Consider the following 72,089-nt stretch of genomic DNA (forward strand, 5'->3'; position numbering starts at 1 on the left):
CACAGATAACACAGTGATATATCTGAGTACAGATCATGTAGTAGATGCGTCCTGCAGTCCTATGTAACAGCACAGATAACACAGTGATATCTCTGAGTACAGATCATGTAGTAGATGTCCTGCAGTCCTATGTAACACCACAGATAACACAGTGATATCTCTGAGTACAGATCATGTAGTAGATGTGTCCTGCAGTCCTATGTAACACCACAGATAACACAGTGATATCTCTGAGTACAGATCATGTAGTAGATGTGTCCTGCAGTCCTATGTAACACCACAGATAACACAGTGATATCTCTGAGTACAGATCATGTAGTAGATGTGTCCTGCAGTCCTATGTAACACCTCTGATCACACAGTGATATCTCTCTGAGTACAGATCATGTAGTAGATGTGTCCTGCAGTCCTATGTAACACCACAGATAACACAGTGATATCTCTGAGTACAGATCATGTAGTAGATGTGTCCTGCAGTCCTATGTAACACCACAGATAACACAGTGATATCTCTGAGTACAGATCATGTAGTAGATGTGTCCTGCAGTCCTATGTAACACCACAGATAACACAGTGATATCTCTGAGTACAGATCATGTAGTAGATGTGTCCTGCAGTCCTATGTAACACCACAGATAACACAGTGATATCTCTGAGTACAGATCATGTAGTAGATGTGTCCTGCAGTCCTATGTAACACCACAGATAACACAGTGATATCTCTGAGTACAGATCATGTAGTAGATGTATCCTGCAGTCCCATGTAACACCACAGATAACACAGTGATATCTCTGAGTACAGATCATGTAGTAGATGTGTCCTGCAGTCCTATGTAACAGCACAGATAACACAGTGATATCTCTGAGTACAGATCATGTAGTAGATGTGTCCTGCAGTCCTATGTAACACCACAGATAACACAGTGATATCTCTGAGTACAGATCATGTAGTAGATGTGTCCTGCAGTCCCATGTAACACCACAGATAACACAGTGATGACTGCAGGGATTAACAAACCCAAACCTTAAATCTGGTACTTGACCCTGTACCTTGATCAACCATCCAACCGTTTGGTACTTGACCCTGTACCTTGATCAACCATCCAACCGTCTGGTACTTGACCTTGTACTTTGATCAACCATCCATACGTCTGGTACTTGACCGTGTACCTAGACTAACCACCCAACCGTCTGGTACTTGACCGTGTACCTAGACTACCCACCCATCCGTCTGGTACTTGACCGTGTACCTAGATTAACCACCCAACCGTTTGGTACTTGACCGTGTACCTAGACTAACCACCCAACCGTTTGGTACTTGACCGTGTACCTAGATTAACCACCCAACCGTTTGGTACTTGACCCGTGTACCTAGACTAACCACCCATCAACAGACCGGGAAACTAAATGTTTGGGTAATGTGGGAAGGCCACAGCGTTTATTAACAACTAAGATAAATTATTAAATAACGTTATAAATTAAAACATTTCCCAACTTGCTAGGCCCGCTTGGCATCTTCAAAATCTTGAGAACCAACTTCGCCCGAAATGGCGGCTGCGGCCCTGCAGCCGGCATGTGGGCATCTTCCAGCGCCTTAGGGCCTGTGTAACTTCCGCCTTCGCTGTGACAACTGTAGGAAAACAGAAGGAAACAGCCAGAACCAAGGAAAGAAGAGCTGAAAAGAAATAATTCTGAGGGCAGGGTGGGAGGGTGACTTCTCGCCTCTTCGGTCCAGGGGGCAGAAGGAAAGAGGCCCCCCCCACGTGCTCTCGGACTTTATAAAACCACCGGGCGGGTCCTTACCCGCCCCCAAACACCGCCTCCGGTGACCTCACACGGGAGGGGTAAAGGGGCAAGCCCCACCAGCCTACCAGAAGGCTTGAAACCACCCCCTACAGTCCTCCGCCCCTTCGCTATTTGCTTTGGGGCTTGTTAGACTGCAGGGATTAACAAACCCAAACCTTAAATCTGGTACTTGACCCTGTACCTTGATAAACCATCCAACCGTTTGGCACTTGACCTTGTACCTTGATCAACCATCCAACCGTTTGGTACTTGACCCTGTACCTTGATCAACCATCCAACCGTCTGGTACTTGACCTTGTACCTTGATCAACCATCCAACCGTCTGGTACTTGACCTTGTACTTTGATAAACCTTCCATCCGTCTGGTACTTGACCTTGTACTTTGATCAACCATCCATCCGTCTGGTACTTGACCGTGTACCTAGACTAACCACCCAACCGTCTGGTACTTGACCGTGTACCTAGACTAACCACCCAACCGTCTGGTACTTGACCGTGTACCTAGATTAACCACCCAACCGTCTGGTACTTGACCGTGTACCTAGACTAACCACCCAACCGTCTGGTACTTGACCGTGTACCTAGACTACCCACCCATCCGTCTGGTACTTGACCGTGTACCTAGACTAACCACCCAACCGTTTGGTACTTGACCGTGTACCTAGATTAACCACCCAACCGTTGGGTACTTGACCGTGTACCTAGACTAACCACCCATCAACAGACCGGGAAACTAAATGTTTGGGTAATGTGGGAAGGCCACAGCGTTTATTAACAACTAAGATAAATTATTAAATAACGTTATAAATTAAAACATTTCCCAACTTGCTAGGCCCGCTTGGCATCTTCAAAATCTTGAGAACCAACTTCGCCCGAAATGGCGGCTGCGGCCCTGCAGCCGGCATGTGGGCATCTTCCAGCGCCTTAGGGCCTGTGTAACTTCCGCCACGGAGCAGCCTCCTCCCTCCTAACACCGGCTGCGACCCCCCACACGGACCAAGGCCATGGACCTCTCAGCCTGCTCCTGCAGGCCGAGAAGGAAAATATTCAAAAATATTCACCTCAATGGAATTGAGATGGACCCCGTCGCATAATAATAGATGGTGGTTATCCCCTGCAGATTCTCATGCCTATACACCACTCCACCCAGGGACACCATGTATTTTTGATAATCAGGACTTTCTTTGCTCTCTTTCAAGCAGCTGTGAATAGGATGTCTGACCCATTAACTACTCGAAGACATGCCTGCAAAACCCACAAGACTTCCTTCAAGGGACTAGTTATCCAGGGTGAGATGTGCCTTTTAAGCAACCCAGGATTATCCTTTACCGACTTTAAGTTACTGCATTTACCCAAAACCAGGGACCGAAACCGCAAAAGCTCGCAGCTAGTTATGTAAAGTTTTGGACACTTCCATCTTTCTCTGCACTAAGACACCCGCCCTATAAAAGGAGACGTACGTAACCGCCACAACCTCCTATATAGCGTCATAGACCGAGGGACCCTTGGGAAAAGACAGGTGGATTATTAATCTGAACTTTCCGGGCTCCTTTTGGGAACTAAGCCTGGCGGTTCTATAAGGGACCGGCCGTCCTACCCGGGGAAACCTCATTCCCGACCTTCTCCAGTGCTAATACTGGATTGAAAGAAATTAAATTGCCGCATTTAACCAACATTGCGGTGGGCTGGTGGCTAACCTGATGCAGTGGATGGGGTGAGAAGTGCCTTTTGTGCTGCCCAGGATTATCCTACTGACATTAACCCCTTAACGCCGAAGCCACTTTTCACCTTCCTGACACGGGCCATTTTTTTTTTTTTCTTTTTTTAATCTGCCCTGTGTCACTATAAATGGTTATAACTATGAAACGCTTAAACATATCCAAGTGATTTAAAATTGTTTTCTCGTGACCCCTTGTATTTTATGTTAGTTGAAAATTTTTGGTGATTTGCATTTAATTAGGAGAAAATCAGATATTTGGTGAAAATTTGGAAAATTCTTGATTTTTCGGACTTCAAAATGTTCTACTTCATCCCATACATAGTCAATAACCGCTAAAGAAACTAGTAACTAACACTCACCGAATGTCTACTTTATGTCTCTGTGGTTTTTTATGCATACTCTTATCTTTGAACGTTAGGTGCGATTTTCCACATTCTCATAAAAAACGCAAAATCCTGCTATTGAGGGACCTGCTCAGGTTACAGGTTACTTTGAGAGGTCTAAATAAAAGTAGAACCCCATAAATTACCCCATTATAGAAACTACACCACTCAATGCATGTGAAACAACTTTTATGAAGTTTGTAAACCCTTTAGCTGTTTAACAGGGGTTAAAACAAAATAGGATGCAATTTTTTTTTATTTTTTTTTTTTTTGGGGTAAATTAATGTGTCTCTCAAAAATGTGCAAATTCTCAGTGGATAAAATACCAAAAACGCTCCAAAAAATTTGATCTCCAATCCCTCCCGCGTATAACTATCCCCCATATGTGGTGGTGACCGCTGTATGGGCACCCGCCAGGGCATGGAAGGGAAGCTGCGCCATTCACAGCAGATTATGCATTGACACGAGTTACCTTTACAAATACTTCCTTTTAGTGGGTCATTAGCTTATTGATGGGACTGTATTAACTCTCGAATGTATGGTGAAAGAAAATTGTCAATTTTTGTTTCCTTTCCTTTGTATTTTTCGGGGGTCGTACACCGTACACTAAAAATACTATATTATTTTATTCTATAGGTCACTACGATTACGGTGATACCGAAGAGATTTTATGAAAAATTACATTTGACACGACAATACCAAATATGTGGGGGTTTTCGGCGATTTTATGTTTTGTTATTTTTTATCTAACTAATTTTTTTTTTTTTAACACTTTAATTCTTTTTATTAAAATTGTTTTTATTAAATGTTTGTAAATTTTATTTTATTTTATTTTTTTTTTTTTTTTTTCTTTTTTATCACTTTTACAGGTAAGCCTGATCAAGCGATCCACTGATCGCCTGTTAAAGCTATTCAACACCTTACACAATGTAATACAGATGAGATGCTGCGCATGCTCAGTGTGTTACAGCCGGGTCCTGCCAGAAGGCATGGACCCGGCTCCTGGAAGGAGGATCGCGCAGCCCCGGGGCTGCGATCCTTAAATGTGTTACTCCGTCCTGCGTTAGCTAAATTCCCTAAGCCCACAGGTGTATCCTGACTGGCTTCTAATTGTGTGAGTAGTGATCTAATGGACGTGATGACCTCTGTTCTTGTGTGATGACCTCTGTGTTCTTGTGCGATGAGGTAATGGACGTGATGACCTCTGTGTTCTTGTGTGATGAGGTAATGGACGTGATGACCTCTGTGTTCTTGTGTGAGGAGGTAATGGCCGACCACGAGGGGAGGCCACTGAACTCACCGGATGAAGTCTTCGCAGTTGGAGCTGACTTGTCCGGATGAGAAGACTGTGCTTTGTCCTGTTCAGACGGTTGGTGATGTTCGGAAGCTGAAGTGATGCGCTGAGGTGGTTGCTTGATGATGTCAGAACTGCGAGGTGGAGCTTGAGAGTCTTGGCTGCCATGACGGGATGACCTCTGGAACTGCAGTGGCTGTAGATGAGCTGAAGATCTGTCTGCAGATTCCTGGCGAGTTGTAGGATGCTCTGATGTCCGCCTGGAGCGCTTGGTCAGGAGGTGAGGGAAGTCTCTGTGCCGTTGTCGGTAGTCTGTGACGTACGCGGGCGTGTGAGTGCGCCGCCCCGCGGCCACTGGAGCCCGGTGATGATGGGCTGCTGTAGTGTCTGCGACGTCCTCCGTGATGATGATGATGGCGGCTGCGGTCTGGTGAGAGGAGCTCAGAGCCAGTATCGGCCGGGACGCAGGCTGGAGATGACGCTGCTGGCGGCTGCTGTGTGGGTGGAGGGTATGTGACAGGGAGAGAGAGAGCCTGGGGCTGGCTGGGGACTAGGCCCGAGGCCTGGGGCTGTCTGGGGAGTAGGCCCGAGGCCTGGGATGCGGCCTGGGGAGTAGGCCCGAGGCCTGGGATGCGGCCTGGGGAGTAGGCCTATGCTGTTACAGCCTGTCATATTGCCCATGCTGTTATTGGTCTTGTATTGTACATTCAGTCTGCAATGATATGTTCATACTCATGTTATGCATGCTGCCACCCAGTGGTCAAAGTTTTTATTGTTGGATAATTTGCTTGCTGTATCTTTAAGCTAGCTATCCCATCATGCACTGTTACCCAGCTTCTCCTCCTCTTTCTGTGACATCACTTCCTCCTTCTTCATGCTGTCCTCCATTTGTGACTGTAGCAGACATGTTCATCTTCACTGTGCAGTAGCAATGTGTTTTGACCGCATGGCATGTCATTTCTAAGGTAAAGGCATTAAACTGAACCTAAAGCACATCCATTGCATCCTCCCTTCATGCAAATGGCAACGCTGTGGAATGAATGTCAGTGAGTTCTACTATCTACCATCCAGTTTATACGGAGACTGCACTCACAACCTATCAGGGTCTTCTCCAGCGTATATCTGTGGCAGAAGAGTCAAAACACAGCTGAATCTGTAGTTCCTGCAAGATCCACACATAGTCTGCAAGCAAGCAAATAGAGCTGCCGCCATCTTAGCAGCACGTGGCTTCCTCACCATTGTGAACAAGCTGCAACCCCACCTTAAAGAGACAGTACCACATTGACAAGGATTAACATGTCTACAAAAGGCTCTATAAAATCCTCTGTCACTGCACCTAGCAAAGTGCACCCTGTTACCAGACCCACAGATGTGCAAGATACAGAGTTTGTGTTCCAGGAAGAACAAATTGTACGATCTAAGCGTGTTACCAAACCCACACAAAAGATCAGAGAGAACTTTGAAGTAATTAAGGAAGAGTTCTGTGATAATCTTGATGATTTATGGCAAAGAATTGAACACTGTGTAGCAGCCATCTCACGCTATGACAGTGACGCAGCCAAATTAGGCACAACATTAAATCGCTTATCTACCACCTATGATCGCTACCAGCGGCTGTGTGCAAAGTACATCACATTCCTGAGTAACACCGAATTTGATGATGCCACAGCAGAGCTAGCCAAGAGAGAGACTTTACTTCATACACAGGATACCATAGTGAAAGATGCCAAAAATAAGGCAGAAGTTCGCATTGCACACTTGCAAGAAGTAAGATCTCAACGGTCCACTTCAACCAAACATACACTATCATCTTCCAGAACCTCCCGCTCCAGTAGGTCTGCATTACACGACAAGATTATAGAAATCCGTGCTGATGCAGAGGAAGCTAGTGTCAGAAGTTCATTTGCCAAGAAAGAAGCAGAAATGGTGAAAAGACAAGCGGAGGCAGAAGCCCAACTGAAAATTCTCCAAATGGAAAAGGAGGAAGCAGCCGCCTTAGCCAAGCTAAAAGTTCTTGAGCAAGCATTAGTCCAAGTTACTGACCATGACTGCTCCATCCCTGCAGAAGTGGAAGACCCAGATGACCGCACTGCCAACTATGTGCTAAAACAATCATCTCCAGCACAATTTCAAACCTACCACACGGCCATGCCTGTAAAGTATGAGATGACGCCAGCTACCCAGAACAAGGTAATTTCTAGCATCACTCGAGTGGATCATCCTGAGACTAAAGTGCCGCTTAACCCTTATGCTACCTCATTTCATCCTGATTCATCTCAGCCCCATATGGCAGAGAATCTACATGCCCCAGGGATATGGCAAGGTAATCTGGTGACACAAGGTGGGAGATCAGATATGTCGGACTTTGCCAGATATATGATGCGCAGAGAACTGATAAACATTAGTCTCTCAAAATTTGACGACCATGCGGAAAACTATAGAGCCTGGAAATCCACCTTTGAAGCAGTTATCAATGATCTTAACCTCACTGCCAAGGAAGAGCTCGACTTGCTAGTTAAGTGGCTAGGCCCAGATTCTGCAGAACGTGTAAAGACATTGAGAGCAGTTCATGTGGGCCACTCGCAGGAAGGTCTTGCTGCAGCATGGGAAAGACTTGAGCAAACTTATGGCAGTTCTGAAGCCATAGAAAGTGCCTTATTTAAGAGACTTCATATCTTCCCAAAGATTACCAACAAGGACAACCGCAAGCTTCAAGACCTAAGCGACCTATTAAAGGAATTGGAGTTAGCCAAAACAGATCCACGTCTGTCAGGACTGAGTTACCTTGATACGGCTCACGGTGTTAACCCAATAGTGTCCAAGCTACCATATGGCATGCAAGAAAAATGGGCAGATCTGGGCTCCAGGTACAAAAGAGAACACAATGTGTCTTTTCCACCCTTCTCCTACTTTTCCAGATTCATCAGCGACCAAGCTCGGAAGAAGAATGATCCCAGCTTTGACTTCACAGAATCTACTCTACCAGCTTCATCATCATGCTCAAGGTATGAAAACCAAACAAGCGAACGTAGAGACTTAAGAGGAACAGTGTCTGTTAGGAAGACAGACGTACCACTGACTGAATCCTGCAACACTAGACATGACGCTCCTGTCCATAAAGACAAAGACCCTAACCGTATGTGCCCCATACACAAAAGACCTCATCCACTGAAAGAATGTCGTGGGCTTAGGGCAAAGACTTTGCAAGAACGCAGAGACATGCTCAAGGAACTAGGAGTATGTTACAAGTGTTGTGCTTCTTCAAACCATTTCGCTAAAGACTGTAAGGCTGTCATCAAGTGTACTGAATGCGGTAGCGACAAACATGTTGTAGCCATGCATCCTACCCCTTCTCCTGACATCCCACAAATTCAAGCAGCATCTAAGGCCGTCACAGTGCATGGCGGGGAGCCACCAGCTCAAGTTTCAGCTACGACCACTGTCTCCTCCTCCTGCATGGAAGTATGTGGCAAGGAAAATGGTTCCAAGTGCTGTGCCAAAGTGTGTCTGGTGAGTGTCTACCCAGAAGGGCAACCTGAAAGGGCCATCAGGATGTATGCCATAATAGACGAACAAAGCAACAGGTCTCTAGCAAAACCCAAGTTCTTTGAGACCTTCGGTATAAAGGGAGAAGCAATTCCATACACCCTTAACACTTGTTCTGGACGAGTACAGACCCTCGGCAGAAGAGCCACTGGATACATTATTTCTCCAATTAACAGGAATATCCACATATCCCTACCAACGTTAATTGAATGTGACCAGATACCTGATGATAAAGAGGAAATTCCTACTCCCGAAGCTGCTTATCATCATTCCCACTTGAGACACCTGGCTAAAGAGATCCATCCGATGGACTTGAATGCTGACATCCTTCTCTTGCTCGGGAGAGACATTCTGAGAGTTCATAAGGTACGTCAACAATGCAATGGCCCAGATGATGCCCCATATGCACAAAGACTTGATCTAGGCTGGGTAATCATTGGCAATGTGTGTTCAGATAAGAATCTTAGACCATCTCAAGTGAACTCTTTCAAAACCTTTGTGCTCAATAATGGTGACAACAGAGTAGCTTCGTCCATAGAAGATAAAGAGTTTATCAAAATAATGGACAGTGAATGCTTCAAGGATCAATCTAACCATTGGGTTGCACCCTTACTCTTTAGGGCTGAAAGAGCCAGGCTTCCTAACAATCGGAAACAAGCATTATCCAGATTCATCTCCTTGCAATGTACATTAAGAAACAAGCCTGAGATGAAAAATCACTTTGTGGCCTTTATAGAAAGGATTAGAAAATCCTCCAACAGTGAACAATGGCACTATGTGTCATCTAACCTCAACCCTGCAGATTGTGCTACCAGACCATCGTCTGTTAGCGCCTTTGCCAAGTCTTCTTGGTTGACAGGTCCAAAGTTCTTGCTGAGGGAGAATAAAAAAGCATCTGACGAAGACGTCTTCAGTCTCCAAGATCCTGACAACGATCCTGAGATACGTCCTGAAGTGAGTACCCTCATCACAAAGTCTGAAAGGAGATCCGGCTTGAACTGCCACCACTTTTCCAGATGGCTAAAACTTGTACGCACCATTGCAAGGTTAGTTCACATTGCACAGTGTTTTCATACCAGTAACGATAGCACTGAATGTCGTGGTTGGCACATGTGTCGCAAGCCTCTCTCTGCAGAAGACATTACACTAAGTGAGATGTTAGTGATACGTAATGTACAGGAGAGTGCTTTTCACAATGAACTGAAATGTCTTCGTGACAGACAGGACATTCCAAAAAGCAGCCCACTCATCAACATGAAACCAGTGGTTGATGATCATGGTATGCTGAGGGTTGGTGGCTGCCTGAACAAGGCCAAGTTAGGAGTGTGTGAAAAGAATCCTCTCATTCTTCCTGGCCATCACCATGTATGGCTGGATGTTTTTGGGCCATGGGCAGTGTCTGCACGCCGAACCAGAGGTGGTCACGCTGAGAGCAAACGATGGGCAGTGTTGTTTACATGCATGAGTGTACGTGCTATACACATTGAAATTATAGAGTCCATGGACACTTCCAGTTTTATCAATGCTTTAAGACGTTTTCTTGCCATCAGAGGACCAGTAAAACAACTGAGATCTGACTGTGGGACCAACTTTACCGGTGCCTGCCGAGAATTGCAGATAGATTCTAAGCCAGTTCAAAATTACTTGGCCGACAACGGTTGTACGTGGGTCTTTAACCCTCCACACGCCTCTCATATGGGTGGTTCATGGGAAAGAATGATAGGCATCACACGTAAGATATTGGACTCCATGTTCAGAGACTTAAACTCCTCAAGGCTCACCCATGAAACCTTAACCACCTTCCTGGCTGAGGTGTCTGCTATTGTCAACTCCAGACCTCTCGTCCCTTTATTTACAGACCCTGAATCTCCTGTTGTTCTCACTCCAGCAACTCTCCTCACTCAGAAACTCGGAACTGTTCCAAGTCCAAATGAAGAGTTTTCATCTGGTAACATCTATCAGAAACGGTGGAAACATGTTCAGGATTTGGTCAATTGCTTCTGGAACAGATGGAAAAAGGAGTATTTGGCTCTTCTTCAAGGACGAAGAAAGTGGCAGCAGGTCAAACCAAATTTGCAAGTGGGAGATCTTGTCCTGATGAAGGACCAGAAAGTGGAAAGGAATTCTTGGCCCATGGGGCTCATCTCTAAAATATTTCCTAATGAGGATGGTAAGGTTCGTAAGGTGGAAGTTACCACCATACGTCAAGGAGTCCCCAAGACATTCATTAGGCCTATATCTGAGACTGTCCTCTTGATACCAGGAATAAGTCAAGCAGAAGGGACAATGCAAGTACATTGACTCAGTCGCTCAACGCAGAACTATGCCAGGGACAGCGGCTTGCTGCGAGCTGGATTATCTACCATTGAACTGTTCCTGATCAGCAGTTTTCCAGTTATTGTTGTTTGATTATTTGCATTTTGTTTGCAGGGTTCAGAATCATCATTCTAAACCAAAGGACATTTACATAATGTTTGATCTATATATGTAGTGAAATCCAGGGATTTCAGACGGGGAGTATGCTGTTACAGCCTGTCATATTGCCCATGCTGTTATTGGTCTTGTATTGTACATTCAGTCTGCAATGATATGTTCATACTCATGTTATGCATGCTGCCACCCAGTGGTCAAAGTTTTTATTGTTGGATAATTTGCTTGCTGTATCTTTAAGCTAGCTATCCCATCATGCACTGTTACCCAGCTTCTCCTCCTCTTTCTGTGACATCACTTCCTCCTTCTTCATGCTGTCCTCCATTTGTGACTGTAGCAGACATGTTCATCTTCACTGTGCAGTAGCAATGTGTTTTGACCGCATGGCATGTCATTTCTAAGGTAAAGGCATTAAACTGAACCTAAAGCACATCCATTGCATCCTCCCTTCATGCAAATGGCAACGCTGTGGAATGAATGTCAGTGAGTTCTACTATCTACCATCCAGTTTATACGGAGACTGCACTCACAACCTATCAGGGTCTTCTCCAGCGTATATCTGTGGCAGAAGAAGGCCCGAGGCCCGGGATGGGGCCTGGGGCTGTCTGGGGAGTAGGCCCGGGCCTGGGGCTGTCTGGGGAGTAGGCCCGAGGCCTGGGATGGGGCCTGGGGCTGTCTGGGGAGTAGGCCCGAGGCCTGGGGCTGTCTGGGGAGTAGGCCCGAGGCCTGGGATGGGGCCTGGGGCTGTCTGGGGAGTAGGCCCGAGACCTGGGGCTGGCAGAGGGGTAGGCCCGAGGCCTTCGGTCGGCTGAAGGGAAGGCCCGAGGCCTGGTGGCCGGCCCGGTGCTAGCTGGGGTACAGGCCCGAGGCCTGCCGAGGCCTGCCGAACCGTACCGAACCGTAGCGTGGCCGTGTCCCGGAAAAGAGCTGAACGGCGGGGGGAGCGGAATCGCGTGCGCGGGGGGGGGGGAGCGGAATAGCGTGCGCGGGGGGGGGGGAGCGGGGGGGGGAGCGGGAGGGGGAGCGGGGGGGTGGTCCTTGCTGACCGCGTGCTGAGGAGGCCGCGCCACGGGGCTGGAAGCCACTTCAGGCTGGGGCCTGGTCGGTAGGTTAGGGGACCGGAACAGGGCGCGGGGGGGGGCGGCGCTGGCTGAGCGGGCCGAAGAGCTGCGGTGCCGGGCAGGTGAGCGGGGACAGCGCTGGGGTGACTGGCAGGGGAACTGGCAGCAGCGCTGGGATGAAGGGTAGGGGAGCGGGCAGCAGCGCTCGGGTGCCTGGCAGGGGAGCTGGCAGCAGCGCTGGGATGAAGGGTAGGGGAGCGGGCAGCAGCGCTCGGGTGCCTGGCAGGGGAGCTGGCAGCAGCGCTGGGATGAAGGGTAGAGGACCGGGCAGGAGCGCTGGGATGCTGGGCAGGGGATGCAACGCGCTTACCCTTTGCATTCTTCTCAGCAGGGATCCCACGACGATCCTCCGGTGCAGAAGGCGTCCCACGTGGTCTGGGCGACGCCATCTTCTTCTGGCCCGGGCCGCGCTTCCTGGCTGGTGCAGGTGATAATCTTCTTCAGGGGACGTCCTCTATCTTCATCCAGCTGCTCCCGTGGAGGAGGTAAGGAGCACTGGGTGGGTGGTGGTGACAGGGTGGCGGGCCGCCGGGCGGGGGTGGTGGCTGTACCCTCCAGGGTGTAAGCCACTGCAGGAGGATTCGGTCCTAGGAGATGGGTGTCCTCTTCAGGGACGTCCACTTCTTGAACCGACCCCGCAGCAGGGCGCTGCAGGAGGGTATCCAGCCAGGCTGAACCACCCAGGGCCACACGTTGACGAATTTAATCCTCTAGGGAAGCCATGCTGGGTATTTGTAGAGATGTCTCTGACTTCTCGCCTCTTCGGTCCAGGGGGCAGAAGGAAAGAGGCCCCCCCCACGTGCTCTCGGACTTTATAAAACCACCGGGCGGGTCCTTACCCGCCCCCAAACACCACCTCCTGTGACCTCACACGGGAGGGGTAAAGGGGCAAGCCCCACCAGCCTACCAGAAGGCTTGAAACCACCCCCTACAGTCCTCCGCCCCTTCGCTATTTGCTTTGGGGCTTGTTATGTCCTGCAGTCCTATGTAACACCACAGATAACACAGTGATATCTCTGAGTACAGATCATGTAGTAGATGTGTCCTGCAGTCCTATGTAACACCACAGATAACACAGTGATATCTCTGAGTACAGATCATGTAGTAGATGTGTCCTGCAGTCCCATGTAACACCACAGATAACACAGTGATATCTCTGAGTACAGATCATGTAGTAGATGTGTCCTGCAGTCCTATGTAACAGCACATATAACACAGTGATATCTCTGAGTACAGATCATGTAGTAGATGTGTCCTGCAGTCCTATGTAACACCACAGATAACACAGTGATATCTCTGAGTACAGATCATGTAGTAGATGTGTCCTGCAGTCCTATGTAACACCTCAGATAACACAGTGATATCTCTCTGAGTACAGATCATGTAGTAGATGTGTCCTGCAGTCCTATGTAACACCACAGATAACACAGTGATATCTCTGAGTACAGATCATGTAGTAGATGTGTCCTGCAGTCCTATGTACCACAGATAACACAGTGATATCTCTCTGAGTACAGATCATGTAGTAGATGTGTCCTGCAGTCCTATGTAACACCACAGATAACACAGTGATATCTCTGAGTACAGATCATGTAGTAGATGTGTCCTGCAGTCCTATGTAACAGCACAGATAACACAGTGATATCTCTGAGTACAGATCATGTAGTAGATGTGTCCTGCAGTTCCATGTAACACCACAGATAACACAGTGATATCTCTGAGTACAGATCATGTAGTAGATGTGTCCTGCAGTCCCATGTAACACCACAGATAACACAGTGATATCTCTGAGTACAGATCATGTAGTAGATGTGTCCTGCAGTCCTATGTAACACCACAGATAACACAGTGATATCTCTGAGTACAGATCATGTAGTAGATGTGTCCTGCAGTCCTATGTAACAGCACAGATAACACAGTGATATCTCTGAGTACAGATCATGTAGTAGATGTGTCCTGCAGTCCTATGTAACACCACAGATAACACAGTGATATCTCTGAGTACAGATCATGTAGTAGATGTGTCCTGCAGTCCTATGTAACACCACAGATAACACAGTGATATCTCTGAGTACAGATCATGTAGTAGATGTGTCCTGCAGTCCTATGTAACACCACAGATAACACAGTGATATCTCTGAGTACAGATCATGTAGTAGATGTGTCCTGCAGTCCTATGTAACACCACAGATAACACAGTGATATCTCTCTGAGTACAGATCATGTAGTAGATGTGTCCTGCAGTTCCATGTAACACCACAGATAACACAGTGATATCTCTCTGAGTACAGATCATGTAGTAGATGTGTCCTGCAGTCCTATGTAACACCACAGATAACACAGTGATATCTCTGAGTACAGATCATGTAGTAGATGTGACCTGCAGTCCTATGTAACACCACAGATAACACAGTGATATCTCTCTGAGTACAGATCATGTAGTAGATGTGTCCTGCAGTCCTATGTAACACCACAGATAACACAGTGATATCTCTGAGTACAGATCATGTAGTAGATGTGTCCTGCAGTCCTATGTAACACCACAGATAACACAGTGATATCTCTGAGTACAGATCATGTAGTAGATGTGTCCTGCAGTCCTATGTAACACCACAGATAACACAGTGATATCTCTGAGTACAGATCATGTAGTAGATGTGTCCTGCAGTCCTATGTAACACCACAGATAACACAGTGATATCTCTGAGTACAGATCATGTAGTAGATGTGTCCTGCAGTCCCATGTAACACCACAGATAACACAGTGATATCTCTGAGTACAGATCATGTAGTAGATGTGTCCTGCAGTCCTATGTAACACCACAGATAACACAGTGATATCTCTGAGTACAGATCATGTAGTAGATGTGACCTGCAGTCCTATGTAACACCACAGATAACACAGTGATATCTCTGAGTACAGATCATGTAGTAGATGTGTCCTGCAGTCCTATGTAACACCACAGATAACACAGTGATATCTCTGAGTACAGATCATGTAGTAGATGTGTCCTGCAGTCCTATGTAACACCACAGATAACACAGTGATATCTCTGAGTACAGATCATGTAGTAGATGTGTCCTGCAGTCCTATGTAACACCACAGATAACACAGTGATATCTCTCTGAGTACAGATCATGTAGTAGATGTGTCCTGCAGTTCCATGTAACACCACAGATAACACAGTGATATCTCTGAGTACAGATCATGTAGTAGATGTGTCCTGCAGTCCTATGTAACACCACAGATAACACAGTGATATCTCTCTGAGTACAGATCATGTAGTAGATGTGTCCTGCAGTCCTATGTAACACCACAGATAACACAGTGATATCTCTGAGTACAGATCATGTAGTAGATGTGTCCTGCAGTCCTATGTAACACCACAGATAACACAGTGATATCTCTGAGTACAGATCATGTAGTAGATGTGTCCTGCAGTCCTATGTAACACCACAGATAACACAGTGATATCTCTGAGTACAGATCATGTAGTAGATGTGTCCTGCAGTCCCATGTAACACCACAGATAACACAGTGATATCTCTGAGTACAGATCATGTAGTAGATGTGTCCTGCAGTCCTATGTAACACCACAGATAACACAGTGATATCTCTGAGTACAGATCATGTAGTAGATGTGACCTGCAGTCCTATGTAACACCACAGATAACACAGTGATATCTCTGAGTACAGATCATGTAGTAGATGTGTCCTGCAGTCCTATGTAACACCACAGATAACACAGTGATATCTCTGAGTACAGATCATGTAGTAGATGTGTCCTGCAGTCCTATGTAACAGCACAGATAACACAGCGATATCTCTGAGTACAGATCATGTAGTAGATGTGACCTGCAGTCCTATGTAACACCACAGATAACACAGTGATATCTCTGAGTACAGATCATGTAGTAGATGTGTCCTGCAGTCCTATGTAACACCACAGATAACACAGTGATATCTCTGAGTACAGATCATGTAGTAGATGTGTCCTGCAGTCCTATGTAACACCACAGATAACACAGTGATATATCTGAGTACAGATCATGTAGTAGATGTGTCCTGCAGTCCTATGTAACACCACAGATAACACAGTGATATCTCTGAGTACAGATCATGTAGTAGATGTGTCCTGCAGTCCTATGTAACACCACAGATAACACAGTGATATCTCTGAGTACAGATCATGTAGTAGATGTGACCTGCAGTCCTATGTAACACCACAGATAACACAGTGATATCTCTCTGAGTACAGATCATGTAGTAGATGTGTCCTGCAGTCCTATGTAACAGCACAGATAACACAGTGATATCTCTGAGTACAGATCATGTAGTAGATGTGTCCTGCAGTCCCATGTAACAGCACAGATAACACAGTGATATCTCTGAGTACAGATCATGTAGTAGATGTGTCCTGCAGTCCTATGTAACACCACAGATAACACAGTGATATCTCTGAGTACAGATCATGTAGTAGATGTGACCTGCAGTCCTATGTAACACCACAGATAACACAGTGATATCTCTCTGAGTACAGATCATGTAGTAGATGTGTCCTGCAGTCCTATGTAACAGCACAGATAACACAGTGATATCTCTGAGTACAGATCATGTAGTAGATGTGTCCTGCAGTCCTATGTAACACCACAGATAACACAGTGATATCTCTGAGTACAGATCATGTAGTAGATGTGTCCTGCAGTCCCATGTAACACCACAGATAACACAGTGATATCTCTGAGTACAGATCATGTAGTAGATGTGTCCTGCAGTCCTATGTAACACCACAGATAACACAGTGATATCTCTGAGTACAGATCATGTAGTAGATGTGACCTGCAGTCCTATGTAACACCACAGGAATGCACGTACTTGGTTGTTATAGTTACCCTCTGAGGCCTTGTCATTACGGAGTGTTTTGCACTTTGTATTTAAATGTTTTTCTTATGCAAATGTTTTAACCTGTTATTTATGTGAATAAATTGGTCTGCCGTGGCCTTACCATTTCCAACATCACGCAGTGTCTCGTGTCAATTTTTGGGAGGATAAGGTAGAGTACGGGGGGCATGGAGCAGGAAGGTCTTTATGCAGCTGGTCAGTGGGTTCACTACCCCTGGTGCCTGACAGGCTCGCTCTGTGTGGGCTATATAAATAAAGGAATTATTATCTATCAATCAATCTTCTATCTCTCTTCTACTGTATTTATCTCTCATATCTATATCCAGTGTCGGACTGGCCCAGTAAAGTACCAGAGGATTCTCCGGTGGGCCCTGGCTCAACCCAATGCCGAACCCCAGAGGTCCATCAGAAAACACAACAATTTGGAGGCTGCAAGAGTATATTTCCTCGGGGATAATGAAGAGTGGGCCCCCAAATTGATTTTCTCTGGTGGTCCTAAGGAAACCCAGTCCGACACTGTCTATATCCTATATCATCTATCAACTGTATCTATCATCTACTTTATATTTCTCTATCATCTTGCACATTTATCATCCATCTCCCTCTCATCTGTCTCTCCTATAACATTCTCATACAGTCCCATATTACAGATACTTACCTACTACTGTGTGTAGAGATAAAGGAGCCTATGACTGACTGTGACTGTTCATAAAATTGTTTTATTTGGGGCCCCAATTTTAGTTTTGCCCACCTTATCTAAAACCGGCCCTGATCTGTGTTCACTGAACACAGCCTGCAGTATGAGCAGATGCACTTGTAACAAGGGGCTGCAGTGTGGATCATTGTCCAGTAGGTGGCACCAGAGTACAGAAGAGGAGATTCTAGAAGGGGCAGGAAGAGGAAGTGATTCCGGGTGAGAGGTCAGAGAAGCTGGTAAGAGGCTGGTGCGGTTGCGTGGTTGTGTGCTCCTGGCCAAGAAATAAGCCCCTATTAAGATGAGAAAGTACTAGGTCCGGAACTCTGGTTGTGATAACCGGAAATGGATAGTCTGCAGGTGAAGTCTTAGGACAGCGTGGACAGAGGGGGAGTCTCCCATCCCACAGGCCTCATTATCTGACACATTACTATCTGCATTATATGGACATTTTCTGTATCTATTAATATTTAGGTAAACTTTATTGTTCATCTCAGCGCATGTGTCTGTCGTCTCTCCTGCTACATTACATCTGGCGTAGTTGGCAGGATGGAGACAGACATGGCGAATAACAGAGTTACTTCCCCCCCACACACAGTCCCAGTGGGAGCACTATTGAGCCACCTGCCCAAGTTTAACGGGGACAACATTTCTGTAGAAGACTGGAAGGAAAGACTTGAAGGGGCGGCTCGACTGTGTAATATAGCCCTGCATCTAAAAGCAGAATTGAGGCTCTGTACACTGGAGGGTAAGGCCCAAGAAACAGCGATGTTGTGGCCAGTGTGCCAAAGAGAAAGGTTTCAGCAGATTCTGTCTATTCTTGAGGATGCGTATAGGGATGTGACTTCTGAAGCAGTATTGAGAAAAAGATTCTTCTCATGTTACCAGAAAGAGAATGAGACAGTCTCACTATGCGGGAGCTTATGGCTGCTTTGGAAAAGAAAGAAGAAGCAGGTGAAGCGTCCTTCACAAACACAGAGCTAGTGATGCAAGATCAATTCCTACTGGGCATGAGGAGCCAGCCACTGCGGAGAACACTGAGAGAGCCCGTGAAGCTATATCCTCATCTCACCCTCCAACAACTATTGAAAGCAGCCATCACACTTGAGAGGAAGGAAGAGTGTAAAGCAACCCCTGGTGTAACGCAGATACTGGTAGTACCCTTTCAGGAAAGAACACTGGATTTTAGACTGAATTCTCTTGACCTTAAAGAGACAATGGGGGTCATTTACTAAGGGCCCGATTCACGTTTTCCCGACGTGTTACCCGAATATTTCCGATTTGCGCTGATTTCCCCTGAATTGCCCCGGGATTTTGGAGCACGCGATCGGATTGTGGCGCATCGGCGCTTGCATGCACGCGACAGAAATCGGGGGCGTGGCCGAATGAAAACCCAACGGATTCGGGAAAACCGCCGCATTTAAAAAAAAAATCTGTTGCGGAGCTTGCACTTACCTTCACTCAGCCCGGCTCGGTGAACTTTCCGATACTTTTCAGCGCAGCAGCGCCACCTGGTGGACAGCGGAGGGACTACCTTAATAAATCCCAGCCAGACCCAAATCCAGCGCAGAGAACACGCCGCTGGATCGCGAATGGACCGGGTAAGTAAATCTGCCCCAATGTCTAACCAAAATGGCAGGCTGATGCGGATAACCAGGAAGGTTTTAGAAGTAGAGCTACCAAAGAACGAAGTACCGTAAATAGGAGAGAAAGTCCATGGAAGTGTGGGGTTATGATGAAGTAGGCCATATGGCCAGCAACTGTCCATAACAGAGTGTTGTTGCCAACTCTGGGAATTTAAACTAGATCTGTCTCCGGTTGTGGGTCAAACCGCAGGAAGGAGCATGAAGGTATTGCCCCTTATTGGAAGTCCAGGACATAGTTGGCGAGAGTCCGATGGTCAAAGCCAAGTTTAACAGAGTAGAGTTGCCATGCTCAGTGGACACAGGCTCCCAAGTTACAACCCTGGCCCGGGCAGCATTTGAAAAATGTTTCTTAATTAACATGTGTGTGAACCTAAAAGCGGCCAATAACCTTCCGATTCAAACCCTGGGGGTCATGCAAGCTTACACTGAGATCTGGGGTTGAATGGTGTAAGGAAAAGGTGGAGTGGTAGTGCAGAACACCATGGACTCTCAAGTGCCAGTTATCCTTGGCATGAACGTGTTGCAAGCCCTTGATGGACTCATGGCTGGTGAATTGGGGCCAAAGTATTGGAAACATGTTACTGATAATCATCCACCCCACAGAGCCTTGCTGCAAGCTTTTAGACAGTGCCGGGTCAAGGCGGTGCTAGAAGGAGCCACACTGCCACTGCCTGTAGGCACAGGACTAAACTTACAAGGTTCCACAAAGTGCAAGAGAAATCCTTTAATATTGCATCATATCCAATAAACATTAATATACTTCCATATAACCCCCACCCATACCACCCCAGAGGCGCCAAACAGAGAAAAAGGAAAAAAAAAGATAAATAAAAAGAAAAAAAATAATAATAAGATAAAAATTGTATAAACAACAAACAAACAGAAAAAAAAAAAATATTACCTAATACGTGGTCTATTCATCCATAATTGCCAGATATCCCTTGAGGGCAATTTTCTACCTGATGTTCAAATCTCCTTTTGTTCTGCTGTGATCAAAAGATCCAGTTAGAGATGAGCGAACATACTCGTCCGAGCTTGATGCTCGTTCCAGCATTAGCGTACTCGTAACTGCTCGTTGCTCGGACGAATACTTCGCCAGCTCGAGAAAATGGCATCTCCCGCCGTTTAGATTTTTGGCGGCCAGAAACAGAGCCAATCACAAGCCAGGAGACTCTGCACTCCACCCAGCATGACGTGGTACCCTTACACGTCGATAGCAGTGGTTGGCTGGCCAGATCAGGTGACCCTGGGATAGACTAGCCCCTGCCCGCGCTGCTCGGATCATTCTGTGTCTGGATGCCGCTAGGGAGAGAGCTGCTGCTGCTGCAGGGATAGCGTTAGGGTGTTCTATTAGAATAGTGTTAGGCAGGAGTGATTCTACAAGAACCCAACAGCCCTTCTTAGGGCTACAATAACGTTATATGTTTTATTTTTTTTTTGTTTGCTTGTGGCTAGGCTTGCTGGCATTAGTAGTGCAGCTAGTATATTGTGAGGAATTTGCAGGGAGACTTGCGAACGTTCTATTTAGCTCTTAGTGTTACACATATCCATCTCAAACACCAAAGTGAGACAATTTATTAGGGGTTTGATTGAATTAGGCACAGTCTGCCGATTTTATTTTAATTTTTTTTTCAAAACTTAAAGTGACTTAAAATCCAGTTGTTGTGTGCTGTCAGTGTAGGTTAGAAACTAGGCATACAAGAACCCAACAGCCCTTCTTAGGGCTACAATAATGTTATATATATATTTGGTTGATTTGCTTGTGGCTGGCCTTGCTGGCACTAGTAGTGCAGCTAGTACCATATTGTGACGAATTTGCAGGGAGACTTGCGAACGTTCTATTTAGCTCTTAGTGACACACATATCCATCTCAAACACCTAAGTGGGACAATTTATTAGGGGTTTGATTGAATTAGGCACAGTATGCTTTTTCTTTTTTTTTTTTTTTTTTCAAAAGTAAAAGTCATCAGGCACAGCACAAAATCCTGTTCTGTGCTGTCAGTGTAGGTTAGAAACTAGCCATAGCAATAGGCTAGAATCGCTTTCTTAAAAAAACAAAAACACAAAAAAAACACATAAATTTACAGTTTACACTTTAATTTTGAAAATGTTGAACCCGAGGGCTAGGGGTAGAGGACGAGGGCATGGGCGTCCCACTACTGCAGGGGTCAGAGGCCGTGGTCCTGGGACACCACCTGCTGATGAGGGAGCAGGGGAACGCCGCAGAGCTACACTCCCTAGGTTCATGTCTCAAGTTACTGGGACTCGTGGTAGAGCACTGTTGAGACCAGAACAGTGCGAACAGGTGATGTCATGGATTGCGGACAATGCTTCTAGCCATTTGTCCACCAGTCAGTCTTCCACGCAGTCCACCCATGTTACCAAAATCAGCACTCCTCCACCTCAGCCTCCTTCCTCCCAGTCTGCCCCCTCCCAGGAAAATTTGGCATTTGAACCGGCATACTCTGAGGAACTGTTTTCTGGACCCTTCCCAGAGTCACAAACCACTTGTCCGGTTGCTGCTGAGCTCTTTTCCGATGCCCAGGTTTTCCACCGGTCGCAGTCTGTGGGTGATGATGACATTGTTGATGTAGTGGAAGAAGTGTGTAAAGAGGTGTCGGACGATGAGGAGACACGGTTGTCAGACAGTGGTGAAGTTGTTGTCAGGGCAGGAAGTCCGAGGGGGGAGCAGACTGAGGGATCGGAGGATGATGAGGTGACAGACCCAAGCTGGGTTGATAGGCCGGGGGAACACAGTGCTTCTGAGACGGAGGCGAGTCCTCGATGAGAACAGATTGGAAGAGGCAGTGGTGGGGCCAGACAGAGAGGCAGGGCCAGAGCTGGTGCATCAGCGCCAAATGTTTCACGTAGTGAAGCTCCCGTGGCGAGGGCTAGATTTTCGGAAGTCAGGAGGTTCTTTAAAGAAACAACGGATGACCGACGGACCGTGGTGTGTAACCTGTGCCACACCAGGATCAGCAGGGGTTCCACCACTACCAGCTTAACCACCACCAGTATGCGCAGGCATATGAATGCTAAACACCCCACTCAATGGAACCAAGGCCGTTCACCTCCGGCCGGGCACACCACTGCTCCTTCCCCTGTGTCACCTGCTGCCTCTGCTAGTCAGCCCCCTGCCCAGGACCCTGGCCCAAACACCTCCCGTGCGAAAACTACACCTTCGCCTCCACGATCCTCCACAGCATCCACCAATGTCTCCATGCGCAGCGTTTAGCTCTCCATACCCCAGACGCTGGAGCGCAAGAGGAAGTACAGTGCAACCCACCCACACGCCCAAGCCCTCAACGTCCACATCTCCAAACTGCTTAGCCTGGAGATGCTGCCCTATAGGCTGGTTGAGACCGAGGCCTTTCGCAACCTCATGGCGGCAGCCGCCCCTCGGTATTGGGTCCCCAGCCGCTACTACTTTTCCCGATGTGCCATCCCAGCCCTGCACCAGCACATGTCAGACAACATCATCCGTGCTCTGACCGACGCCGTTTCTGACAAGGTCCACCTGACCAGCGGACACGTGGACGAGTGCTGCCGGGCAGAGCCACTATATATCGCTGACCGCACATTGGGTTAACTTGGTGGAGGCTGGGACCGAGTCTGACCCTGGGGCTGGTCATATACTGCCGACGGCGAGGATTGCGGGGCCTACCTCGGTCCAGGTCTCTCAGGCCTACTATGCCTCCTCCTCCTCCCACCCCTCCTCCACCTCCTCCTCCGAATTACCATCCGTGGGCATCAGTCGGTAGCTCTAGGCACAGCAGCAGTACAGTCGCTAAGCGACAGCAGGCTGTGCTCAAACTGCTGAGCCTAGGCGATAAAAGGCACACCGCCCAAGAGCTATTACAGGGCATCACGGCGCAGACTGATCTGCGGCTGGCACCACTGAACCTGAAGCCAGGCATGGTTGTGTGTGACAACGGCCATGTGTTAAATCTCATAGTTCAGCGGTTCCTCAAAACATACCCCAATCTGTCTGATTTTCTCACAAAGGTGCGCCACATCTGTGCGCATTTCAGGAAGTCCAGCACAGATGCTGCCACTCCCAGGGCAGCGCAACGCCGCCTCCAACTGCCGCTCACCGACTGTTGTGCGACATGCCCACGAGGTGGAATTCAACATTAACCATGTTATCCAGAGTTTACCAGCAGCGCAGAGCGATTGTAGACTGCCAGATGTCAACTTCCACCAGAACTGGTAGTCAGGTCAGTCAGCTTCGTCAAGTCTACAATGAGGAGTGGACGTGGATGTCTGATATCTGTCAGGTGCTGGGTAACTTTGAGGAGTCAACACAGATGGTTAGTGGCGATGCCGCCATCATCAGCCTCACCATCCCGCTGCTTGGCCTGTTGAAAAACTCTCTGGTCAGCATGAAGTCGGAAGCTTTGCGCTCATCACAAGAGACGGGGGAAGAAGATTCCCTTGTTGATAGCCAAAGCACCCTCAGGTCTGTTTCTCAGCGCATATCGTAGGAGGTGGAGGAGGAAGAGGAGGAGAATGTTGGCGAGACAGAAGAGGGGACCATTTTTCAGTCCTTCACTGTTCAGTGTGTATGGGCAGAAGAAGAGGAGTTGGAGGAGGAGGAAATGGAGGGTCAGGCCAGTGAGCGGAGTGAATTCTTGCGCGTTGGGACTCTGGCGCATATGGCAGATTTCATGCTAGGCTGCCTATCCCGTGACCCTCGCGTTCAAAGAATTTATTCCAGCACCGATTACTGGGTATTCACTCTCCTGGACCCACGGTACAAGCAAAATCTTTCCACTCTCATCCCTGGAGAGGAAAGGAGTGTAAGAATGCATGAATACCAGCAGGCCCTGGTGCACAAGCTGAAACAGTATTTCCCTTCTGACAGCGCTAATGGCAGAGGGCGTACTTCTGCGGGACAAGTAGCGAGGGAGAGTAGGCGAGCAGGCAGCTTGTCCAGCACTGGCAAGGGTACGCTTTACAAGGCCTTTGCTAGTTTTATGTCACCCCAGCAAGACACTGTCACCTGTCCCCAGTCTCGGCAGAGTAGGGCTGATCTTTACAGAAAGATGGTGAGGGAGTACGTAGCTGACCATACCATCGTCCTAAATGATCACACAGCTCCCTACAACTACTGGGTTTCAAAGCTGGACATGTGGCACGAACTGGCGCTGTACGCCTTGGAAGCTCTTGCCTGCCCTGCCGCTAGCGTGTTGTCTGAGCGGGTTTTCAGTGCAGCGGGTGGCATCATTACCGATAAGCGTACACGCCTGTCGACTGACAGCGCTCACAGGCTGGCGCTTATCAAGATGAATAAAGCCTGGATTTCTCAGGATTTCCATTCTCCACCAGGTGAAAGAAGCTCAACCTGAATAATGTATGCACTTCTCCTCCTCATTTTCCTCCTTCTCCTCCTCTTTGTACACTAAAGCAGAGGAAACTGGCTATTTCTTGCCAGGGCCAACTGGCTCTAGCTATAGTACTATGTATTTAATTTTTCTGGAGGGCCACCTACCCGGTCCTCTGTTTTAAACAATTTTTGGGAGTGCCATATACAGGCACTCAATCTATTTAATTTTTCTGGAGGACCACCTACCTGCTCCTCTGGTTTGAAAACTTTTGTGGACTGCCACATACAGGCACTATCCAAATTAAATTGTCTCCATTGCTACCTCCACACATCATCTCCATAGCTGCCTCCCAAAGTCGTCCATATAGCTGCCTCCATACATCGTCCCCTTAGCAAACGAGCTATGTCAGGTAGATTTTGGGTTGTTTTCATGGCTTCCACGTCAAACTTGTTAACTTTGTCGCCACCCTGCTGTGTTATCCACAAAATATACTGGCCAACTTTTATCATTTACCAATATTATTTCAGCGCTTAATGCGCATCTGTTTACATTCCCCTCACCCGCCATAACCCAAACTTATAAGAACACTACTACACTTGATCTTATACAAAAGGTTCTTAGAAGTGCTGTTTGGGGAGTAGCTGAGAGACAGGGGCTTGGAGAGGCGAAAGCTCGCCTGGCAGCGGACCACCAGCTCCATCCCAAGATCCAACTAACATAGTTTTAATCTACTACTACTTTACTGCCTCCATACATCGTCCCCTTATCAAACGAGCTGTGTCAGGCAGAATTTTCAGGTGTTTCACCAGATACATAATGGAACTCGACCCATCTGTCGCCGCCATGCTGGAGACCTGAAGTTGCAATCATAGCAGCGCTATATGGATGCCCCATACTGTCGCTCTTAATCATGGAACCATTTCCGAAAAAACTATTAAAAATAGAACCGCTATGCTATTCCATTATTCCTAGATGAAATATTCAAATGACCCCGCCTGCTTTGAAAATGATACTTTTTTCAAAGTAAACGCTTCTGGCCCCCAGGCCCATTTTGGGTGGGGAAGAGCCGAGAGACAGGGGCTTGGACAGGCGAAAGCTCGTCTGGCAACGGACCGCCAGCTCCATCCCAAGATTAGGCAGCCTCAGAGACATCCATGCATGCTGCCCCTGCTGTTTCCTGTCCATTTCGCCTCCACAGCGTCCACCAATGTCTCCATGCGCAACTTTCAACTCTCTATACCCCAGACGCTGGAGCACGAGAGGATATACAGCACATCATCCCCTTATCAAACGAGCTGTGTCAGGCAGAATTTTCAGGTGTTTCACCAGATACATAATGGAACTCGGCGCATCTGTCGCCGCCATGCTGGAGACCTGAAGTTTCAATCATAGAAGCAATATGGATGCCCCATACTGTCGCTCTTAATCATGGAAGTCGTCTCCATGGCTGCCTCCACATGTCGTCCCCTTATCAAACGAGCTGTGTCAGGCTAATTTTTCGGGTGTTTCACCAGATACGTTAAGGAACTTGGTCACTATGTCGCCACCATGCTGTGTTATCGACTAAATATACCGTCAACCTTTTGTTGAAATAGGAAATCATTTCAGCGCTTCTTGCTCACCTCCTTTGGTTCCTCTCTGCCACCCATTGGTTTGAAGCCTGAGTCCATTTAGGGTATGTCGCCATGAGACTCTCTAGCCTGCCACTGCTGCCGCTGCCTCTGCATGCCGTCCCCTATAGTGTCAGGGTCAATTATTGCATGTTTTAGATGCTATCTAGCCTCATTCGGTCACTCTGTCATGGCCATGCTGTTGCCCATAATTTTGGCATGATGATGCGATTAAGCAGCCTCAGAGGCATCCATGCATGCTGCCCCTGCTGTTTCCTGTCCATTTCCGTGGTGTTTCCATCCTTTTCTGAGGTTCCCAGGTGTTTGGCCAAGCTTCCCTGTGCAGAACCATGGTCCCCTTGAAAAATGCTCGAGTCTCCCATTGACTTCAATGGGGTTCGTTATTCGAGACGAGCACTCAAGCATCGGGAAAAGTTTGTCTCGAATAACGAGCACCCGAGCATTTTCGTGCTCGCTCATCTCTAGATCCAGTCTCATTTCCCACTTCTCAACATTTGGTGGCTGAGCAGATTTCCAGTTATACATATACATTTAGCTATCAGCAGGCCTTTCATCACATACAATATATGTGACCGCGGGCCCACTACTCCAACTTTAGTACCCAGGACACATATTTTTGGATCATTAGGTATCTGACTTGAAAATATTAATTGTAGTCTTTTGACAACAAAATAAAAAAAATTACAAGGTTCCACAGTGATGGTGGAGCCTAGTCTTCAGATAGGAGTAGCTGCGGGCCACACCTTGTGTCATGTGCAAGATGATCATGTCCTAGTTCGGGTAATGAACATGAATGACCATGTAGTGACATTGCCACCCCAAGAGCACATGGCAGAAGTGCTCTCAGGGTATACAGAAGTGCTCTCTGTATAGGAAGTACAGATCTTAGGTCAATCTGTGGGCTCAGAGGGGGTGGGGTTGACCACAGCAGAGAACTCCAAACTGTCCTCAGTCCTAGCCCCTGCCTGGGTGCTTTCTTCCTACATGAGGCAGACTTTGGCCTTACATAAACACTACAGCATGAGATTCTAACTGGGGATGCTCCCCACTTAGGCACCGTTACCAGCATATTCCTACAGCCATGTATCAGGAGGTCAAGGACATGTTAAAAAAAATGCAAGAGTTGGAGGACGTCCTTGCCGATAAGAGCCCCAGGGCTTCCACAATTGTGTTAGGGCTTCCGGGCCTGTGTGGATTATAGACATCCTAATAATTGCACAAGAGGTGCTTGCCTACCCACTTTCCCGCATTGAGGATTTGCTGGCAGCACCCAATTCTTTTCTAGACTTGGCTAGTGGGTACTGGCAGGTGCAATTGCTGAGAATGATCATGAGAGTCTTTGTTACCCCCATGGGGCTGTTTGAGTTCCTCCGCATGCTATTTGGACTAAACAATGCATCAGCCATGTTCCAGAGACTGATTGAGCTATGCCTGGGGGTCTTAAACTATGAGTGCCTGCAGATCTACCTCAATAACATCATCATATTCTCATCCTCATTCGCAGGGCACCTGAAGCAGTTTGACCGTCTGAAGTTGAAGCCCCACAAATGTCATCTGTTCCGGGAGAGCGTAGAATATTTGGGCCATATAGTTTCCAAAGATGAGGTCTTGCCCGTGGACTCCAGGGTATGTACAGTGCAGCAATGACGCACCCCCCCATACAGTGAATGAACTACGGTCCTTCTTGGGGCTAGTGGGGTATTATTGGCATTTCCTTTAAGACTTTACTAAGATCACAGGTCTTTGTATGCTCTACTTTAGGTAGCCACCCTGGAGGAGGCCAAACAAAGAGTGCTTCCTTGGAATGATGGATGATGCAGAACAGGCCTTTTTGGCATTGAAGAGACTGTTAACCAGAGCTCTGATTCTGGCTTACGCGGGTTATAATTTGCCCTTTGTGCTGCAGACTGACAAGAGCTTGAAGGGTTTGGGGCTGTGCTGACCCCGGTGCAAGACGGCCAGGAGAGAGTCATAGCATACGCCTGCAGACTTTAAGAGAAGGGGAAAAGAAACCTGATAACTACAGTTCAATCAAGCTAGAATTGCTGGAAGTAGTTTGGGCCATTTCATAGAGGTTTTCTGATATCCTGCCTGGGTCACAGTTCACATTGATGATCAACAATAACCCATTAGTTCATCAGGAGATTGCTAAGTTGGGGGCGCTGGAGCAGCTGTGAGTTTTACAGTATCGTCCGGGACGGAAAAATGCTAATGTAGATGCGTTATCCTGTAACCCTGTTGAGACACCTACTGATACCACAGATGAAGACTGGGGAGGAGATGAGACTCCTAACTTCAGTCAACCCATGCCGCCTCATAGGTCTGTTGTGGTTCAGGATATCAAAGCTGAAGTTTGGACCAAGGGTCTAAAGAAGATTAAAGGAATTGGCAGCAAAGTGATCTCCAGATACGAAAAAGTGCGAGATTGGCTACAGAGGTCCTACATCAGATGAGCAAGATGCCCTCTCATCAGATGAGAAGAGGATCTGGCAGCAGACAGAGATCTGGCAGCAGAGAGAGAGGCTGACTGTCCGAGAGGATGTGCTCTACAGGCCAGTGCAGCTACCCTCTGAGATAAGCCCTACCTGGCAAGTGGTGGTGCCTTCCAAGGAGGTGGAGGGAATAGTACTGTGGATGCATGAAAAAAATGGACACTTTGGTTCTACCAAAACTTTTGAGTGGCTACAAAGGTATTATTTCCACCCCAGCATGAGAAGACTAACTGAGGATGTATGTAACAGATCCAGAATTTTGCCTTGCTCGAGCATCAGAGCACCAGGCACCGGTAAGAAAAATCCAAACTTGTTATTCATTACAGCTAGTTATGATGGACTAACTCACTGAGGAAGAATCTGTGCGAGGGTTCAAATAGATCTCTTTACAAAGTTTGCATTTGCCATCCCAGCACGTGACCAAACAGCGGAGACTGTCGCATTGGCCTTATGGAAGAATTTTATTCTGGTGTATGGGTGTCCCAATCAACTGCACTCTGATCAAGGAGCCTGCTTTGAAGGACAAGTCATTGAAGAGCTTTATTACATTACAAAGACCAAACCTTATCAACCGCGAGGTAACGGTGCTTGTGAGTGCATGAATAGAACTTTGCTGCAAATGCTGCAAACCCTAGAAGAGGGAAAGGTGGCCAGACTTTGTGGCTGAGCTAGTGTGGGTCTCCAACAATACGGTGCACTATTCTACAGAATGTTCACCCCTCCTTGCTAATGTTTGGTAGAGGTGGTCTCTATTGCTGGAAACCCAATAGACTGCCCCTTAGATCTTAGAAAAGACCCGGCGCACTATGTTCCAAGAATGGGTTTATTAATCCAATAAAACCATAAAAATTCAATAAAAATTGGTAAAATCAAGACGCGTTTCGGATCCGGAACAGATCCTTCTTCAGTTGTATTACATAGTCTAATTGTGGACAATCATTATATACATATTTTTTGGCGCGTTCCCGGTAACGGGGCGGGAAGCGCCATGCAGAAAAATGAATGGATGACAGATATCATCGATTTTGACAATTAAAAAAATGCATGAGAAACAAATGGAAGAGCATAAAAAATATACATCATATTAACATAATTTAAAAACAAATATAAAAATTAAAACCTTATCTTAAATATGTGATGGATAAATCTCTGACAGTGGAGGTGTGCTACGTATATCGGTACATCCCCGTTCTTTCTCCGGTACGGGGTGAGACAAACTACTAAGATGGATGCGACAGGGATTGTAGAACTACATCTACGGAAGCCTGGAAGGGCCAAATTACTGAAACACACACCGAGGTATACTGTGGAAGACGGTACCCAGTGCGTGCAGAGACAACTTGTCAGTGATGTGTATTACCCGGATTCTACTGTATGGATAACTAGGTCTCCTGCCTGCTATATATCAATAATATGGGGGTTAGGTAAGTATATAATGCTAAAGTGGATAGCAACAGGCTGTACTAAAATCGTTTCGGTAACCTTATTTAGACCTAGTGGTTTCAGCGTTTTTAGTTTGAACATCCAATAGATTTCCTTACGTTTGAGGATTTCGAATCTGTTAGATGTTTCTTTACTGACATGGTCTATTGGAGTGATATTGTATTTAATGTCATGTTTATGTTTCTTTTCCTTATTTCTGGATAAACTGTGTTTGTTGTTACCATGCTGAATACTGAATCTATGTTGATTGAGGCGACAATGGAGGGGTTGTGTTGTTCTCCCTACATACTGTAATCCACACTGGCACTCAATTAAGTAGATTACATAACGGGATTGACATGTCATATTGGTTTTGATCTGAAATTTGTCTTCGGAGTGTTTAGAACAAAAGGTATCAGTACCATGTTTAATCACTTTACAACATTGGCAATTCTTGCTGTTGCATTTAGTAACTTTTTTGTATGCTGGGGGCGGTTTTTGTTGGAGTGTCCTGGCTCTCCTATATGTAAATCTTGGGTTCTCGGAAATATTGTTTTCCAAATATGGATCATTACGCAGAATGTGCCAGTGTTTTCTGACCGCAGTTTCTATCTCTTTGTGGTTGTTAGTATATGTAGTAATGAATCTGATATCTGAGTCTCTATTGTCACCATCGTTTTTCTTTTTCCTTTTTTCTTTTTCTGGGGGTTGTAGACATTCTGCATGGGAATGTTGGCTGGCTCGACTCATAGCGTCTTTTATTAGCTTTTTTGGGTAGCCTTTCTCAGTGAACCTTGTCTCAATGATTTTTGCCTGTTCATGAAAGGTGGTGTCATCTGTGCAATTCTTCCTTATCCTTAAAAATTGGCTGTAGGGTATGTTGTGTAACCATTTTTTATGGTGGTTACTCTTAAAGTTGAGGTAACTGCTGGTATCAACCGTTTTGAAGTATGTTTCAGTTATAATTGTACTCTCATTGTGTTTGATAATTAAATCTAAAAATTCAATTTTTTCTTTTTGGGTATTGAGGGTTAGTTTTATACCCCATTTATTCTTATTGATTTCCTCAAAGTACTCTTCGAGTGCCGTTTTTTCACCTTTCCAGATCATAAATAGGTCATCTATGAATCTGAAATAGGTGATAAGGTGGCCTTTATGTAGTTCCTTGGGGGTAATGTATAAATCTTCAAAAAACCCCATAAAAATATTAGCATATGAGGGACAATAAATAGTGTGATAGGTTGCTGGTAAGACTCTGAACATTCGACACTATCGGGCGGCCGGGGGGTATTTTGGGATTCTTGTGCATCTCGGGGAGATGGTAGAAGTACGGTTTATTAGGTTGGGAAATAGAAATAAATTTCTTTTCTTTTTTTATTTAGGAACCATAACTACTGAGGAATTCTACACATCGAGCGCCCCCGCTCTCTCCCCCCTTCTTTCTTCTTGCTAATGTTTGGGAGAGATAGTTGATATCCCTTCAGCCTCATGATGGTCGCCAACAAACATGAGGTGGAAGAATTGACTTCTCAGACATGGATGGGGGATCATCGTAAAAGCATGCAGGATGTATAACCTGGTCTGAGCCTTCGTGATCTGGTAGCAAATAGAAAGCAGAGAGAACTTCCCTTGCAGATCAGAGACGGTGTGATGGTGAGAAACAAGACAGCCCAAAGGAGAGGGAAGCTGTGTTGGTGGTAGGAACCATAGGCATATGAAGTTGTTTGGTAGCCAAAGCCACACATTCCGGTTTTCAAGGTAAAAAAAAATATGCCTGGGAACTGGGGCTCCGGGCAGGGTAGGAGCACCCCGAAAGACAAGATAGTCGGAGAAAGGAGGAACAAACAAGCACAAACCTCATGTGATATTGTTGAGTGAATGTTACACTCAACGTGAAAGTTTCAAAACTCACCTGAAATGTGGTGATAATAGACCTTTTTAAATTGCCGTCCTCGATAACCACGTCCAACCATGGACCAGGATCCTGGAGACGTGTAAAGAAATGCTTGTAAGGACCCGAGGGGGTAGCGGACCGGCGCTCAGTAACTTGCTCAAAAAAAGTCTCAAATTGTTGGAACCAATTCACATTTATTCTCATGATGCCTGATGAAAGCTCCGGTCCGGAGCTGAAACGCATCCCAACCTGTAATCTGAACTTTTTTTTGAGCAAGTTACTGAGTGCCAGTCCGCTACCCCCTCGGGTCCTTGCAAGTATAGGTTTTCGAGGTCCAGAAGGGAAGCAGGGACCCACCATTATGGTGCATCAGAATTTGAGGCCATGTGCCTTTGTTACTAGACCCCCTGTTACCAAAGAAAGTGTCCCGCAGCTTCCAGATAATCGATGAGGAGTGGTGGCTCCCCCAATGGCTGATCAACCACCGCTGGAACCCAGGACAAAATGTGCCCCTCACAGAGATGGGAGAAGGGTGGGAGAGAGTACCATAGTAGAGGAATCTACCCCATTTTTTCACTCTAAACGTTCCAACTTTGGCAGAAGGCCAGCTCGATTTGAGGATTACATTGTGCAAACTCAGGTTGTCGGGGTGGCAACCCTTAGACCCTGGAGAGGAGGTGTAACAAGGGGCTGCAGTGTGGATCTTTGTCCAGTAGATGACATCAGAGTACAGAGGAGGAGATTGTGGAAGGGGCAGGAAGAAGAAGTGTGTCTGTCGTCTCCCCTGCTACTTTACACACTGAGCACTTCCTGGGAACAGCTCTCCAGATGGGACACAGGCAGGAAGCAACATGTGCTGTCACCTCCTTCCACTGCAGTGCTATGTATGTGCAACATCCTCCACCAGGGCCTAGCCTTTCCTCGTGGCCTGGATGAAGCCGGGGTCTGGAATATCCGAGTGGCTGGCTGCACTGATGTCACGGTGCTTGGTATGGGGAACGGAGACCTTGGCCTGGTAAGGTCTCCAGCAGGTGGAGTGTGCAAGAAAATAGGGGGATAGGCTGATAGAATAGGTTTCTCCCTGGGGCAACCCCGATGTGTAGATAGGGATCCCGGTTGATGGAGGATGGGGAGCTCATGATGGTGTACAGCCTAATCCAGGGATCACTCTCCGACAAGTTGGTGCAGAATAAACTTACAGTTCTTTATTGGAACAGCAGGCAATGGCCTAAAACATCAGCAGAGCTTTAGCTGGAAGGAGATACCTCTTACTATACCTCATCCCATACCTCATCCCAGCCCTGATTGTATTTGCCTTTCCAGCATCTGCCTGGCATTGATTACTAAATATTACCGTCCACCGGGCTCCAATGTGACCTATGACCAGTGCAAGAAAATTCAGAATGAAACATTTAAAAAAGTAACTTCAGTCCATATTTGATGCTGATAGAATTTATTGATAGCAAATGATTGGTTAAAAGAGGATTTGTAGATCAAGTTTCATTCAAATCAAAGGAAAGTGACGCTGAGTAGATGTATTGTACTTAGGAATGACATACAGGATCTATTGCTCCATTATTGTCAATGCATTTCCTACAGTTGTTATTGTTGCAGCGATATAACGGGATCGCATTGTTCAGAGACGGCCAGGAAATAAATAACTTCATCTGATCGCGATCAGGGCCGTACACGTATCTGAAGGCAAAGGCTCTGTTGCTGGGAAGATTTCTCAGACTTTCGAGTCCGTACTTGAGATTATATTTGACATCAGGATTAGCACATTGGTCAATACAAGGAGAGAGCGCGGAGTAGAATATGACACACCCGAGCCGGTCAGCAGCGTCGCCCAAAAGCCACCCAATAGGGGAATCATTGTGCTCGGAATACGCGGTAGGGTATAGCAGGCGATATTCTGCATGATCAGTATAAGGTCCTGTTACTATGGGTTTAGCTGCCACCAGTCGACCTCCTTCATAGATGTGTCCACTATTTAGTCTATTCTGCACCGTACGGCTGCTGATATCCCTCAGGGCAGTCCGCAGAGCCGCTTCTTGTAGACCGCCATTACATTCATTTGCTGTGAACTTGACAAAAAAAGCGTATTCTCCTTGAAGACCCCTGTTATAGCAAAAAGAATAATACAGAAAGTGAAAAAAATTAATCATATTCTGGGTAGAAGGTAATATCTCCTCCTATATATTCTCCATGGACATGAGAGATTATACAATAAACAGAAGAGCTGGAGATGCATGTGAGGGTACATCCACACGACCGTCTGTCCCCATAGACAGCAATGGTTGAATGCTCTCTTTCCCCATGAAAGCACAAATAATGTAGTGCACATTGAGCCAACACACATTTACCTTTCTGTCCCTCAATATTTATCCAGGTAGTAACCACAGGGACAGATTGAGGTTGGTGGAGACCCCTGGGTGAAAAAAAATGTCCCTTCCTCCCAAAAAATTAAAAAGGGAACATTGACCCCAATGTGAATATTGGTTCTCCTGAGATTCCCCAGCAACAATATTGTTCCATTACTGATACCAAAATCACAACTTATCAGCCACAGAGTATGGCAGGTCACCAGCTCCACTGACAGATGGGTCCTGGGACACAGCAGTGTATGCAGAACCTCATCATACACACCTCATCTGCTGCAGAACCTCATCATACACACCTCATCTGCTGCAGAACCTCATCATACACACCTCATCTGCTGCAGAACCTCATCATACACACCTCATCTGCTGCAGAACCTCATCATACACACCTCATCTGCTGCAGAACCTCATCATACACACCTCATCTGCTGCAGAACCTCATCATACACACCTCATCTGCTGCAGAACCTCATCATACACACCTCATCTGCTGCAGAACCTCATCATACACACCTCATCTGCTGCAGAACCTCATCATACACACCTCATCTGCTGCAGAACCTCATCATACACACCTCATCTGCTGCAGAACCTCATCATACACACCTCATCTGCTGCAGAACCTCATCATACACACCTCATCTGCTGCAGAACCTCATCATACACACCTCATCTGCTGCAGAACCTCATCATACACACCTCATCTGCTGCAGAACCTCATCATACACACCTCATCTGCTGCAGAACCTCATCATACACACCTCATCTGCTGCAGAACCTCATCATACACACCTCATCTGCTGCAGAACCTCATCATACACACCTCATCTGCTGCAGAACCTCATCATACACACCTCATCTGCTGCAGAACCTCATCATACACACCTCATCTGCTGCAGAACCTCATCATACACACCTCATCTGCTGCAGAACCTCATCATACACACCTCATCTGCTGCAGAACCTCATCATACACACCTCATCTGCTGCAGAACCTCATCATACACACCTAAGCTGCTGCAGAACATGATACACACCTCAGCTGTTGCAGAACAGATGGATGAGCCGGGCAGCAGAGAGGAGAGGCAGAGGAGAAGCCAAGAGACAGAGGGATGAGCCGAGCAGCAGAGAGGAGAGGCAGAGGAGAAGCCAGGAGACAGAGGGATGAGCCGGGCAGCAGAGAGGAGAGGCAGAGGAGAAGCCAGGAGACAGAGGGATAAGCCGGGCAGCAGAGAGGAGAGGCAGAGGAGAAGCCAGGAGACAGAGGGATTAGCCGGGCAGCAGAGAGGAGAGGCAGAGGAGAAGCCAGGAGACAGAGGGATGAGCCAGGCAGCAGAGAGGAGAGGCAGAGGAGAAGCCAGGAGACAGAGGGATGAGCCAGGCAGCAGAGAGGAGATGCAGAGGAGAAGCCAGGAGACAGAGGGATGAGCCGGGCAGCAGAGAGGCAGAGGAGAAGCCAGGAGACAGAGGGATGAGCCGGGCAGCAGAGAGGAGAGACAGAGGAGAAGCCAGGAGACAGAGGGATGAGCCGGGCAGCAGAGAGGAGAGGCAGAGGAGAAGCCAGGAGACAGAGGGATAAGCCGGGCAGCAGAGAGGAGAGGCAGAGGAGAAGCCAGGAGACAGAGGGATAAGCCGGGCAGCAGAGAGGAGAGGCAGAGGAGAAGCCAGGAGACAGAGGGATGAGCCGGGCAGCAGAGAGGAGAGGCAGAGGAGAAGCCAGGAGACAGAGGGATGAGCCGGGCAGCAGAGAGGCAGAGGAGAAACCAGGAGACAGAGGGATGAGCCGGGCAGCAGAGAGGAGAGACAGAGGAGAAGCCAGGAGACAGAGGGATGAGCCGAGCAGCAGAGAGGAGAGGCAGAGGAGAAGCCAGGAGACAGAGGGATAAGCCGGGCAGCAGAGAGGAGAGGCAGAGGAGAAGCCAGGAGACAGAGGGATGAGCCGGGCAGCAGAGAGGAGAGGCAGAGGAGAAGCCAGGAGACAGAGGGATGAGCCGGGCAGCAGAGAGGAGAAGCCAGGAGACAGAGAGATGAGCTGGGCAGCAGAGAGGAGAGGCAGAGGAGAAGCCAGGAGACAGAGGGATGATCCGGGTAGCAGAGAGGAGAGGCAGAGGAGAAGCCAGGAGACAGAGGGATGAGCCGGGTAGCAGAGAGGAGAGACAGAGGAGAAGGCAGGAGACAGAGGGATGATCCGGGTAGCAGAGAGGAGAGGCAGAGGAGAAGCCAGGAGACAGAGGGATGAGCCGGGTAGCAGAGAGGAGAGACAGAGGAGAAGGCAGGAGACAGAGGGATGATCCGGGTAGCAGAGAGGAGAGGCAGAGGAGAAGCCAGGAGACAGAGGGATGAGCCGGGCAGCAGAGAGGAGAGGCAGAGGAGAAGCCAGGAGACAGAGGGATGATCCGGGTAGCAGAGAGGAGAGGCAGAGGAGAAGCCAGGAGACAGAGGGATGAGCCGGGCAGCAGAGAGGAGAGGCAGAGGAGAAGCCAGGAGACAGAGGGATGAGCCGGGCAGAGGAGACAGAGGGATGATCCGGGTAGCAGAGAGGAGAGGCAGAGGAGAAGCCAGGAGACAGAGGGATGAGCCGGGCAGCAGAGAGGAGAGGCAGAGGAGAAGCCAGGAGACAGAGGGATGAGCCGGGCAGCAGAGAGGAGAGGCAGAGGAGAAGCCAGGAGACAGAGGGATGAGCCGGGCAGCAGAGAGGAGAGGCAGAGGAGAAGCCAGGAGACAGAGGGATGATCCGGGTAGCAGAGAGGCAGAGGAGAAGCGAGGAGACAGAGGCATGAGCCGGGCAGGGGAGACAGAGGGATGAGCCGGGCAGCAGAGAGGAGAGGCAGAGGAGAAGCCAGGAGACAGAGGGTTGAGCCGGGCAGCAGAGAGGAGTGGCAGAGGAGAAGCCAGGAGACAGAGGGATGATCCGGGCAGCAGAGAGGAGAGACAGAGGAGAAGCCAGGAGACAGAGGGATGATCCGGGTAGCAGAGAGGAGAGGCAGAGGAGAAGCCAGGAGACAGAGAGATGAGCCAGGCAGCAGAGAGGAGAGGCAGAGGAGAAGCCAGGAGACAGAGGGATGAGCCGGGCAGCAGAGAGGAGAGGCAGAGGAGAAGCCAGGAGACAGAGGGATGAGCCGGGCAGAGGAGACAGATGGATGAGCCGGGAGCAGAGAGGAGAGGCAGAGGAGAAGCCAGGAGACAGAGGGATGAGCCGGGCAGCAGAGAGGAGAAGCCAGGAGACAGAGAGATGAGCCGGGCAGCAGAGAGGAGAAGCAGAGGAAAAGCCAGGAAACAGAGGGATGAGTCGGGCAGCAGAGAGGAGAGGCAGAGGAGAAGCCAGGAGACAGAGGGATGAGCCGGGTAGCAAAGAGGAGAAGCCAGGAGACAGAGGGATGAGCCGGGCAGCAGCGAGGAGAGGCAGTGGAGAAGCCAGGAGACAGAGGGATGAGCCACGCAGCCGAGAGGAGAGGCAGAGGAGAAGCCAGGAGACAGAGGGATGAGCCGGGCAGCAGAGAGGAGAGGCAGAGGAGAAGCCAGGAGACAGAGGGATGAGCCGGGTAGCAGAGAGGAGAGACAGAGGAGAAGGCAGGAGACAGAGGGATGATCCGGGTAGCAGAGAGGAGAGGCAGAGGAGAAGCCAGGAGACAGAGGGATGAGCCGGGCAGCAGAGAGGAGAGGCAGAGGAGAAGCCAGGAGACAGAGGGATGAGCCGGGCAGCAGAGAGGAGAGGCAGAGGAGAAGCCAGGAGACAGAGGGATGAGCCGGGCAGCAGAGAGGAGAGGCAGAGGAGAAGCCAGGAGACAGAGGGATGATCCGGGTAGCAGAGAGGAGAGGCAGAGGAGAAGCCAGGAGACAGAGGGATGAGCCGGGTAGCAGAGAGGAGAGACAGAGGAGAAGGCAGGAGACAGAGGGATGATCCGGGTAGCAGAGAGGAGAGGCAGAGGAGAAGCCAGGAGACAGAGGGATGAGCCGGGTAGCAGAGAGGAGAGACAGAGGAGAAGCCAGGAGACAGAGGGATGAGCCGGGCAGCAGAGAGGAGAGGCAGAGGAGAAGCCAGGAGACAGAGGGATGATCCGGGTAGCAGAGAGGCAGAGGAGAAGCGAGGAGACAGAGGCATGAGCCGGGCAGAGGAGACAGAGGGATGATCCGGGTAGCAGAGAGGAGAGGCAGAGGAGAAGCCAGGAGACAGAGGGATGAGCCGGGCAGCAGAGAGGAGAGGCAGAGGAGAAGCCAGGAGACAGAGGGATGAGCCGGGCAGCAGAGAGGAGAGGCAGAGGAGAAGCCAGGAGACAGAGGGATGATCCGGGTAGCAGAGAGGCAGAGGAGAAGCGAGGAGACAGAGGCATGAGCCGGGCAGAGGAGACAGAGGGATGAGCCGGGCAGCAGAGAGGAGAGGCAGAGGAGAAGCCAGGAGACAGAGGGATGATCCGGGCAGCAGAGAGGAGAGACAGAGGAGAAGCCAGGAGACAGAGGGATGATCCGGGTAGCAGAGAGGAGAGGCAGAGGAGAAGCCAGGAGACAGAGAGATGAGCCAGGCAGCAGAGAGGAGAGGCAGAGGAGAAGCCAGGAGACAGAGGGATGAGCCGGGCAGAGGAGACAGATGGATGAGCCGGGAGCAGAGAGGAGAGGCAGAGGAGAAGCCAGGAGACAGAGGGATGAGCCGGGCAGCAGAGAGGAGAAGCCAGGAGACAGAGAGATGAGCCGGGCAGCAGAGAGGAGAAGCAGAGGAAAAGCCAGGAAACAGAGGGATGAGTCGGGCAGCAGAGAGGAGAGGCAGAGGAGAAGCCAGGAGACAGAGGGATGAGCCGGGTAGCAAAGAGGAGAAGCCAGGAGACAGAGGGATGAGCCGGGCAGCAGCGAGGAGAGGCAGTGGAGAAGCCAGGAGACAGAGGGATGAGCCACGCAGCCGAGAGGAGAGGCAGAGGAGAAGCCAGGAGACAGAGGGATGAGCCAGGCAGCAGAGAGGAGAGACAAAGGAGAAGCCAGGAGACAGAGGGATGAGCCGGGCAGCAGAGAGGAGAGGCAGAGGAGAAGCCAGGAGACAGAGGGACGAGCCAGGCAGCAGAGAGGAGATGCAGAGGAGAAGCCAGGAGACAGAGGGATGAGCCAGGCAGCAGAGAGGAGAGACAAAGGAGAAGCCAGGAGACAGAGGGATGAGCCGGGCAGCAGAGAGGAGAGGCAGAGGAGAAGCCAGGAGACAGAGGGACGAGCCAGGCAGCAGAGAGGAGATGCAGAGGAGAAGCCAGGAGACAGAGGGATGAGCCGGACAGCAGAGAGGAGAGGCAGAGGAGAAGCCAGGAGACAGAGGGATGAGCCGGGCAGCAGAGAGGAGAGGCAGAGGAGAAGCCAGGAGACAGAGGGATGAGCCGGGCAACAGAGAGGAGAGGCAGAGGAGAAGCCAGGAGACAGAGGGATGAGCTGGGCAGCAGAGAGGAGAGGAGAGGAGAAGCCAGGAGACAGAGGGATGAGCCGGGCAGAGGAGAGGCAGAGGAGAAGCCAGGAGACAGAGGGATGAGCCGGGCAGCAGAGAGGAGAGGCAGAGGAGAAGCCAGGAGACAGAGGGATGAGCCGGGCAGTAGAGAGGCAGAGGAGAAGCCAGGAGACAGAGGGAAGAGCCAGGCACCAGAGAGGAGTAGCAGAGGAGAAGCCAGGAGACAGAGGGATGAGCCGGGCAGCAGAGAGGAGAGGCAGAGGAGAAGCCAGGAGACAGAGGGATGAGCCCATGGAGCCATGTGCCAATTGTGAAAGATTATTAGTTCTGTTTTGTCCATGTTAAGTTTTAGAAATGGTAAGAAAATAGAAGAAAATATTGGAGAGGTATTGAAAGTCATGGGACTTAATGACCTATCCTAGACCAGAGGTGTAGATGGAGGAGAGTAGGGGTCACAGGACAGAACCTTGATTGATGCCAACAGCAGGGGGGGGGGGTTGGTCGGTGAAGAGGTGGTGTGAGAGTGATGTTTTTACTTAGTAAACTTTCTATTTTCTATTTACAGTGACAGGTGTGATAGCTGACATTGTCCAGCCACACACCAGCGATCTGCCAGGAGATAGAGGAGCCGGATAGTGAGTCATCAGAGAGGGAAGCTAAAAATTTGGTATAAAATGTCATGGTAAATCTGAAGTTTTCTTCTGGCTGTGACACACAGTGACCTCTGATGACTCAGTGTCCGGCTCTCCTCTCTCCCGGCAGATCGCTAGTGTGTGACTGGACAATGTCAGCTGTCAGGGCGGACAGTCTAAGTAAAAATAGTTTACAGGGAGAGTGCAGACATGATACATAGATTGTTCCAGTGATCTGTCTTCACCCTGTGTAGCCCATGTACAGCGCCGGATGAAGACGCCTGTTAGCATTGACATTTACAGAACAAGACGGAAAGCTTTCAAGGTAGATTTTTAATTATAGCTCACAAACCCCTAATAAACCTTATTAGAAAATGTAGTAAAACTCCTACTTGGAAAGTATAAATGATATCCCAGAAAAATTATTTTACTAATATCTACTAAATATATATGACAGGAACACCAGAGATAAGTAGAGGATCTGTATAGATGGGTGTATAAAGTGGGCAGCCAAACCCAAACACAAGGAAACAATTCGAGAAAAGCTAAGAAAATATAAGATACGGACAAGGCCAGATGATGTATCTTATATAAAGAAAGATAGAGCACTAAAAATGACATACAGGAGGTCCCCTACTTAAGAACACCCGACTTTTAGACAACCCCGGTGGTGGTGACAGTGGTGGTGGTGGTAGTAGCTGCAGTGGTGGTGCTGGTGACAGTAAAATACAGAACATGGAGCAGAAGGTTTGGTAAAAATACAATATAAACCTGTGGAACGTGATGTGTGGATGGTCGAGGCCGGGTATGTGACATCAAGGTCACACATTACATGTACAATACTTACGAAAAGATGTTGTTATTGATATAAGTGGTTGCTCTGAACACAGCATCAGGCTCCAGAGGCGTCACAGCCAGAATGTAAGCGGCCAGGCACAGCAGTGTGAGGGTCATGTGTCCCATCTTCACCTGGAATCAGGAAAAAACAAGGACACAGTGACTGCACCAGCAGCAGAATAGTGGGTGCAGCTCTGGAGTATAATACAGGATGTAACTCAGGATCAGTACAGGATAAGTAATGTCATGTATGTACAGTGACTGCACCAGCAGCAGAATAGTGAGTGCAGCTCTGGGGTATAATACAGGATGTATCTCAGGATCAGTACAGGATAAGTAATGTCATGTATGTACACAGTGACTGCACCAGCAGCAGAATAGTGAGTGCAGCTCTGGGGTATAATACAGGATGTAACTCAGGATCAGTACAGGATGAGTAATGTCATGTATGTACACAGTGACTGCACCAGCAGCAGAATAGTGAGTACAGCTCTGGGGTATAATACAGGATGTAACTCAGGATCAGTACAGGATAAGTAATGTCATGTATGTACATAGCAGCAGAATAGTGAGTGCACCTGCAGAATCAAAATAAAAAAGAAGCCACATTAAAATATTTTAGGGCTTATATAGATATAATTTGGTGTAACTGTCCCTTAATCCCGTCTCCCATATGTAAGGCACATTCCATTACGTGTAATAGATGAATTGGCTGGACATGTTTTCTTTCATTTAAAAAAAGAAATGCAGATGTAGGACATGTGACAGATGTGTGATGTGGGGATCCCCTGTAAGTACCTGCTAGTAATGAGAGGAGGAGCATAGTGACTGCATCTACAATGTGGACAATACCTGAGGATGTGGCAATGTCTTTGATGTCCCTGTGATGTCTCTGATGCTCCTGGGATGTCTCTGATGCTCCTGGGATGTCTCTGATGCTCCTGGGATGTCTCTGATGCTCCTGGGATGTCTCTGATGCTCCTGTGATGTCTCTGATGACTTGGTGATGATCTTACACAGAATTTATACCTTCCACATGAGCAGCTTTTTTCTTTGGAACTAATAAAGTGGATATTTAGTACGGTAATAATGTAAGATAAGAAGAAGAATGTCCCCTCCTATCATTAGCAAATAAATGATTTATGTAAAATCGATCCCCGTCCTCCCACAGTGTAAACAACTTTCAGATAATCAAGTAACAGCTACGTGGCCCCGGATGACCTGCGTGATCTTCACATCAGTTATGTATATTGGGAAAGGTGCAGCGTTAATAAAAATTGATTCTGGGATGTCTCTGATGCACCTGGGATGTCTCTGATGCTCCTGGGATGTCTCTGATGCTCCTGGGATGTCTCTGATGCCCCTGTGATGCTCTAAGCTTCTGCTGTGCAGAATTTATACTCTTCCACATGAACTAATTTTCCTTTTTTTTTCATAAAATTTTATTTTTAGGAATTCTCAAGAAGAGTAGGAGAATGGCTGCCTCATCATTTTAGTGAATAGAAGCTTAAAATAGCCTAGAAAAACAAGAAAAACAAGAAGGCAGAAGACTTGTGTAATCCTCTAGGGTCAAACACGAAGAAATGGGTGATCAAGCTCACCACACAGATGACACCTGATCTGCTCACAGTTTGCGGCAAGATGACCAATCCCACCGCACAATGCGCACTTCTGCACGTGGCAGTTGGCGCGAAAGTGTGTGGGATCACTGCATCTGTGGCAGACCTGAGGAGGGAATGTGGGTGACCGTGCCTCCTGAACGCTTCAACTTAACCATGAAGGTCCAGGATCCTGACCAGATGCCAAACTCATCCAAGTTCTTTTTAGGAACTGCCACCACTTCGCCATACCTGTTCAACCAGGTCATAATATCCATGCATGAAAGTGACTCATTACATGTTAAAACGGTCACTCTCTTGACCTCATTTTGACGGGACACTGCTTGCACAGCGAAATCCCGCCAGCCGGGCTCATTGCGCTTCAGCTCATAATTCGACCAAAAGAGCTCAAGGCCCTCCGGCCGAACAAAGCTGATGTCAAAAATGGGGGTGCCATAGGGATGTATCAAGGCAAAGATGTCAACTGCCTTGAAGTTCATCTTCAGAAGGAGCTCTACTACTTTTGCCCTTGGAGGGCACGCATCACTGCCCCTCCAGTGAAGACGAACCACATTCCTACAAGCCCCCACTGGCCCGGCTGTGGGGAGAGATCACACAGTGTCTCTCGCTCTTTCCTCTCGGAAGGTTGACAGGCCAAACCTGTCTATCCAGAAGGATAAATCAACCTCCTGCCCCTCTACATTCAATGTTCTCTCTCCCCTTCTGAGGGCCTCCAGGAGTCGCTGTTGCAACATGCTGTCCCCAAAGTCTGGTGATGGGGAGGATACACCAGCAGCCCCAGCAGCGACACTCGCATAACTACGCGTCTGAGATGCCACCACTGGGGTGGCAGATGGAACAGCTCCTACAACAACATTACTACCACCATTCACACCACTATTCACACTAGAAGAAGGTACCTCAGCTCCCACGCATACAGCGGCTGGACCAGTTGCAGTCTTTGCCGCAGGGGATAGGACCATCTCCCCAGGACATGCGGCCGACCCCTGGCTTGAGATAGTCCCATTCAGTCCAGCTTCAGTCCAGCTTCCTTTTTTTTTTTCTTAGCAGGATCGGTTCCCTTTGCCCCAACTGCCCCTTCACACAGCGGCAATTGCCCCTTCACATAGCAGCTGCCACAGGTTCCAGGGCACCTGGAGCACTCACGGCTGGCTCTAGTGCCAGGCCGGCCCCTCTCTCACTGAGGGACGGACCTGAACACCAGAACATGCTCCGCCCGCCGCCGGGCCACCCTTCCTGTTCGGCCTCATTGCCGATGTCTGCCCCACGCCACCTTTGCTACCACAAGCAGAGATGACGTCCATTGCCATTATCGACGCCACAGGTTTTATCTTCCCACTCCCTTGCTCAGGGTCCACAACAGAACTCGAGCTGGGGCGGGAAGTGGGACTCGCACAACGGCTTTCCCTGCCGCTGGTGTGGGGTGCACAGGGTGGGGTACATATGCAAGTCTCACCTCCTCTCTGGCCGAGATCTTCTTAGCCTTGGTCTTCATTTTCATCTCCGGTCCCAGATCATCACCAAACACCAAGTTCTCCATATGGCCCGGAGACTCGAGGAGGCGAATCTGCGCCATCAGCCTCCCACCCTGGCCGCTGGTGTCATCTTCCCCCTCACCAGCAGAGCTGGAGTCTGATGGCAGAGCCACCTGCTCTGCAGAGGGCCCGCTGTACGGAGTCTGCTGATGTTGCTGCAGACTATCAGATGGACACTGCTGATGTTCTGCTGCAGTCTCTTCCACTACCTCCTCATCCACTTTTCTGGTCCTGGCCACTGTAGCCATCTTGGCCCGGAGCCGCCACAAGGTCTTACTGGCTTCCTCATACTCGCGGAGGTTCTCGACAATGCGGGTGCTGTAGTTGACATCAGGCTCCCGGGCCTTGCACAGCCACCAGTCCTGGTCACCCCCTTGAGTAGTTGGCTGTGAGGCTGCTTCAGAAGGAGCGCTGCTGGATGTTGCCACCTCACCTCCACATGGCGCCTTTCGGCGTCCTCGGCTTTCTGGCTGCGACCTGCGTGGAGCTGCACTGCTGCGACTCCGATCTACGCAACGGTGCTGGCTTGGCCGGTTGCTGTGTTTCTCCAGCCGGCCTTATCCGGGAACTGGAGGCCTTGAACTGGCGTCCACTACTCATTCCCAGGACCTGCACTCTCCCTGGGGAGAAAATACAGGCCCTGGCTGGTCTGGGTTCTGATGGATCTCACACAGAGAGCACCTGGGCTTCAATCAGGACCACACCCACACGCTGACCACTTCCTTCTCCTGGATAGATGGACAGTGCACAGTACTACTTCTCCTGTATATATATACAGTGCACAGTACTACTTCTCCTGTATATATATACAGTGCACAGTACTACTTCTCCTGTATATATGGGCAGTGCACAGTACTACTTCCACTGTATATATACAGTGCACAGTACTACTTCTCCTGTATATATGGGCAGTGCACAGTACTACTTCCCCTGTATATATGTACAGTGCACAGTACTACTTCCCCTGTATATATGTACAGTGCACAGTACTACTTCTCCTGTATATATGTACAGTGCACAGTACTACTTCTCCTGTATATATGTACAGTGCACAGTACTACTTCTCCTGTATATATACAGTGCACATTACTACTTCTCCTGTATATATACAGTGCACAGTACTACTTCTCCTGTATATATATACAGTGCACAGTACTACTTCTCCTGTATATATACAGTGCACAGTACTACTTCTCCTGTATATATATATACAGTGCACAGTACTACTTCTCCTGTATATATACAGTGCACAGTACTACTTCTCCTGTATATATGTACAGTGCACAGTACTACTTCTCCTGTATATATGTACAGTGCACAGTACTACTTCTCCTGTATATATGTACAGTGCACAGTACTACTTCTCCTGTATATATGTACAGTGCACAGTACTACTTCTCCTGTATATATGGGCAGTGCACAGTACTACTTCCCCTGTATATATATGCAGTGCACAGTACTACTTCTCCTGTATATATATACAGTGCACAGTACTACTTCTCCTGTATATATATACAGTGCACAGTACTACTTCTCCTGTATATATGTACAGTGCACAGTACTACTTCTCCTGTATATATGGGCAGTGCACAGTACTACTTCTCCTGTATATATATACAGTGCACAGTACTACTTCTCCTGTATATATACAGTGCACAGTACTACTTCTCCTGTATATATACAGTGCACAGTACTACTTCTCCTGTATATATACAGTGCACAGTACTACTTCTCCTGTATATATACAGTGCACAGTACTACTTCTCCTGTATATACAGACAGTGCACAGTACTACTTCTCCTGTATATATATACAGTGCACAGTACTACTTCTCCTGTATATATATACAGTGCACAGTACTACTTCTCCTGTATATATATACAGTGCACAGTACTACTTCTCCTGTATATATACAGTGCACAGTACTACTTCTCCTGTATATATATACAGTGCACAGTACTACTTCTCCTGTATATATATACAGTGCACAGTACTACTTCTCCTGTATATATACAGTGCACAGTACTACTTCTCCTGTATATATACAGTGCACAGTACTACTTGTACTGTATATATACAGTGCACAGTACTACTTCTCCTGTATATACAGACAGTGCACAGTATTATTTCTCCTGTATAGATGGACAGTGCACAGTTCTACTTCTCCTGTAACTCTTTTATTTTATATGAAAGTATAAAACATAACATAAATCATCAAAGTCGACAGAAATAATCGCTGGTCCAGCCGACACCTCGCACCTCGCGCCTCGCACCTCACACTGACACAATACACATAATAAGAACAGAAAACGCCCTCACCGGGATGCGGGTGCTGTAGTTGACATCAGGCTCCCGGGCCTTGCACAGCCACCAGTCCTGGTCACCCCCTTGAGTAGTTGGCTGTGAGGCTGCTTCAGAAGGAGCGCTGCTGGATGTTGCCACCTCACCTCCACATGGCGCCTTTCGGCGTCCTCGGCTTTCTGGCTGCGACCTGCGTGGAGCTGCACTGCTGCGACTCCGATCTACGCAACGGTGCTGGCTTGGCCGGTTGCTGTGTTTCTCCAGCCGGCCTTATCCGGGAACTGGAGGCCTTGAACTGGCATCCACTACTCATTCCCAGGACCTGCACTCTCCCTGGGGAGAAAATACAGGCCCTGGCTGGTCTGGGTTCTGATGGATCTCACACAGAGAGCACCTGAGCTTCAATCAGGACCACACCCACACGCTGACCACTTCCTTCTCCTGGATAGATGGACAGTGCACAGTACTACTTCTCCTGTATATATATACAGTGCACAGTACTACTTCTCCTGTATATATATACAGTGCACAGTACTACTTCTCCTGTATATATGGGCAGTGCACAGTACTACTTCCACTGTATATATACAGTGCACAGTACTACTTCTCCTGTATATATGGGCAGTGCACAGTACTACTTCCCCTGTATATATGTACAGTGCACAGTACTACTTCTCCTGTATATATGTACAGTGCACAGTACTACTTCTCCTGTATATATGTACAGTGCACAGTACTACTTCTCCTGTATATATACAGTGCACATTACTACTTCTCCTGTATATATACAGTGCACAGTACTACTTCTCCTGTATATATGGGCAGTGCACAGTACTACTTCCCCTGTATATATATGCAGTGCACAGTACTACTTCTCCTGTATATATATACAGTGCACAGTACTACTTCTCCTGTATATATGTACAGTGCACAGTACTACTTCTCCTGTATATATGGGCAGTGCACAGTACTACTTCTCCTGTATATATATGCAGTGCACAGTACTACTTCTCCTGTATATATATACAGTGCACAGTACTACTTCTCCTGTATATATACAGTGCACAGTACTACTTCTCCTGTATATATGGACAGTGCACAGTACTACTTCTCCTGTATATATGTACAGTGCACAGTACTACTTCTCCTGTATATACAGACAGTGCACAGTATTATTTCTCCTGTATAGATGGACAGTGCACAGTACTACTTCTCCTGTAACTCTTTTATTTTATATAAAAGTATAAAACATAACATAAATCATCAAAGTCGACAGAAATAATCGCTGGTCCAGCCGACACCTCGCACCTCGCGCCTCGCACCTCACACTGACACAATACACATAATAAGAACAGAAAACGCCCTCACCGGGATCATAACAGAAACTAAAAGCTGACCCTGCCGGTCCAATGCCAGGAAAATGCAACACAAATAAACCAGTAATAAGCAATATAATATATACAATAAACATAATGAAAATCAACATTTTTTTTTTTTTTTTACATTTTTGTAATTTTTTTTCTCTCCTCCTCCCCATTAGCACCCCCCCCCTCCACACCCCAAGTCCCAGTGTCCATTGTCCATAGTCCATAGTGTCCCACATACTCACCCCCCCCCCCACCCCACCTAACACCCCCCTACTATCACATAAAAATATATTAATAATAATATAAAACACAATAATTCAAAAACTACACAAATTATCATTATTCCCACAAAGCCCAAGTTCGGCGCCTACAAGCCCCACATCTACCAGATCCTCAAAACAAAACAAAAATCTGCAGTGTCAGCATCAGCCCAACACCAGGAGTGGAGATGACAGACTAAGGGACACTAAAGGAGAACCCCCTCCAAAGGAGAGAGGCCCTCCCCGTGCCCAGCCTCTCATACTCCAGAGAGCGCACCTTCACCAGGTCACCCAGAATGTTCCTAACCACCTCATCCACCGGGAGGATTTTATTCTGAGCTGATACTAAACACCGTGCATTCCATGTGTGGTACCTGACCACTAGACTAGCTAGAAATAAAGTGCATCGGTCCCGGCCACCAAGGCCTCTGAATGCTCCATAGGCCCACTCCGCACAGGAGAGACCGGCCAACCCGGGCCAATGGATAGAAGCGCCCACCCGGTTGTACACCTCTGTGTTAAAAGGACAATGAAGCAGGAAGTGGTCCATGCTCTCCAGCAGGCCACCGCACTCCTCCCGGGGACAACCCCTTTCCTCAGAGCTCCTGTTCAAGCCAAGTCCCAAAACTTCAAGGGGATCCTGATGGAATTCAAAAGTCTCAAACCCACCCCAAGATCCCGACTTGGGCAATCCCTCGACATGGTCCTGATCTCCCACATTCCCAGACCCCACCGGCGAATCACCTTCAGAACCGGGGTAGCGTAAGCCGGAAGATGCCCATGAGGTGTACGAAGATCCTTCACTCGCCCTCCTGTCTCCCATTCCTGGAAGAAAGGGCGAAACCATCCCCTGCAGGAGTATACCCAAGGAGGAGCCCTCTCTTTCCAGAGGTTTGCTACATTGATTTTAAGAAAGGTATTCACTAGGAATACCACAGGGTTGACCATACACAACCCTCCTTGTCTCCTCGTGCGGTAAGTAACCTCCCTCCTGACTAGGTTCAGCCTATTCCCCCATAACAGCTGGAAGAACAGACTGTAGACCCGAGCCCAGAGAGGCTGTGGCAACATGCACACACTGCCCAGATAAATCAGTAACGGGAGCAGGTAGGTTTTGATCAGGTGAACCCTTTCTCTGAGGGTCAAAGACCAACCCTTCCACTGGTTAACCTTCTGAGTGGCGATCTTAAGCCTGCCGTCCCAGTTTTGCATGGGGTAATCCCCCTGGCCAAATTCGATGCCTAGAACTTTGGCAGAGTCTTGGGGCCCTGGAAGAGTGTCCGGGAGATCAAAGCCTGGATCCCCCTCTCCCAGCCAGAGACTCTCACACTTATCCCGGTTGATCTTGGACCCAAAAGCCTCCGAAAAGCGGTCAACCTCCGACATCACCCATTGCGCCTCCCCTCGCGAGGACACAAAAATGGTGACATCATCAGCATATGCTACCACCCTTAGAGTGGCTTCCGGTGCCGCCTGGTCCATCCCGACTCCCACCAACGGGCCACGATCAACCCTCCTAAGGAATAGGTCAATCGCGAACACGTATAGAAGTGGACTCAGAGGACAACCCTGGCGAACACCAGACCCGACCTCAAAAGAGCGGCCAATCCAACCGTTCACAAGCGGGAAACTCTCTGCCCCTGCGTACAAAACCTTTAGCCAATTGACAAACTCCCCCGGCAGGCCATACCTCAGAAGGACAGACCAGAGGTACTCGTGGTCAACCCGATCAAACGCTTTTGCCTGGTCCAAGGACAGCAAGTACCCCTTCCAGTTACCAGCCCTGCCCTGCTCCACTGCCTCCCGAACACAGAGCACAGCACTAAATGTACTGCGGCATGGAACTGAGCAGTGCTGGGTCCCCGAAAGGAGCCGGGGCGCAAACTGCACCAGCCGATTAAACAGCACCTTTGCCAAAACCTTTCTGTCCGTATTGAGAAGCGCTATGGGACGCCAGTTCTCAATACGAGATCGGTCCTTACCCTTTGACAGGATGATCAGGGCAGACCTCCTCATTGACTTCGGCAGAGCGCCCGAGGAAAGACACTCATTGAATACCTCAGTCAAGAGGGGAACCAAGGCGTCCTTAAAGGTCTTATAAAACTCAGATGTTAAGCCATCCGGGCCTGGCGATTTCTTGAGGGCAAGCCCTTCAATCGCCAGGCTGACTTCCTCTTCCCTGATCACTTCAGTCAAAACATCAAGAGAGGGGTCTACTCCTGGCTCAGGGACAGTTTCTGCCAGGAAAGCCGACATCACCTCCCGATTTAGATCCTTTCTGCCCAAGAGGTGTGAGTAGAAGGATCTGACGACCTCCAGAATCCCTGATCGACCTTTTCAGGGATCCTGTACTGTCAACCAGTCCTGTGACAACTTTACTACTCACTGACATCTTGCAGTTTCTGTAAGGGTCGGGCGAGCGGTACTTCCCGTAATCCCTCTCAAAAACCAAAGATGCGTGTCTATCGTACTGACACCTCTTCAGCAAGGATTTCACTCTGGAGATGTACTCACGACTACCTCCAGTTGAGACGAGATGCTCGAGTTTCCTCCCCAAGCCCTGATACAGGCGGTACCTGTCCAGGCTCCTGAGGCTCGAGAGCTGGCGGAAGAATCTCGCCACCCTTTTCTTGAGCATCTCCCACCACTCTGACTTACTGCTACAAAGGCCCAGCAATGGTACCTGGCTCTGAAGAAAGTCCTCAAACGATTGTCTTATCTCTGCTTCTTCCAGGAGAGACGAATTGAGCTTCCAGTAGCCTCTTCCCATCCGGGGGGTCTCTGTAACATTCAGAGAAAACAAAATTAGACAGTGGTCGGAGAACTCCACCTCAACAACAGACACTGCTGAAGAAATGGCTTCCTCCTTTAAATAAAACCTGTCTATTCTAGACCTGCAGCTACCCCTATAATAGGTGAACCCCGCGTGGCCTGGGGTGTGCCGGATGTGGACATCCACCAGGCGAGCCTCACTAGCTATGCTATTAAGTGCTACGCTATCATAAGTCAGCGTGTCTATGGAACCTCCCCTATCTTGGAGCCTTGTGACAGCATTAAAGTCTCCTCCAAAGACCACCTGCCGACTTGTAAAAAGGTAGGGCTTGATCCTCATAAAGAGACACTTTCTACTCCAGCAAGACTGGGGACCATAGATATTAATAAGACGAAGTTCTCACTAGCTATGCTATTAAGTGCTACGCTATCATAAGTCAGCGTGTCTATGGAACCTCCCCTATCTTGGAGCCTTGTGACAGCATTAAAGTCTCCTCCAAAGACCACCTGCCGACTTGTAAAAAGGTAGGGCTTGATCCTCATAAAGAGACACTTTCTACTCCAGCAAGACTGGGGACCATAGATATTAATAAGACGAAGTTCTTGTCCCTTCATGAGGACATCCAGGATCAGGCACCTCCCCATTTCTAACACAATAACCTGTCGGCATTCTACCGGTGCGGTAAAAAGTACCGCCACTCCGCTATATGGCTCGGCCGCAAGAGACCAATAGGAAGGCCCATGTCTCTATTCCCTCTTAGCTTTATACACGGCCGCCAAATCTGGCAGCCTGTTCTCCTGCAAAAATAAAATGTCGGCTTCAACGTGGCCGAGAAAATCAAAGGCCGCAAATCTAGCCGCATCAGACTTAATGCTGGCGACATTAATGGACACCAGCGTCAACGGAGTGGGTGCCGCCATCAAGAGTGATTGAGTTAGACGGCTTTCTTTTTCCCACCCCCGTCCTTACCACCATCTGACGAGGAGCAACCTCTACGCTTTAGGGAGACAGACATATCCATTGCCCCCTTGGTCACCCCACCGTCAGACTCATCGTCCCCATCAGCAGACTCTGGGCCAGTTTCCCCCCTCGAGGACCTTTCATCCTCCGAGGAGGGAGACTCGGTGCCCCCACACAGGACCTACCGCCACTGACTCCGGATCCTTACCCCATACCTCCTCTTCCGAAGAGGAGATATCCTTGAGGGCTTGGAAACGGTTTGAGAGAACAATCAAAGGGGAGGTGGTTTGGCCTTCCTTTGAAGCGGCTGCAGCTTTTACAGTTTTGCGTTTTTTCTTTTTGGCACCCTTCTTACGTTTTTCATTTAGCCACCTCCTATTGTCCTCATCCATACTCTCATAAAAAGAGGAACCAGAGGTGATGGCCTCTTCCTCTTTCTCCAGCCTCCTGACCTCTTCATCCAAGTCCTGTCCCCCCAGGGCCTCAGCTGCGGCAGCACTTGTCTCAGGAACAGGGCTATGGCTCACCCCAGCAGCCTGGGGCTCCCCAAGCTCTCTGCTCCTTCGATGGCCTTCAAGTCGCCTCAACTTAGAAGGCGGCATGGTTTTGCCTTTCTTCCTTCAGCCCTAGCAGAACCCTCCACAGCAGGAGCAACACCTCGGCTCTCTCCCACTGGGGCTCCGACTATATTGGCAAAGGAGCGAGGGCAGCGACTGAACGGGTGACCAAGCTCACCACACAGATGACACCTGATCTGCTCACAGTTTGCGGCAAGATGACCAACCTCACCGCACAATGCGCACTTCTGCACATGGCAGTTGGCGCTAAAGTGCGTGGGATCACCGCATCTGTGGCAGACCTTTGGCTGCTCCTGGTAAAAGATCAGGATTCTGTCCCTCCCCAAGAAAGCTGAGGAGGGAATGTGGGTGACCGTGCCTCCTGAACGCCTCAACTTAACCATGAAGGTCCAGGCTCCTGACCAGATGCCAAACTCATCCAAGTTCTTTTTAGGAACTGCCACCACTTCGCCATACCTGTTCAACCAGGTCATAATATCCATGCATGAAAGTGACTCATTACATGTTAAAACGGTCACTCTCTTGACCTCATTTTGACGGGACACCGCCTGCACAGCGAAATCCCGCCAGCCGGGCTCATTGCGCTTCAGCTCATAATTCGACCAAAAGAGCTCAAGGCCCTCCGGCCGAACAAAGCTGATGTCAAAAATGGGGGTGCCATAGGGATGTATCAAGGCAAAGATGTCAACTGCCTTGAAGTTCATCTTCAGAAGGAGCTCTACTACTTTTGCCCTTGGGGGGCACGCATCACTGCCCCTCCAGCGAAGACGGACCACATTCCTACGAGTCCCCACTGGCCCGGCTGTCGGGAGAGACCACACATTGTCTCCCCCTCTTTCCTCTCGGAAGGCTGACAGGCCAAACCTGTCTATCCAGAAGGATAAATCAACCTCCTGCCCCTCTACATTCATCGTTCTCTCTCCCCTTCTGAGGGCCTCCAGGAGGCGCCGTTGCAACATGCCGTCCCCAAAGTCTGGTGATGGGGAGGATACACCAGCAGCCCCAGCAGCGACACTCGCATAACTACGCGTCTGAGATGCCACCACCGGGGGGCAGATAGACCAGCCCCCACTGACCCTACAGACCCACCACCTACAACAACATTACTACCACCATTCACACCACTATTCACACTACAAGATGGTACACTAGCTTCCACACACACAGTGGCTGGACCGGCTGCAGTCTTTGCCGCAGGGGATAGGACCATCTCCCCAGGACAGGCGGCCGACCCCTGGCTTGAGACAGTCCCATCCAGTCCAGCGTCCTTTTTTTTTCCTCCAGGAGGATCGGGTCCCTTTGCCCCAACTGCCCCTTCACACAGCGGCAACCGCTTAGCAGCTGCCACAGGTTCCAGGGCAGCCGGAGCACTCACAGCGGGCTCTAGTGCCAGGCCGCCTCCCCCTCTCACTGAGGGACGGACCTGAACACCAGAACCAGAACATGCCGTGCCCGCCGCCGGGCCGCCCTCACTGTTCGGCCTCATTGCCGATGTCTGCCCCACGCCACCTTTGCTACCACAAGCAGAGATGACGTCCGTTGCCATTAGCGATGCCACAGGTTTTATCTTCCCACTCCCTTGCTCAGGGTCCACAACATAACTCTAGCTGGGGCGGGAAGTGGGACTCGCACAACGGCTTTCCCTGCCGCTGGCGGGGGGTGCACAGGGTGGGGTACATATACAAGTCTCACCTCCGCTCTGGCCGAGATCTTCTTAGCCTTGGTCTTTATTTTCATCTCCGGTCCCAGATCAACACCAAACGCCTAGTTCTCCATATGGACCGGAGACTCGAGGAGGCGAATCTGCGTCATCAGCCTCCCACCCTGGCCGCTGGTGTCATCTTCCCCCTCACCAGCAGAGCTGGAGTCTGATGGCAGAGCCACCTGCTCTGCAGAGGGCCCGCTGTACGGAGTCTGCTGATGTTGCTGCAGACTATCAGATGGACACTGCTGATGTTCTGGTGCAGTCTCCTCCACCTCCTCCTCATCCATCTGCGACTGGAGGCCCCTCAGTCTCCGGGTTTTCTCCTCCTCCATGGCCCGGAACCGGTCATCATTCTCTAGCTTCTCTCTGAAGGGGCCGCTGTGCTGCAGGATGATGGTCTTCCTTCCCTCCAGAGAGTTGATGTTTTTCTTTAGCCGCTTTGCAATCTCTGCAAACTCCACCTTGCTGGTCCTGGTTGCAGTCGCTATCTTTGCCCGGGTCTTCCGCAGCTCCTCCCGGAGCCGCCACAGGGTCTTACTGGCTTCCTCATACTCACGGAGGTTCTCGACAATGCGGGTGCTGTAGATGACATCAGGCTCCCGGGCCTTGCGCACCCACCAGTCCTGGTCACCCCCGTGAGTACTAAGCTGTGAGGCTGCTCCAGAAGAAGCGCTGCTGGGTCCTGCCACCTCACCTCCACCTGGGGCCTTTCGTCGTCCACGGATTTCTGGCTGCGACCCGCGTGGAGCTGCACTGCTGCGACTCCACTCCGATATTCTGACCGCTGCTGGCTTGGCCGGTTGCCGCGTCTCTCCAGCTACCGCCGGCCTAGTCCGGGAACTGGAGGCCTTGGACTGGCGTCCGCTGCTCATTCTCAGGACCTGCACTCTCCCTGGGGAGAAAACACAGGCCCCGGCTGCTCTCAGAGCACCTGGAGCAATCAGAACCAGAACCACACCCACAGGCTGAGCTCTTCCTTCTCCTGTATATATGTACAGTGCACAGTTCTACTTCTCCTGTATATATGTACAGTGCACAGTACTACTTCTCCTGTATATATGCAGTGCACAGTACTACTTCTCCTGTATATATACAGTGCACAGTACTACTTCTCCTGTATATATGGCAGTGCACAGTACTACTTCTCCTGTATATATACAGTGCACAGTACTACTTCTCCTGTATATATACAGTGCACAGTACTACTTCTCCTGTATACTGCACATGACCTCTTGAGAATTCTTAAGAAAAATTGTAGAAATTACTTCCTCATCTTTCTAGTGAATAGAAGCTTAAAATACCATAGAAAAACAAGAAGGCAGAAGCCTTGCGTAATCCTGTCCGGTCAAACACCAAACAAACCTTTAAATGATTTCGCTTTTCTATGTCCCTTTAACCCCTTCCTAGCTGGATACATAACTCACCACTTGTGCAGCGCATGAACAAGCAAGCTCTGCTCAATAACATTGGAAATGTGTTAATTCCTAAACAACAAGACAGAAAACATAACAGCGTCCCCCCAGTACAAACTCCGCTACCTTAGATGCGCTCCAACAAATGCATCCTGATGTAAGAACCAAAATGCCTCCCAGTGCTCAATCCGCATCACCTCCTCCTCTGCCCCCTTCGCGAATCCTCCGCGGTTGCCCCAATCCGGAAAGAGTGGGAACTGTACTCCCTCTGATTTACCCCCAGCTTCACCAAGCACTTCTTCAAAACTGCCCCAAACTGTATTTTTGACAATGACCAGTCATCTTCGTGCACTAACATGGATAGGCCCCCCACCGGTCTAGCTGATAAAAATGTCCATAATCAAGTCAGCGGCAACATTCACTCCCGTGAACTCTCCATAACTGGACCAGAAAAACCCTTTCCCAAACTGTTTTGGCCCCAAAAAGCCCTATCCGTACCTCATCCGACACAAACTGCACACGTGGCAACTCAATACTCCCCACCCATTTCTACCTCCACTTACCAGCTTCCCAATCCTAATAGCCCCCAAAAAATACCCACATAAAGGCCAAACAGAAAAGCAGCTGCTCATACTCTAACATACACACCACCCTAAGCACATCCACCAACTCCTGCAACAACCGAAAAGAAACAGGTCTCCTGGCAGCAGGACGATCCCCACCCCTTACAAAACCTTTCACCACCTGCAAAACAAGGAAAACCTGCACCTCATCAGCACCCCCGCATTATTTAAAAAGGAAAGATGGAGCCGACAGATTCCTGTGAACCACCGCTCCTGAAACCCCTTGCTGGAACAGAAAACCACCACCCATCTAACCACAACATACCCGAAGCACACCACTCATCCTGAAACACGAAGCACTCTCCCCATACCTCCCAATAAGCCGACCAGGTAGCCGGCGACAACTCCCAGAACCTATCCAGTTGTAAGCGAGACAAGGCATGTGCCTCATTATTCTCCACACCAGGAACCTGAATCGCCCTAAACAAAATATTCCAACTCAAACATAACACCAACTGCTGAAGCAGGACCAACACCAGAGGCGTTCATTAACTGCCATGTTGTTCCAATGGAACACCACACACTTCACCAACCTGCCATCCCAATGCTTGACTGCAACCACAAAAGGGAATAATTCAAACACGCACAAATTGGCAGTCAGACCCCCCTCCTTCCACTCTACCAGCCACTCACACTACATTCCCCTTTGAAAAAGGCCCCGAAACCCACTCACCCTGCCTAATCTGTAAACAAATGAAGCTCCTGGTCAGAGACAGGAGCCGCCATTCACAAAGTCTTACCATTGTAAGATGCCAAAAAACAATCCCATACCCTCAAGTCTGCTCTCTGCTCAATCTTGAGACACAATAGCCTGAGCCAGCCATCCCCAAAAAAACAACAAGCAAAGTTCAGATTATCCAACAGCGACTGTATCCCCCACAGAGTGATATTTGCCTTCACCAAAGCCTCCTGCACCATCAAACGCAAATCCTCCTGCTTGTCCTGTAGCAACCGGCATTCTATCCGCACCAGAGCCTTCTCCATCTGCAACCCATTCTCCATTACACCCCTGGCCATCCCGAGCACCCCTCTAACAGGCGCCCTGTACAGCGCTGCTGCGCTCGACCAAACACTTGTTCCACCTACCCAGGCCCTCACCGGCCCTTGACGCAGTGACCCCAAAGAACCCTCAATGGATTGTGCCATCCTCTTGATAATTCTTCCTAATGATACTGTCCCAACTTCCAAAACCTCCCCCAGTGGTATGTGTGCTATGAATGTTGCTGTGGACCCACCTGGACGGCTAGCGCCATAGACTGACACTGCTCCGAAACTCCCCACTGCATTCACACTCAACCGCTAGCTGTGGACGAGGTGCTGGTCCCGAAACAGCTCCAGATGGCACTGCCGGCTCTCCTGCTGAAGGCACTGGCACCTCTCTGGACCCTTGCGAAGCCGCATCCAAAGCCTGCCGCAACATGTCCAGTATCACCGCCTTGGCGCTGCCAGAAGCACACAGCACACAGCAACCGGCTGTATCCCTGCCCCGAAAACTCCTGCATCCTGTCCATCCACCCTGCTGCCAGGCCGGGTGGCTCCCCTACAGCAGGTCCCTACCCTCTAATGCCCTCTACCCCACCAGCAGCATGCAGCCCTCTAGAGGTGGGACTCCGCTCATCCCCCACCTCCGCCAACCTTCCTCTAGGAGAAGTCCCCAATCTGGCTCCAAGCAGCCACTGCACCTGACCGCTCATCCTTGCTTCCTGAGCCGCCAACCAAACTCTGAGCCGACCCTCCTCCTGAAGCCAACGTCCCATGCCACCTCCTGGTGCCATGATGCTGCCCCCAGCACTTACCGCAGGCCTGGTGTCCAGCGGGGGCCTCTCTACTGCCAGCGGCTTCCTCAACCTCCGCTCCTTGTGCTGTTCCCCAGCTTCCTGCATGGCCGCCCCCTGTAAGCTCCCTGTGACATCATGGGGGGGTGATCAGTTACTATGACAGCAGGCAGTCTCTCGGAGTTTAATGGAGGCAGGCAGTAACAGATGTGCTGAATTTCAATATATGGGTTGAAATATCAGACCCCAAGGGTTCATTTTTTTGTTATTTTGCCACGTATAAAAATTTTAATTAAAGGTGATCAAAAGGTTTTTCTGTCTGAAACCTGTCCAATGCGGGACCAAAATTTACCTTGGTAACAGGCGGGGATTGCTGAGCTGTGGAGGTGCCTGGGGCTCTGTCAAAGCATGAACTCTGCCTGCTAGGCCCTCCATGTGGTTCACAAGATCCGAAACAGAACTCATCCTAAGTTGGATCAGGAAGACCTAGAAATATGAGTTTTTAAGGTTTGGTTCTGTCTGACTCTGCTTGTTTGTCTTCATTGTCTGTAGCTAGCGCCAAGTCTGGTTGTGGTTGCATTATTTGCTGGACAAGTATGTGCCTGGTTTCTGAGTTGGCTAACCAGGTCCAAGCCATTGCTCAACAGTCTGAAGCTACTGCAGCACTTCTTGCGGAAATAGGTGAAATGTTGCTCCCGAATTGTTTCTCAGGTGAGAACTTTCTGGGAATCATGTTTTCTGTAATTCAGAGTAAATCCGATTGCCTCCTAAGCCCAGATGGTAGCAATACTTGTCTCTCTATTGCTGGAGCAGAGGAATGATCATCCCTGGATAGTTTTTTTTTATTCTTGGGATCCATTTATGCTGAACCTTCCACATTCCATTGCAGAATCTCAACTCCTCTCTCTACAGCAAGGCAAACGCTCTGCTGATGAGTATACTATGGAGTTCTGCAAGTATTGTGCAACATAGAACTGGTGTGAACCCTCCTAAAGGCTATTTTTAAATGGGGACCTTCTTGATCCCAGTTCTTTAGAACTAACTATGGCTCTAGAAAGACACAAGGCCAGGACAGACTCCGGTTATCTTTCTGTGTTACCTTCTCTGACCTCTAATAAATATGTCCCTCCTGATAATGTCCCTGTACCTGAGCCTATGCAACTGGCAACCAGAGATGGTAAAGACAGAAGGGAAAATGGTTTGAAGAACGCCCTGTGTCTCTACTGTGGAGAGTCTGGTCATTTCCTGCAGAGCAGTCCTACGAGAACCAGGTCCTCACAAGAAAATCTACTGTACCCGAGAGGTAGTCAAGGAGGCCACTCAAGCATTCAGGTACCCACCATGTCTGATCCTAAGGTTTTGTTGCAAATCAGCTTTAATGATAAAAATATGTCTGTGTCTGGAAAGGCCCTGATAGATTCTGCATCTGTCAACAATTTAGTCGATTTTGCATTTGTCTCCTTGTCTCCGCATACCTTTTCCCTGCTATCTTGTGTTATTACTTCCTATTCTTTGTATCCAACCTCTGCTATGTTTACTCGACCTTTCTCCAGTGATTCGATTCTGTGGGTGGCTTATCTGCTTTGAGCAGGTCTGTAGCCTGCAGGGACATTTCAGGGTGAGTTCCCAAACCACATACCCAGTCCGATAGCTATTGCCAAGTCAGGTGGAGGTTGCGCTGTACGCTAGACAGGTATCTGACACCTTCCTACAATATGGTGCAGTTGTCTTGGCCCCTCTAAAGTCTGATGTTTCCACCCCCATGCTTCACTGTTGGGAAGTGATCTTGGACTTGTACTCATCCTCCTACGTCCTTCAAACACAGTCTGTGGAATTAAAACCAAAAAGCTCTATTTTGGTTTCATCTGACCACATGATCTTCTCCTCAGCCACCTCTGGATCATCCAGATGATCAGTTGACCTGGACATGTGCTGGTGGGTGTAGGTGGACCTTGTGCAATCTAATGTGCTACTAACGGTAACCTATGAGTCAGGTCAGTGACCAGGTTCCCCTGTATAGTCCTGGGCTGATTACTGACCTCTATCAGAGTCATCCCTACTGAAGACATATGAAAGCCGCATACAGTGTGCAAAAAAGCACATGAAGGATCCCATACTATGAGAAATAAGATTCTCTGGTCTGATGAGGCGAAGATTGAACTTTTTGGTGTTAATTCTAAGCGGTGGAGAAAACCAGGCGCCGCTCATCACCTGCCAAATACAATCCCAGCAGTGACACATGGGGGGCAGCATCAGGTTATGGGGGGGACAGGATCACTGGGTGTAATGGAAGGAAAGATGAATATGGCCAAGTACAGAGATATCCTGGATGAGAACCTCTTCCAGAGGGTTCTGGACCTCAGTCTTGGCCAAAAACAATGGGGCACATTTACTAAGAAATGTACAGTTTGCCTGTGTAGTGTGCAGGGGGCGCCAGAATCATGAAATGCGCACACTATTATGAATCTGGCGCACTCAGGGTGCAATACAATTCTGCATAAAAGGTGCAAATCTGCACAGCTGGTAGGAAGGGAGAAGGTATGGAGCAGCGCCCTGACCTGCCCTATGGCTCACCAGATGCTCCCAGGGTCCAGTTCATGGCCTATTTCCAGCAGCATTTTCCCCATGAGTATAAGGAATTACAGCAGAACATATACTTTGTGCCCCAGCGGATGCCCCCCACACCCATATCTGGTGGTCCGTCCTCTGCTCCATGGGATCCCCCACCCCATGCTGCCATGGACCCGGATACTGCTGTTCTGCTGCTGATGAGGAGGAGGTTGACGGGGGTCCAGGGGCTAAGAAGAGCAAATTTTCCATGAGGCGGAGACCTTCGGGGAGGAGGAATATTATATACATTTTACCTTTTATATTATTGGGTGTTTGAATTGGGTTAATAGCTTAAATGACAATTCCTTCCACACCCTTATAGTGTTTTCTGCATTTTTATTTTTGTCAAATTTATTTTTTTTAAGGTTTATGCAAATTCCCACTGCGTGTTGGCAGGATGGCGGGTGCTGTTCCTCTCTGATCTATATAAGAATGATATTTGGCAGGGGATCATGGAGCCGACTACTGGCCAAGGGGAAATCTAAAATTCGAATTGTCTTGGATCACTATTAGCCACGGAATATGAGTGCACTACATAAAGGCAATTAATATTATTTAAAATATTTTGCAGGTGTCGAGTATCGAACCATTGGTGAAATAAAGAAGAAGTGGTACGACTGCTGGAGGAGGCTCAAGACCAAGCGGGAGTCAGCTAGGAGGACACGTGGTGGCCCAGGTGTAGACCAGCGGCTGTCATGGGTGGAGCAGAAGATCAGTCAGACTCCACCCCAATCAAGTTCATGGGATCGGGGAGTTGGATGTAACTGACCTTGTATGTAAGATGTGTAGATGTCTCCAATGTTGGTTTTCATGTTCATGTTCCATGTTTCCATCTTGCACGTCAAAATATGCCACAAATCGCAAAAAGAAAAGTTAAACAACTGAAAAATGAACGTTGGTGTGAACAAATGATAAAATTACCAGCAACAAATATCCTGGCTTACGCTGACATTTTAAAGGAAACCTACCATGTGATTTGATGCATTATGAAGCAAACAAACCCTGAGAATGCTGTAGCTACACTGATGCAGGGTCATATCTTGGTTAATCCCTGAGCTGAGTGGTTTTGCTGAAAAAACAATTATAACATTCAGGACATTGAGAAAGCTGCGACAGACACGGGAGTTTGAATTTTAATGGCTGCTAAATAAAGCATGACTAGTCAAGCACTAATCAACCTGAGCTGAATGACTCATACACAGCAGCAATTGATTATTCTGTCTGACAGGAAGGGAAGTGCAGGAGATGATGATGCAATCAGAGAGAAACTCTCCTGCTAGGAGAAGCGGCAAAGCAAGCGCGAGAGCAGATATAGAAGCCACAGAGCTTCATTATCATAATGTAATATCTGTTTTATCAGCAAAACCGCTCAGCACAGGGATTAACCAAGATGTGATCCTGCATCAGTGTAGCTACAGCATTCTCCAGGTATGTTTGCTTCATACTGCATCACATCACATCAGGGGCGGACTGGCCATTGTACCCACCGGGAATTTTCCCGGTGGGCCGGTCGGTCCTGGGCCGGTCTGGGGCCGGTCCGGAGCTGGTGCGGGGCCGGTCCGCACTCCCTCCCTACAACTTTTCATCTAATCTATAGTACCTGCATTGTACGATGCAGGTACTATTGATTAGTACACAGACGCAGCGCAGCACCGCTGCTTTTGCGTCTGTGTATAACGGGCAGCTACACAGGTTTTTGAAAGTTAAAATATATGATAGTGTTATTTACAGGTATAGAGATCACTGATTCTTTCTTTTGTTCCTTTTTTTCCTTCATTACTTGGTTTCTGCAGCTCCTTTATTCTTTACACCACTACACGCTGTGACTCTAGCCTTCATTATTTGCGTCTTCCTATCAATTTACTGTCACTGGCATTTTCCTGGAGCCTCCTACAGGATGTTTTTTGGTGCATTGGGTCCCTTCACATGACACTTTCTTGCCTTTTTACTATCCACATTTTTGTGTTGTTTCTTTGCTCATCACTAAAATTTTGTGTCTTTGTTCTCAAGCACTAGGTGTCCCGATTTCGCGTTCGACTGGGAAAGGAATTCTGCATCTTCTCAGTACTCAGAATGTTCCCCTTTATGGGAGCTGTATCTCCTGTCACAGTCACACAAACCCTTTTTGCTTTTTATCTTCATGTGTCTTTGTTCCCCTTCTGTACATTATGGTAAGTCGGTGGGGACAGCTTCATACTTACCTCTGTATGGTAAGGTTTTTGCTCCCCTTTCCTGTTGACTGATCATGTGATACAGGAGCGGCTCTGTCTCTATGTATTCATATGTGGGTGACCAGTTTATCAGGTGGGATCTGTAATAGCTTAGATCAATATTTATTCAGTTTATCTATTTTGATATTTTGTAGCTAATGCCATATAGTTTGCTCTGGTTGGATGCGATCTTTCTTTGTGAACCGGTGCTTGCGCATGAGGAACTTCATTGCTCGATTTCAAACAAAATGGGCTGAGACTTTGTGTCTGATTATCCTGGAACGCAGCATGTGATTGGCTGTACTTATCTGCCCTCGTATGTTGTGTCAATTTTTATTTTATTTGTTGTGATAGACATATAGGGGCAGATTTACTTACCCGGTCCATTCGCAATCCAGCGGGGCGTTCTCTGCGCTGGATTCGGGTCCGGCCGGGATTTATTAAGGCAGTTCCTCTGACGTCCACCAGGTGGCGCTGCTGTGCTGAAGTTCCCTGAAACGCACTGGAATACACCGAGCCGGGCTGAGTGAAGGTAAGTGCAAGCTCCGCAACACATTTTTTTAAAAAATGCGGCGGTTTTTCAGAATCCGTCGGGTTTTCGTTCGGCCACGCCCCCCGATTTCCGTTGCGTGCACGCCAGCGCCGATGCGCCACAATACAATCGCATGTGCCAAAATCCCGGGGCAATTCAGGGGAAATCAGCGCAAATCGGGAATATTCGGGTAACACGTCGCGAAAACGCGAATCGGGCCCTTAGTAAATGACCCCCATGGTGTTCACTTGCACTTCTTCATTTTTTTGTCACTTCCCATGATCTTTTAATATAATTACAACAACACTTTTTTCACTATTCACTTTAGTAAGGTATGTATTGAATTATATTGTCTTAAAATATACCATGCTGCATATCACTACTGTTTCCCCACGGCGCTCCAGTGCAGGACACTCGCCTGTTGCATTGTATGGAACACATAGCAGCTGCTCAGCCCCACAGCCTCATACACTGACTTCCGTATGCGTGACACGCACCATGATCACTATGGTAATACACATTTCCGGTGTGTTCCCGGGAGTAACTCTAACACGCCGGCGTGCCGCGCCCACCAGAGCAAACGGAGCTATATAAGGTAGTGGGAGATTATTTGTTGCATATCCCCTGAGGAAGCCTGGGGCACCTCTACTCCTCCTCCCCAGGGTCATTGCTCATGGTAATGTTACTCCTTATCGATATGCATTAGGACTTGCACTTTATCCATACACCCTTAGGTTTTATTATTTCTTAGATTGCTGTTCATTAGATTTACCTCTATCCCGGTCATCCTATGTATAACCAGAACACTGGCAATGAATTATTATACATTGTATTGGTTTACTATTCATCTGGGGAGTGTTGAGCTCTTCGCACCCGAAGTGTGGGTGGTTTTTTAAGTGTTTTTAACTTGTTTTGTCGAGATTAAATAAAGTTGAGTATTTTTTCCACATGCATCTGTTTTTTCTTCTATTTTTTCTTGCATTTTTACAGATGTGGGAATATAAAAACATAATTGACCTCAATTACTGTGTTACAAAAGGGTCGCGCAGCGCAGACACTTCTTAAATACCTGTGCAGCCGTTTTAGCCTAGAAGAAGGTGCACAGTCCGACAAAAGCCCTTAGTAAATGAGCCCCACTGATTTTAGGTGTGAGTTCCTGCTTTATAGCAGGTGGTGCTGCCTGAGGCAAGAGGCTTATGGATGGCGCACCCCTTCCCCCATAGTGCCACTGTGCCAAGCCAGAGTGACACCACAGAGCCCCATACCAGCTAGAGTGCCCCCCTGTCAGCGAGAGCACCCCCACAGTGCCCCAACGCCTGCAGGAGTGCCCCCACAAAGAAGTCAGAGTGCCACATCCACTTACCTTTCCTCGCTCCCCCGAAGAAGCAGCAGTCTCCACTTCTCCTGGGTGTGAAGCCGGGACACGTTGCTATCCTGCTGTCGCACCCAGGTGCAGTGGAGACTGCTGCTTCTTCAGGGGCGCGAGGAAAGGTAAGTATCTGAGTATCAGGATATCTGAGTGCAGCATAGGGGCAGGGAGAGGGGCTTTGTTCTTGACACCTGTGCATTATGGATTTTGGAGTGTACACCCGACTGTATAAGAAGGGTACACACGGACTGTTGGTGTCCATAGTTCTTTATTCAGGTACAAAAGGGGTTAATCATGCACTTTAGGAAGGGGGTGGGATGTTCTGTTTCCCATGTGGCAGAGTTTTCCCCTCCCTCTCCCAGCAGTCACTTTAGGATATAAAAGGCGGTTGTGGTCTAGGGTTCGGCCTCTTTGAACTTCACCTCAAGCTTCCCGCCCTCCCTCCCCTTTTATGTTTTGTTTTTTATACTGTTCTTGTTGCTGCTATGTTATGTTGGATTTGTTATATGGTTATATATATTTAAAGTCACAGCTGGCGGAAAAAGGAGATGAGTGTGTACCAGGTGGACGACTTGCCAGCTGGGAGTCCGGCTGGGCATACCGCTCCTGGTGGTGGTGTGAAAATAATATTTACCGCTGGTGCCTTATAAAACCTGATGGCTTAAATTGGCCAAGATGTTTGCCACAAGGATGTGCCATTAAAATATGCTGTGACCGTTTTACACCCAACAACAAGCCCCTGCCTCCGTTTATTTGAAGAGTGGGTGGTATGTTTGGTCATGATGTTGCCAAAGTGCACTTACTAAGTTATTTAAGTGTAAATGGGGTTTACTACCAATAGTCTGAACACTAATCGTCACTGTGGCCTTTTTATACTTGAATGTATATTCCTGCAGTAGTGATTTTTGGCCACTAGATGGTGTGAAAGTCCCACATATGCATCATGTGGTAAGGAAGCTCCGAAGGGACAAATTTATCCTGTTTTCTAAGTTGGATCCAGACAGCTAAATGTTCTGCTGTTTATAATGGATTCTCCTTCCTGTTTATTACTATATTAGTATCAATGGATAATGGATTTATTATTAGACTGTCTTTGCCACCGCTCACCAAATTTATTACCAATTTTCATTTATGGGACCAACTGTGGTGCCAGCTTCACCATCCTATGTGCAGGATCTATGGGCCCAGCTGTCTGTGGTGACCAGAACCAGTATCCCCATGTTTGTGCTTTGCTTCTATTGCACAGATTTACCACATAAACTTCTCCTTTCTTTTTAATATTGTAATCACTTCATCAGCCCCGGAACAAAGACAGCGAAAGCCGTCACTGATCACATCATGGACTGACCAAGAACAGCACCACCTGGGGGGGATCATGTATGAGGGTATAAATCTATGGTCTGCCGGAGTGACATGGGGCTGGTCGCTTTTGTTGTGGCAGACTGGCATTGAGCCTCTAGTTTTGGTTTTGTCCATGGCAAAACACATAGGGGGTCATTTACTAAGGGCCCAATTCGCGTTTTCCCGACGTGTTAACCGAATATTTCTGATTTGCGCTGATTATCCCTGTATTACCCCGGGATTTTGGCGCACAAGATCGGATTGTGCCGCATCGGCGCCGACATGCACGCAACGGAAATCAGGGGGTGTGGCTGAGCGAAAACCCGACGGATTCGGAAAAACCGCCGCATTTTTTTTTAAAAAGTGTCGCTCAGCACATGCTTACCTTCACTCAGCCCGGCTCAGTGTACTCCAGTGCGTTCCGATGCTCTTCAGCGCAGCAGCAACATCTGGTGGACGGCGGAGGAACTACCTTAGTGAATCCCGGCCGGACCCGAATCCACCGCAGAGAACGCGCCGCTGGATCGCGAATGGACCGGTTAAGTAATTCTGTCCCATAATGAACTGTGTACACCCCTGGCTGGAAGGTGCAAGACACGGCATGTACCCAAGGGTGCACCAGCCATGAGCCTCTCGCCTCAGGCAGCACCAGCTGAAGGAAGGAGGGGGCTGCATCAGGGGCACAATCACAAACCTGCCCCAAAACAGGATCTGACAATTACAAATTGTGTCTTTTACCCCTGATGTCAGCATTGGTGTGATACTACTTGGAGAACTAACATACAGGCAGCAGAGAGTGTAGGCTCCAGCACCATAGGTATCAGAGGGGTTACTGTCTACACCAATCAGGATAAGTCTATGCACTGCCGGCACCACGGACACATATCTCGGATAAACAAACCAAACGACATGAAGTTTCTTTTGTTCCTTTATTATTATGTTCTTCAGTCTTTAAGATTTCTCTAAGTCAGGTATCGGTAGGGCGGCCACCGGAACCCCAAAGACCTGAACCTCACAAAGCTGGAGATACTGCTGCTTCCCCGGTAAGATGATGTTCACCAGCCGGCCGATCATCCCGTAGCACTGGAAGGTCTGGGTGGAGCCGCTGGACATGGCAGTGATGTCGGCACAGCTACATGTAGGGAGAAAGCAGAGAATAAATGTCTTATTGTGTAATGATGGGTTATCGGGAGGGGGTTGGGTGATAATTAGGGATGAAACTGGAATAGGTTCCCCTCCCATTTTCTCCCTATTATCGTGGATTTTGCAGTGATTTGAACTCTTTTTTTATTTGATGATGGTGGAGACTGTTGGCCTCTTAGATGTATTGTCAAGGAACTACAGTATGTCCTATAACACGAACACCAACGTCACCACTGGATGAATCTAAGTCCCTGAGATGTATCCGCAGGACAGAACTGGGGGTGCATATGTCATGTAATGGCTGATGGGTTCTATATGAGGTTGAATGTCTGTTAAAGGGGTCCAGTCCAATCCTGGTATATGGCCCACCACCACCTCTCCTCCTGACTATACTCACCCCTGGTAAGATTCCTGATTTCCCCTGGCCGGGGCTCCATTCCGGTGTCACACCCCTTGTTCCCCCAGTTTCCGGTCCTGGTATATGGCGCACCACCACCTCTCCTCCTGACTATACTCACCCCTGGTAAGATTCCTGATTTCCCCTGGCCAGGGCTCCATTCCGGTGTCACACCCCTTGTTCCCTCAGTTTCCGGTCCTGGTATATGGCGCACCACCACCTCTCCTCCTGACTATACCCACCCCTGGTAAGTGTTTTTTCCTCTGCTCCCGTTCCTGGATAGACTAGAAGTAGCGAGGTTACCATGAATGCTGCAAGCAATCACAGGTCTCATTGGTCACATATTCAAGAAGATTGATGTCACTACTAATATATGGACTGTTCTTGCTTATGTCGCGGCTGAGGCCGGCATTTTGCTCCATACAACATGGGGCATCACTACTTACAGGCCAGAAGTGGAACCAGAGGGAATATGGGCCATGGGACGGAGAACCCGGGTTTTCTTATTCCTCTCTTGAGAACTGGTGAATGTTCCTTTTTTAGAACTTTCTGAAAACCTTTCCATACTATTTCGGTTTTCATTTCCTTTTCCCAACTCAATGTAAATGAGGAAGGGAACCATTGTTGTCATATTTTGGAGAATATTTGGCGCACTCCCTTCTTCCCACACCCTATTATTAGCCCCCTAGTAGTATAGGTGCCAACATTCTTAATTATGGGGTAAATTTTGGCTTCTAAATCACAATCCCATTTAAACAAATTAATAAATCTGCCCCAATCTCTAGACATAAAAGCCCCTTCACCTGGGGTTGTTATTCCCATTGTTCTCCTCCGAGTTGCCGATGAGAATGATGCCGCCGTTCAGCCAGTCCCCGCAGCAGTCCCCCCGGTTAGTGATGGTTATGTGAGAGATCTTGTGAGGCTCCAGTAAGTCCACCCTCCACCAGGCCGAGTCGTCGTTGTTTGTGCTGGAACATGATCCAAATCCAAATTTTGAGTTTGTGTTTCCGTCTATGGCATTGATGGCGCTGGACAGGTAACCAATGTCAAAGTTGTAGAATATGGAGGACTGGGTGGCCCGGCCGCGGAGGGCAACGTTCTTGTCTGTAAAACACATAAACAGAGAGGAAATCTTTCATACTCCCCCATGACTGTAGTTTTTGGGTTAAAATGGACACTTTCCTGCTCAGTGAAGGTTCTAGAATATTCTATGAGAAGGAGATGATTGTAGGAACCCCGACCAATGATGACAAGAACCACTGTCTGTCCGGCGAGTTCTTCATCCATCTCCACTGATAGTGACATAGACTCGTATGGTTATTGGGCACCACATGGTGGGTGCCGAGAGATGGTCCTGCACAAGGCAAAATCCAGCGAGGGGAACCTTGTCTGGACCCAGTCCTGCCACGTGCTTCTACCTATAACTCATCACTAGAATATTATCCGTCTACTGAACCAAGAAAGATCAAAGATTAAAGATCACCGTAAAATGAAAAGTTCTGCAACTTTCTGATGGACTTTGGGCTTCATTCCTCCATTCTCAGGATCTCTGGTAGAAGCCGAAAGCTGCTGAGACTCCCAAGGTTTCAGAAACCACGAGGACCACGGAGGACGGTGAGTAATGACGGGCAATGAGACAGGGAGGATGATGCCAGAAGTAGTGGACATGAGATGAGCACCACCTGAAGGTAGGTAGGTAAGGAACATACAGACGTCTACTCTACAGGGTAAGTGCATGGAAACGGTCCTGATCTTCCACAGCTCTTCTCACAAATCATGGGTCCATTGCAATGTATCAGTGTAGTCAAAAGCTGTTCTGCCCAGATAACAAGACGGGAGGAGGGAAGGGACATTTCATCTACCCCCCACCCCAAGTTTTCCTAGTACCCACCATATATTAGTAAGAGCAATGTACTCACATGTCTGGGCAGCAATACCAGTCAGCAGCCAACAGAGAGCGATAGCGAGCAGAGATCTCATAGTGAGACTTCAAGGAACCTGGACACAGACAGACATTTACTTTCTGATAAAAACACATTAGAAACAATAATGTGCAGATATTCCGGGGGGTTTCCTCATCAGACAGATCCCCCATTAGTGACCTCATCACATGGAGACTTGTTGCTGAGGCCTGGGAACATGACCCCCAACATTCTGATATGTGTGACCCATCCTTAGGTTTGGTCATCAATATTTTTTGATGGAAACTCAGTTTTAACTAATTGATCCCATGCAGTCTTAATCTAATAATAATAATATTAAAAAAATGTAAAAAAAAAAGTGATGTAAACAATAAAATTAGTTTCATTATAGAAAATAAACCCCTATAAAATGACAATTTTGCTTCTTTAGTCGAACTCAATAACCCCCCCCCCCAAAAAAAAAAAAAGTATGAAAAGAAAAGCTATGGCTCTTTAGACGAATTAAATGGTTCAAAACATGTAGAACCATAGACGCCCCCCCCCCCCACCAACACACAAAGAACTTATGAAAGTCGCTGACATCCCAAAATGCCACCAATAAAATTTAATTAGGGGGAACCTTAACTCAGCAGCCTGAGGCGATCTGTGCTGCCCCCTCTGCCCCTGCAGAGTCTATCCGGGTCTTGTTTTAGTAGGTGAATCCTCCATCCTCCCACATTGACCTTAGGTGTGAAGAGACGCTATTTCCCCTGATGCTGCCCCCCTAACTTGCTGCAGGTTTTGCTGCCTGAGGCAAGAGGTTCAACGCGCCACATGGCTTGTGCACTCCTGGTGGCAACATACAAATACTGAAAAAAAAATATATATCGTGCAAAAGTAGTAAAACATTTAAAAACCTTATATATTTAGTAATATGGAAAACAAGTGGCGCTGCTGGAAATACAACTGATAACAATAAGATCCCATCGCAGCTTTTAGATGGCAGAGATTGAAAATGTTAAGATTGCAGATTAAAAAAAGGTATTTAATATCATGTATCACTATGGGGGAGGGGGGACCTCTACGATAATATTCATCCCTGATCCTGTGGAATATTCTTTTTTTCTTATCTCGCTTCCTTACATGGCAGCAGACTGGCATTGAGCGCGGTGATACATTGTATCTATTAGTCAATGTATCATCATAATCAATGAATGAATCCATACATATTTCTATAGTCATGGAGAATAAATGATTGGATTGTATTCTGTGATTTACCTGGATCGGATGTTCTGGACCTCGCTCTTCTCTCGTTACACGTAATCTGTGACTGGCGCAGGGAGTAAATAGAATAATGTGGATATAATCTCCACCCACTGATAACATAAGAGCTGATAATATTACAAATATTATCCTTATGTGATGTCAGAAGATGGGAGAGCACAGCACCGGGTCTACACGTGTCACGTCACATGGAGGTTTTGTCTGGAAACTTATCGGGGTCTCCGAGCCTTAGGATGGGTCATGGATACAAGAGTCTCCAGTGAAGAACATAAGTGTTTTATACAATCTTGGGAGTTTTCCCACCTACACAGAACGGAGAAGTCTGTAATATTTCTGGGAGGTCTCTTCAGTCTTGTATGATGTGTAAATAATGATCAATTTACATTTTATTGCATGAAATAAGTTTGTGATACAATCAGGGGTGAAGCTCTCTGCCGCCTGAGGCGAGTTATAGAACGACACCCCCTCCAGTAGTTATATATCGGGTTTGTAAGAAATAGGTTCCTTATGCAGTGTCTTACATCGCTGCTGACATTGGTGGTGAAGAGACAATCATTGTTGGACCTGTAGCAGGTGACTGCACCCCCGATGCTGCCCCCCTTCTTACTGCCTGAGGCAAGAGGCTCAACTCGCCTCATGGCTGTTGCAGCCCTGGAAACAACTGAAATACAGAACTCAAAGGAAACCTGCCACGTGTAAAACAAGAAAACGTGTCAGTCTACGTGTTATGTGTTGATTTTTTTATTCATATTGGAAGAATAAAGCTTGAAAACTTCTTAACACACTACTGGATCTTTTGTGTCCTTCTGGGATCTATTA

At 48.3% G+C, this 72,089-nt stretch overlaps 2 protein-coding genes across 2 annotated transcripts; both read right to left on the reverse strand.

Moving 5' to 3' along the window:
* Nucleotides 1-33,745: 33,745 nt before the first annotated feature.
* LOC140122781 (uncharacterized) lies at nt 33,746-42,565 on the reverse strand. The gene is made up of 3 exons (XM_072143981.1): nt 42,428-42,565; nt 41,586-41,707; nt 33,746-34,427 (listed from the first exon to the last, which is right to left on the reverse strand). The coding sequence occupies exons 2-3, from the start codon at nt 41,699-41,701 to the stop codon at nt 33,854-33,856; spliced, it is 690 nt and encodes a 229-aa protein (XP_072000082.1). The 5' UTR covers nt 41,702-41,707; nt 42,428-42,565; the 3' UTR covers nt 33,746-33,853.
* A 24,892-nt stretch (nt 42,566-67,457) lies between these two features.
* Nucleotides 67,458-70,125, reverse strand: LOC140122773 (fucolectin-1-like). Its single transcript, XM_072143971.1, has 3 exons — nt 70,005-70,125; nt 68,889-69,189; nt 67,458-67,677 (listed from the first exon to the last, which is right to left on the reverse strand). Exons 1-3 carry the CDS (start codon nt 70,063-70,065, stop codon nt 67,497-67,499), a joined length of 543 nt encoding a protein of 180 aa, XP_072000072.1. The 5' UTR covers nt 70,066-70,125; the 3' UTR covers nt 67,458-67,496.
* Nucleotides 70,126-72,089: the final 1,964 nt, after the last annotated feature.

This window comes from Engystomops pustulosus, chromosome 3 (assembly GCF_040894005.1).
Source record: "Engystomops pustulosus chromosome 3, aEngPut4.maternal, whole genome shotgun sequence".
Lineage (NCBI taxonomy): Eukaryota > Metazoa > Chordata > Amphibia > Anura > Leptodactylidae > Engystomops > Engystomops pustulosus.

What these genes read in the sequence shown, in the direction of transcription:
- LOC140122781 (XM_072143981.1), bottom strand. Translation starts at nt 41,701, where the DNA reads ATGGGACACATGACCCTCACACTGCTGTGCCTGGCCGCTTACATTCTG. An exon ending in ATCAATAACAACATCTTTTC is followed by an intron (nt 34,428 to 41,585) that starts GTAAGTATTGTA and finishes TTGCTATAACAG; the next exon opens with GGGTCTTCAAGGAGAATACG.
- LOC140122773 (XM_072143971.1), bottom strand. Translation starts at nt 70,065, where the DNA reads ATGAGATCTCTGCTCGCTATCGCTCTCTGTTGGCTGCTGACTGGTATT. An exon ending in TGGTATTGCTGCCCAGACAT is followed by an intron (nt 69,190 to 70,004) that starts GTGAGTACATTG and finishes TGTGTTTTACAG; the next exon opens with ACAAGAACGTTGCCCTCCGC. An exon ending in AATGGGAATAACAACCCCAG is followed by an intron (nt 67,678 to 68,888) that starts GTGAAGGGGCTT and finishes CCCTACATGTAG; the next exon opens with CTGTGCCGACATCACTGCCA.